Source organism: Carcharodon carcharias, chromosome 17 (genome assembly GCF_017639515.1).
Source record: "Carcharodon carcharias isolate sCarCar2 chromosome 17, sCarCar2.pri, whole genome shotgun sequence".
Taxonomy (NCBI): Eukaryota; Metazoa; Chordata; class Chondrichthyes; order Lamniformes; family Lamnidae; genus Carcharodon; species Carcharodon carcharias.
The window spans coordinates 61,551,511-61,623,599 of NC_054483.1; the positions used below are offsets into that span (position 1 = coordinate 61,551,511).

Below are 72,089 nucleotides of genomic sequence, written 5' to 3' on the forward strand. Positions count from 1 at the left end.
GTATAGATCAGGGCAAAAAAGCAAGTTTCAAGTAAGCATTTTCATCACCTTTGAAGAAGATACAGTGAATGGTCAATGTGAGATATGTATATGTAGGGATGTATTACTTACATGTAATACACTGTATGCAATCATGCAATAAATATTTTGAGATTCTAATAAATCTAATGAGTTATCAGACACCATCGCTACCTCTTAATCCCATGAATCTAATGTTTGAGTTAAAATGATAAGGATTATTTAACACCAGTTTCATGCACAAGGCATAGGAATGCTAGACCTCTTCAACTGACTGGCAAATAACACCCCTGCAACATCCTCTTCTCCTCCATCCATGGCAAGGGAGGAGAATAAGGTCAGCAATGTTATGAGAACACCATCTTGACGTGAACATATACCATTCCTTCAGCAGCCGCAGTGTCAGTATGCTGAAATTACTTATCTAACACTTTTGTGGAAATGCCCATAACAAATGGAGTGCAGTGGTTCAAGGAGAAGGGATGGGGAATAAATGTGGCCTTAGCAGCATCAACCACATCCCAGAACAAATTAAAGAAAGGATCTCAAACTGCAAATTATAAATCAGCTTTATTAAGAAGGAATATCAAACAGAGACAAGGCAAACCAAATGGAATTCATTAGTTTGCAGTAACAGGGTATTTGATTTCTCTTTACCGCTTTGGACTCATTTTGGAATAACGGATATTTTTAAACTTTACTAGTTTTTGTTTTTTGGATACATGCATGCATGAGGAAAAGCTTGTTTTGAAATTGGATATTAATGGAACACTTCCATTTCCTAAGTTCATTCAACTAAGTGATAAAGCGATTTAAAAAAAATAACACCTTGACATAGCCCTCAATTACACACTTTCTTTGCTTCAAAGTCTGAACTGGAACAAATCAACATCAAAAGAAACCTTTCACAGCTAGTCAGAAACAGAAATATTGGTTAGGCAGTACACTAGGGCAAAGGTCATCCACCTCTGTAACATGTCAGCCATGGTTCAGTGGTAGCACTCTTATCAGAAAGTCAGGGGTTCCAGTCCCATTCCAGAGACTTGAGCTCATAATTGAGGCTGAGCTGCACGGAGTTGTTGTTACTTTTCAGATAAGATGTTAGAATGAGGCCCCACCATAAAGGATTCCATGTCACAATTTGAAGAAGTGTACAGAAGGGTTCCCCTTATGCCCTGGTCAATACTTATTCCTCAGCCAACCTCACTAAAATAGAATGTTTGGGCATGTATCTCAATGCTGCTTGTGGGACCCTGCTGTGAACAAATTGGCTACCACATTTCCTACATTACAAAGTGACTACACTTCAAAAGTACTTCATTGGCTGCAAAATGCTTTGGGACATCCTGTGGTCATGAAAGGTGCTGGCTAATTGAAAGTTCCTTCCTTCCATTGAAGTGGCAGTCTGCATACCAACCATGTGGATTCCCTCCAATACAGAAAATTCAAATCAAAGGAGAATTCCTTTTGAAGCAGTTGGAGGAAATCATTTTAAAATGGCCCAAAGTTGATGTTCAGCAGACATCCAATAGAACATGAAATAAGACAGATCTATTATTGATTAGTCAGCTTGAGCGCAATCAAACACATTTGACGCCACATTATGTAAGCTGCAAAGCTACTCAGTTTCAGTACTTGTGTTACATGAGGGCTATGTGATATGGCATTTAATCTGCACTGTCCACTGTGAAATGCAATGTGCTGTTAGAAAAGCAGACTTACATTGCCAACTGCACCTTAAGTCTCAACAAAGTCAGCCGTAAAGGAACTTTGCACATTTGTCTGATGTATATGCAGTGCTCCTGGCATCAGATGCTGGTTTTTAATATTAGGTGAGGGAATTCAGGAATATATGTTCTCTTACCACCTTAAACAGATTCAAAGCAAAGTTTTAAAAAAATCCCACTTGGTGAGAACCATTTGATTTTAATGCATTCAGGAGTCTCATTGCTATTGGAATCTTACTGACATTTTCTGACTGATGCAGAGTTAAAAGTATTTCACAGCAACAGAGAGGTACAAGTATCACTGCATGCTCAGCTGTCTCATGAACTCACTGCATTTGTAGCTGTTGCTCAAACATTATGTAGTAATTTGCATTTGTTTGCAATAGTTTACTAACTGATTTCTGAAGAAAACTGCATAATTACAAGCTGCTCACCTGAAAGTAATGCGTTGAATCATAGAGAGATGCCAGAATTGAACAAGGTGAGTTGGTTTCTATGCAAACAGTTCCCTTTGCTTCACCCAGTTGTTTAATGCACTGGAAGACTTCTTCAGTGAACTTCAGTGGATTTTGTGTACGGTGAAGTGAGATGTTGGACAATAATTTGGATGATAATATATTGTTAAGGGATTTAAAAGTAGTGGAGTTCAAAATGCATCTAGAATTTTTTTTAAATTTCCTACCTATTATTGCACTGTCAATTCATGTTTCTATGATAGTATTATTATATTTCATGTCTTCACATTTTTTCAATTTTTGAGCTAAATCCAAATATTTATTTGAACTCACTAGAACAGTGACTTTTACAAAGTGAAATCTGATTACTTGGTTCAACATTTTGTTCGCGATATTTAATAGAATTCATTGAAGTTATGTCATTCCAATGTGATTTCATGTTGTGTGGCCATTAGCGTAGTATAATCTATGGTATAGTAATAACAAAAAATAAGCTCTTTCTGATATCTAGAAATTTGGTGCATCACCTTGAAAGTGACATTTACAAGAATTAATATTAAAAATTATTTCTGGTGGTACCTTCAACAAACTTTCATTTTTAATAATTAATCATAGAATTGTATTAAAATTCCAGACACTTGAAACATCTCAATATAAGTGATATAACATGAGTCTGACTTCCCAAGTTGTCAATTAATTAATTTATATTGGCAGGACAAATGATTCCCAGAGATTGAAACTTACGGTGACCCATGATCAATTACACCCAGAGTACTGATGAAAGCGGGAACTTTTGGGAACTGAGTAAAAATTGTTCCAGGCTACAAGCCTGAGTGTAGTACACTAATGAGAGATTGTTGAATAGCAAAACAGCTGTACAGAAATTAGTGCCTATCCTCAAAAGAAGAATACAAAACATTAATTTCAATAACAGTTGCAAATAACATTTATTAAAACATTCAGAACAATATTCCTCAGAACTGATTAATTCCAGCTTCACCTTTTTTAAGCTCCACCTGTGTAGGGCAGAGGTTCCCTCAGAGGACATGAGCAGTTGTTAGGATTTCAGTGTAATATCTTAAGGGCCAGAATCTTCCGTCCGGCATGCAGAGCCCGCCCCCATACGCCAATGCATAAAATGACGCACGGTGATGTCGGGTGTGCATTCCGATCTTCAGTTCGGCAAGCTTGCACCAGAGTTGGCTGCACGCCCACCGATCTGTCAAAGGCCTGTTAAGGCCATTAATGAACTAACTAAAGTGCTTGTCAGGGCTGCTCTTCCAACCTCAAGGCTGGCAGGCAGGCAAAGAGCACAGGCAGCCTTCGCATTTTTCATGGAACATCATCCACCAGCGGGATGGGGTTTCAGGAATGGTTTATTAATTAAATAAAATGTGTTATGAAAATTCATGAGGATGTCCCAGCTCATGTGACAATGTCACATGAGGGGACATGTCTGAGTAATTTTATTTTTCCTTTTTTTCAATTTTTGATGCTGAAATTAATCTCCCTGAGGCAGCTCCTGGTAGTGCTGAGTGTTTCTGGTTGCATATCACACCGTGCGGGCCTGAATTGGCCCACCCATGTAAAATGGCTTTGCGCAGCCGATTGTGGGCAGCGATCGGCTGCACACCCACTCCATATTGGCATGCCCAATGGGAAGAAAATCCTCCCCAAGCAGTTGAATATTGGACTGGTACCTTTAGTCTTATTTACAAGCCATAACTTTGCATTTACATGCAATATCTAGTTTCTTCTCAACTTTAGTGCTTTTTCTTGCATTACCTAAAGAAGTTAGCACAGACAGCAAGGGCACTACTTAATATCTCTTTCATATTGCGTGGGACCACAATAATCCTTTAGTTTCTATGGGGACTTAGTGAATGCTACTCGTCTAGATGGTAATAAGAAACTGTGAAAAACAGGTCAGTTAAGATTACTCGAGCTCTCTATTGGTTCCTGTACAGATGAATTCAAATCATTTGCTGAAATGGCTCATAGTAAATGCTCAATAAATTATAATTCATATGACCCTCTTAATTCAGAATAATTCTTTTAGGCATAGAAAAAATCAGAATAGTATCTCAATGCCATCAAATGAGCCCTGAAAATTAACTTCACAACTTACTGCTTTGAAGAAATTTCTTAATAAATGGATTGGGTTTGGTATTATGCTTGTCTGAAATGGGTCAACAACCCCCATTACCATGCTTAAAAGTGTTCCAAACTATTGAGGATTTCAATTAGTAGAGTTCCCATTTACTTGACGTGGAGAGTACCATTCTTCCCATTGGGACACAACCCAAATAACTAAGTCCAGAGAACTTTGATAGAACAGCAAAGTGTAATGGGTCAGGGGTTCCCAATGAAAACCATCTAGCTTACTAGCACAGAGACCTGATAAGTATCCCACTGCTTGTCCAGTTATGAGCACCTCTACCCAACAGGGTAGCAACTTGCTTGGTGTTTTGTATCCAAGAAACACGCATTTCGGACTCAAGTGGTAGGCCACCTGATCCCATTCTTGAGCCTAGCTAAATGCAAATGGCATTCATATCATAAGAACATAAGAACCAAGAGCAGGAGAAGGCAAATAAGCCCCTCAAGCTTGTCCCGCTATTCAATACGGTCATGACTGATCTCATTTCAGCCTCAACTCCAATTTCCCACCTTTTCCCCATAACCTTTCAACCTGTTACTAATTAAAAATCTGTCTATCTCCTCCTCAAATTTATTCAGCGTCCTGGCATCCACCGCACGCTGAGGTAGTGAATTCCACAGAATCACGACCCGTTGAGAAAAGTAATTCCTCCTCATCACTGATTTAAATCTACCACCTCTTAGCCTAAAACTATGGCCTCTCATTCTAGAATGCCCCACAAGGGGAAACATCCGCTCCACATCTACTTTGTCTATAACCTTTAGCATCTTATATACCTCAATTAGATCTCCCCTCATCCTTCTAAACTCTAGCGAGTATAGGCCTAAGCTGCTCAATCTTCCTCATAAGACAAGCCCCGTATCTCTGGAATCAATCTAGTGAATTTTCTCTGAACAGCCTCCAATACAACTACATCCTGCCTCAAGTAAGGGGACCAAAACTGCGCACGGTACTCCAGGTGCGGTCTCACCAATGCCTTGTACAGTTGAAACAACACTTCCCTATTTTTATACTCTAGTCCTTTAGCAATAAATGCCAAAATTCCATTTGCCTTCCTTATTACCTGCTGTACCTGCACACTAGCTTTCAGCGATTCATGCACGAGGACACCCAGATCCCTCTGCACTGAAGTATTCTGAAGTTTCTCTCCATTTAAATAATAAGTCGCCTTTTTATTCTTCCAACCAAAATGGATAACCTCACACTTATCCATGTTAAACTCCATCTGCCAAATTTTGGCCCATTCACCTAACCTGTCCATACCCATTTGTAAATTTCTTATTTCTTCATTGCAACTTACTTTCCCACCTATTTTGGTGTCATCTGCAAATTTAGCTATAGTGCCTTCTATCCCTGAATCCAAGTCATTAATATAGATTGTAAATAGTTGGGGCCAAAGGAGCAAACCCTGTGGCACCCCACTAGTTACAGTTTGCCATCCAGAAAAAGCCCCATTTATCCCGACTCTCTGCTTTCTGTTGGTTAGTCAATCCTTTACCCAAGCTAATATACTACTCCTAACTCTATGTCATCTTACCTTGTGTATTAATCTTTTGTGCGGCACCTTATCAAAGGCCTTCTGGAAGTCCAGATATACTACATTTACAGGATCCCCATTATCCACTTTGCTTGTGATATCTTCAAAGAACTCCAGCAAATTAGTCAAACACAATTTACTCTTCATAAAACCATGCTGACTCTGATGGATTGCATTTTGACTTTCCAAATGCCACATTACTACTTCCTTAATAATGGATTCCAACAATTTCCTACTTTCTGGTTGCCCCCCTTTTTGAATAAAGGCGTTATATATTAGCATTTTTCCAACCCACTGGAACCTTCCCAGAATCCAGGGAATTTTGGAATATTATAGCAAATACATCCACTATCTCTGCTGCTACTTCCTTTAAGACCCTGGGATGTAGGCCATCAGGTCCTGGGGACTTGTCACCCTTTAATCCCAACAGTTTGCACAGTACTTTTTCTCTAGTGATGGTGATTGTTCTCAGTTCCTCCTTCTCTATAACCTGTGCACTACCTGTTACTATTGGGGTGGTACTAGTGTCCTCCACCGTGAAAACTGAGGCAAAATATCAATTAAACATCTCTGCCATTTCTGCGTTCCCCACTATTAACTCCCCAGTCTCATCCTCCAAGGGTCCAACATTCACTTTGGCAACTCTCTTTCCTTTTATATACTTGTAGAAGCTTTTGCTATCAGTTTTTACATTTTGCACTAGTTTTCTTTCATAATTTACCTTTGTTCTTTTTATTATTATTTTAGTAAAGCTTTGTTGATCTTTAAAAGCTTCCCAATCTTCTAGCCTGCCACTGACCTTTGCAATTTGGCATGCATTAGCTTTTTGCCTTTATGTTATCTTCAATTTCCTTGCTTAGCTATGGGTGCTTTTTCCCCTTCTTACCATCTTTCTTCGTCTTTGGAATATATTTTACTTGGGAGGAATTGAATCTCTCCTTAAATATCTGCCACTGTTCATCAACTGTCCTACCTTGTAGTCTTCCTGCCCAGTCCACTAGGGCCAAATCTGCCCTCATGCCTATGTCGTTACTTTTGTATAACTCCAGAACACTAGTGTGGGACTCAAGCTTCTCACTCTCAAACTGAACTTAAAATTCTAGCATGCTATGATCACTCTTCCCTAGAGGATCCTTTACTATGAGATCATTACTTAATTCCACCTCGTTACACAAAACCAAATCCAGAAAAGCCTGCTTCCTGGTTGGTTCCACAATATATTGCTCTAAGAAACTATTTTTAATACACTATATGAACTCTCCCTCGAGGCTACCTTTGCCAATTTGATTAGTCCAGTCTATATGCATATAAAATCACCCAAGATTGTTGCTGTGCCTTTTTCACATGATCCCAGTATTTCCTAGTTTATACTGTGCCCTACTGCTGAACTAATGTTTGGAGATCTATAGATTACTCTCACCAAGGACTTCCTTCCCTTGCTATTTCTTATTTCTACCCAGACTGACTCTACGTCTTGCTCTCCAGTGCCTATATCATTCCTCACAATAGCACTGATCTCTTCCTTTACTAACAAAGCTGCACCACCTCCTTTCTCTTCCTGCCTATCATTCCGAAACACTGAGTACCCTTGGATACTCAGCTCCCAAACCTGTTCTCCCTGTAACCACATCTCAGTAATCGCCACCAAATCATACCTATTTATCTCTATTTGCGCTGTTAACTCATTCAGTACAAAGCCTTTTTTGCCCTATTGTCAATTTTCCCTACTCTTATGTGAGTTTTTGGTGCAATATGGCGTTCACACACTCTGTCCCTTCCTTCCTTTCACTTTTTGGTAACAATCAGCCTCGTCACTAACCTGCACTCTTACCCTCACCTTAAACTTTGATTTTTTTATATTGCCATGCAACTGAACGCTCCCCCCCACCACTATTTAGTTTAAAGCCTTTTCTACAACACTAGCTATGTGATTCGTCAGGACACTGGTCCCAGCATGGTTCAAGTGGAGCCCGTCCGAACGGAATAGCGCTCTTTTACATGTATCCCTAGGTATTGGATTACCAAATCTACCACACAATAATGAACCAGTTCTGAACTCCCATTGCTAACCAGGCATATCATTTGGAGGCAAACAAAATAACCTTTAGTCATTTCAGAAAAGAGCTTGAGGCATATATTACAATAATTTCTACTTTACGGTGCCTGCAATGTATAAAATATCTCAAGATGCTTCACAGGGACGTTATAAAACAAAAAAATGACACCAAGTCAGATAAGGGGATATTAGGGCAGATGACCAAAAGCATGGTCAAGGAGATAGGTATTAAGAAGTGACTTAAAGGAGGAAAGCCAGAAGAGAGGCAGAGAGAATTTCAGACCATGGTGCTCAGGCAGTTGAAGGCGCAACCACCAATGGTGGAGCGATTAATATCAGGCATGATCAAGAGGCCAGAATTAGGTGAGCATAGGTATCTCAGTGGAAGAGATTACAGAGATAGGGAGAGGTGAGGCCATGGACGGATTTGAAAACAAGGGTAATAATTTTAAAACTGAGGTGTTGTCTGACCAGGAACTGTGTAGTGAGAGGGATAAAGCATAAATCACTATGGGTGAGCTTGTACTCCAAAATTAGACCATAGACCATAAGACCATAATACGTAGGAGCAGAAGTAGGCCATTCGGCCCATCAAGTCTGTTCCACCATTCAATGAGATCATGGCTGATCTGATAATCCTCAACTCCATTTTCCTGCCTTTTCTCCTTAACACTTGATTTCCTTCCTGATTAAAAATTTGCCTAATTCAGCCTTAAATATACAACCCAACCCCCATAGCCCTCTGCGGTAAAGAATTCCACAGATTCACTGCCCTCTGAGAGGAGAAATTCCTCCTCATCTCAGTTTTAAGTGGGCGACTTTACTCTGAGATTATGCCCTCTGGTCCTAGTCTGTCCCACAAGGGGAAATAACCTCTCAACATCTACCCTGTCAAGCCCCTTAAGAATCTTATATGTTTCAATAAGGTCGCCTCTCACTCTTCTAAACTCCAATGAGTACAGGCCCAAACTATTCATCCTCTCCTCATAAGAAAATCCCTCCATCCCCGGGATCAACATAGTGAACCTTCTCTGCACTGCCTCCAATGCCAGCATATCTTTCCTTAGATAAGGGGACCAAAGCTGTTCACAAAATTCTAGGTGTGGTCTAACTATTGCTTTTTTTAGTTTTAGAAAGAATTCCTTATTTTTATACTCCATTCCCTTTGAAATAAAGGCCAACATTCCATTTACCTTACCTATTACCTGCTGAACTTGTATGTTAGCTTTTTGTGATTCATGCACGAGGACCCCCAAATCCCCCTGCGCTGCAGCTCTCTGCAGTCTTTCTCCATTTAAATAACATTCAGCTCCTCTATTCTTCCTGCCAAAGTGCAAGACCTCATACTTTCCCACATTATATTCCATCTGCCATGTTTTTGCCCACTCACTTAACCTGTTTATAGCCTCTATAGACTCTTTGTGTCATCCTCACCACTTGCCTTCCCATCTATTTTTGTGTCATCCGCAAACTTGGCGATAGTACATTCATTTCCCTCATCCAAGTCATTAATATATATTGTAAAATGTTGTGGTCCCAGCACTGATCCCTAGTTACAGGTTGCATCCTGGAAATGCCCCCTGTATACCAACTCTCTATCTTCTATTAGTTAGCCAGTCTTCTATCCGTGCCAATATAGTACCCCCAACACCATGGGCTCTTATTATGTAGCCTTATGTGTGGTACCTTATTGAACACCTTTTGGAAATCCAAATATACTACATCTACTGGTCCCCCGTTATCTATTCTGCTTGTTATCTCCTCAAAGAATTCCAATAAATTTGTCAAGCATGATTTCCCCTTCATGAAGCCATGCTGACTCTGCTTGACTAGATTGTACATTTCTAAATGCTCAGCTATTACATCCTTTATAATAGGCTCCAACATTTTCTCAATGACAACTGTTAAGCTAACTGGCCTATAGTTACCTGCTTTTTGTCTCCCTGCCTTTTTGAAGAAGGGTGTTACACTGGCAGTTTTTCAGTCTTCTGGGACTTTTCCAGAATCTAAGAATTCTTGGAAGATTACTACCAGTGCATCCACTATCTCTGCAGCTATTTCCTTTCATATTCTAGGATGTAACCCATCAGGTCCAGGTGACTTATCAGCCTTTAGCCCCATTAGTTTCCCTAGTACTTTTTCTCTAGTGATAGTTATTGAATTATTTCATCGCCCCTCCCACCCCACCCCCCCCACCCCCCTACTTTTGCACCATGATCATTTAGTATTTTTGGTATGCTCTAAATGTCTTCTGGATACATCTTGTTAGAAACATAATGACTGGTATGAATATCAATAATGGTGATTTGCCAAGAAATAACAATACCCCTGTGAAAATATAATACTATTTGACAAGCTTGAGTAATTTAATGTGGCATGGGTATAATGTAGAAAAGTGCAAGTTGATGAAAATGGAGAAGGAGAATCAGCAGTGTTGCAGCCGATGAAATGACACAAGACAGGAGAACAATTTGTGGGGGTAGTTTCCCTACATTACAACATTACTACATAGGCTGTGAAATGCTTCAGGGCCTTCTGCACTTGTTAAATAAGTTATAGTAATGCAGATTCTTCTTTCTTTCTTGCTGCTGAGAAGGCTCATTGAAACCAAAAACATATTGAACCCATCAGTGAAGTGTGAGACAGCACTGAAGAAGATAAACAAGTTCTTAGGTTTCATTGCCGGAGGGATAAAAGTTTAGTCCCAGACAATGCAAGTGAGCTTGCACTTCAACCCTATTGGGTTCTGGGTAAATGGGTAAACTGGGTAAATGTGACTCCAGAAGCAGAGCATAGGAAAACAATTAACATAATATCAGGATTAACATAATATCAGGATTAGGCTTATGAGGTATGAAGAGACAGCAAGATGGCTGGCAAAAGGCAGCCCTGGGGAAACCTAATGGTAGATTTAAGATATTTAAGATTCACATTGGTAAGCTAAATTTTCAGTAAAGTGTTGATTTAAGTACAAATAGAGGTTTCATTAGTCACATGTTCTCATGGTTTACCAAAGCATTTCAAAATCAGTTAATTATTTTTGAAGTGTCGTTGCCCTGTTGTTATTTTAGCAAATGTAGCAGCCAAATTAAGCACATTGCAGTCCGACAAAGAATAATGGCCCAAATCTTCCGATCAGGGTCAAGAGCACTACTTCCAACCCTGATCAGTCAAAAAAGTACCCACATGCCTTCATCTGATTTTTCTGACCAATATTCAGATTGAGGATCCAGCAGAACTCAAGTCAGTGCAGAAAACCTTGGAAACATCAGTCAGGTGAATCCGCACAGAAGCCACACTCCTTTTTATAGCACTAACTGTTATATTCTGGTAAGTGTTCAGTAACACACAGAAGCTTTGGGGCATTTAAACAGCTTTTCAGAATGAGTGTTGTAGGGTGAGTGAGATAAGTGGATAAGGGGGTACCGTGCGGTGGAGTAAGTATGTAAAAGACAGGGTGGTTGAGGTAAGTGGGTAATGGGTGGCGTGGGTGAGGTAAGTAGATAATGGAGTAGGGTGACAGCAGGGTAGGGTGATGAGGTTGTTGGGTCAGGGGTGAGTAGGGTGGTGGGGGCTAGCCAGGTCAGGTTAGGGCAGTCGGGAGGAGTTAAGGGATCAGTGGGAAGTCAGGTCAGATTGTGGGGAGGTTAGTCAGGAGGTCACAGGGGGAGTCAGGGGATGGTTTTAAAGATACCCAGGAGTTACACGCAGATTTTTCTGTCTAACATTTCCTGAGTAATTATGCAGGTAAGTAAGTCATGACTGTCCAAATCATTGACTTTAATTCAGAGTTGGAGACTTTTTTTGGAGGGTCTCAAGGAGCAGAGGAATTGCCCATTGGCAGTTCAAACTTCCTGGGAAATTCCCAGGGAATCAGTGCATTGGGACTTCCGAGGAGTTCCGTAATGCATCTTGTTGGGGGGGTGGGGGGGGGGGGTGGGTGCTACATCCAGTGTCTGGTGATCTGGAGACCGGAAAATCTGGGCCAATGAGATAACAATCAGTTATTCAATAGTTGGGTGGTGTTGATGGAAGGATAAATATTGGTCATGACACCAGGAGAAATCCCATTCCCTTCTTCAGGTAGCGTTATAGGATCTTTTACAATCGCCAGAATGGGCAGATGGGACTTGAGTTTAACATCTCATCCAAAGGATGTCAACTCCAACAGCACAGCACAATGATGTGTCAGTCAAGGCTATACTCAAGTCGAGTTTGAATCCATGACTTAAAAACTCTGCAAACGGGAAGCACAACCTAAGCTCTAGTTGTGAACAGACAGTTTAGACTGAACCACATCATTTGGAGGTGGTGAATGTTTGGAACAGGCTAGTCCAGGGATTGGGGTTCTATAGTGGTGGCAAGTTCCAGAGCTGGAAAGGTTTGTTTTTGTGAAAGTCATTTTGAAGGTCGCTAGGCTTGTTTTTGTTAAAGAAATGGCACTGGTTATTATCTACTGGTCATTGGGTGTGTTAACTATGTCAGCCATGGTTCACTCTTGCCTTAGAGTCAGAAGGTTGTGGTTTCAAATCTCAGCATATAGAAGTGAGCAACAAATTTAGGCTGGTGGAGGGGCCATATTTTCCGGATGAAGTATTATAAGGTGTCAGACTTCCCCTCAGATGGATTTAATGTTACTGAAACAGATTATCTGGTCATTGTCTCATTGTTACTTATGGGAGCTTGCTGTGCGCAAATTGGCTGTCCTCCATTACAACAGTGACTTCTCTTCAAAATGACGTCAAAGGCATATCCCCGGGATATCCCGAGGTCATAAAAGCCACCATATAAATGGAAGTTATTTCTTTCTCCACTTTCCCGCCTTCATCTCAAGCAACGTGTGAGCAAAAACAAAAGTTCTCCGCGCCTATCCAGGCAGAAATTCAGTCTCAGAATGGAGTGACCGCATCAGATAAATCAATACAAATGGAATTACCCTTCACAAATAATGCACTAAATAATTTTGAAAATAATCATTTTGACCCGTGTGTTGCCAGCTTGTCTATGGGAACAGTCCTGAGCCCAAATATGGAAAGAGACGGCATCGCAGATACAGCTTCCTTCCCCAACTGAATCAATATGCTGATTAACCAGAGACACAACCGAACGACATGTGTATAATTGCACACCCTTGTTTCCTGTCACGTCAGGCTGGTGGTATATATTTCACACTTGCGTCTTAAAATCCCTCAGTGCGTGAACGAGTTGAGAGCTGCTATCAAAAACTGGATATAACAAGAGCGAAAAGAAAAGTTTTACCGGGAAGAAAAGGAAAAACAACAGACTGCAGTCCGGAGGTAAGGAAAACAGGGAGTTCGGGGAAAGTAGGATCTGAGCTCAGTCTGACAAGGACATGGTCAAACTGGATGATGGACCATGTAGAGCAACAAAGGGAAGCTCCAGTGATATCCAGCAGGAAGAGTTAACCGGGGAGTTTGAAATCTAACTCCTCTGCCTTGTCGTAGACGGAAGGACATTTGGTTTTGTGTCCACCTTTCAGTATTGAGAATATGTTGATCCCTCTCGGACTGCACGTCGCATCGGCTCTGAGGCTGGAGGCTTCCTTATGTGACAAGCGGCCAGCGACCGCACACTTTTGGAGAGAATTTGCAGAGTCCCAGGCTCTGACCGGCACCGGGAGAATTTTCCTCTTGGACAGCCCCAGGGTAGAGGGACCTACAGATCCCAGTCGCTTGTTTGGACTTCTCAACGAGGCTCATCCCCTGTACCAATAACTTCAGACAAAGCTAACCTGGTCGAGTGAGTGGACAAGGGCTGTCCGGGTGGACTGGGAGTCTGCATTCAGTGTGATCGCTGTGTGAATTTAAGAGGTCCTCCACAGACCAAATGCTCTGGGCAGTCTCAGACCTGATTATGGACATTAACGGCAGCTATATAAGCAATGTCCGTTGGCACACCAGAGAGGGAACCCTGCAAGAACTCCACACCCCTATGATGAGAGCTGGCTCTTTGCATGCCCAGCTCCTTCAGATTGTCCACTATCCCACCGCAAGCGCTCGGCCCACTGCGGCCACCTCTCTGCAGCACAATGGCACCAACTGCGGGGAGCAGATTCTTCGCTATGGCGACACCGAGAAGGTGATCATCGGGGCCATCCTGTCCATAATCACCTTGCTCACCGTCTCCGGTAACTGCCTGGTCATGATCTCGGTGTGTTTCGTCAAGAAACTCCGTCAGCCCTCCAACTACCTGATCGTGTCTCTCGCTCTGGCTGACCTGTCCGTGGCTCTGGCCGTGATGCCCTTTGTCATCGTCACCGACCTGATAGGCGGCCAGTGGATATTTGGACAGGTCTTTTGCAATGTCTTCATCGCGATGGACGTGATGTGCTGCACCGCTTCGATCATGACTCTGTGTGTCATAAGTATAGACAGGTGAGCTCCCCAAATACTTAATGGAGAAAATCGGTCTCCCTTTTTAATGCTGCACCTTCCATAGAGTGTGAGTGGTAGGGTAGGAATTGCATGAACTGTCCAGCTACAAACAGAGCTATAGAAAGGAATTATAAATCGATTGCTTCTAAATGAATAATAACATTAATTGGCTCAGTTATGAAGAATTAATTAAAATATCAATTAAAAAGAGACGAGTGATGTGGATTTATCCATTTAAAATTGGGTGAATTACATTGAGTGAATTATTTCATTGTGCTCAGCTAAGGTATTGTGATACCTCCGCAAAAACTTGTGCAATAACTATGGAATCAATGTGCCATTTTGACAAAGGATGCTCTGAACAGGACTATGAACAGGAATAGGCATATAAGGCGTACGGGTAGTGTGATTCTGGACTTTCAGTTTGCAGCCCCTTCAAATTCTCATTTAACTGAATGTTAAAGGTACAGGCATGATATCCTCGGTTGATGGATGGGCAGAGGGAAGGGATTTAGCTGTCCCACCTACAATCGGGTCTTGGATACATCTGCACAATCACAATGGCGACACAACCGTAGTTATGTGTGTGTGTGTGTGTGCGTACAGTGAATTGTTTAAATGCCTATGCTGAATGAAGTTGTTAGAGATCCACGCTCATTTTTCTACACCTGTAATTGCAGCAAGCAGAGCGTGTCTGTAGCTGATATAAAGGAATCGGTGTCCCTGTTCAGCAGGGATTCCCGTTTCAGCAGCTCTCCCCTGCTGTAGAGATCTCACTGATCGCCTGGCTACATACACACAAACATAGAAAACGCTGCAAACACTCAGCAGATCAGACATTATCAGTGGAGAAATAAAGAGAATTATTTTTTCAGGTCAATGACCCTTCAACAGAACACGCATTTAGAAGTGAGCAACAGTATAGAATCAAACGCTTCCTTTCGATCAGTTGAATGTGTTGCGACACCTGAGATTACACGAGCGCCTCCAGCACAACCTCTCCGAACCACAAAACTGTTGAGGCATTTAACGTTGCAAACATGTGGCGGTAAGAAGCGGATCTCTTAAATTAAGAGCGAGAACAACATTTTTCAGCCCCTCTAGCCTACAGTCAGCATATTGATGAGCACATGGTGTAGATCAGTTCAAGTTAGATAATCGTTATACATAGTCATTCAAATAGCATCTGTTTGAGTTCAAAAGCTTGCCTTTAATTAAAGAAAATCCTATTGCAAAGATTTTGCGTCGACATAAATCCACCAACACTGAAGAAACATCAGCTTTGGAATCAACAGCATTGAAGTTAATTAGAAATTGCAACTTTAATTTTTTTAATGGACCACAGGGAACCCTTAGAAAGTAAGGAGTGCTCATAACATCTTTAAAGTAAAACTAGTTTGATTTATGCGGCATTTGTTTCCATTACATGGGCAGCTTTGCTCATTTTTCGGTGTGCAATTTACGAATTAAGAGGAGGGCAGTTTTAAATAAACCCATCTATTGGCATAGTTTTACTGCAACTTGTATCTGTTTCCTTGTCATATAACCCAACAGTTGTATATTTGCCAGGCTCTGGGTTTGGAAAAGCAATTCTTTTATTATAGGGTAAGCAGAAATGGAGAAGGTGCCACTGGACAGAACATCTGACATCACTAGAAATGCTATCTTCTATTCTGAATTTATATTTTTTATTTTATTTGTTCAGAGGGTGTGGGCATCACTGGCTAGACCAGCATTTACTGCCCATTCCTACTGCCCTTGAGAAGGTGGTGGTGAAGCTGCCTCTGAAGTTCATAGGGTGAAGGTACACCTACAGTGCTAATAGGAAAGGAGTTCCAAGATTTTGTCTCAGCGACAATGATGATCTGTTTCGGAGCCAAGATGGTGTAGACTTGAAGGCGAATTTGCAAGTGATGGTGTTCCCATGAACCTGCTGCACCAGGTGAAAGAGTTAGGTGTTTGAACAATATTGTTGAGGGAACCTTGGTGAGTTGCTGCAGTACATCTTGTACATGGTACACACTGCTGTCACTGTGCACCAGTATTGGACAGACTGAATGTTTAATGTGGTGGATGAGGTGCCGATCGAACAGGCTGCTTTGTCCTGGATAATGCCGAGCTTCTTGAATGTTGCTGGAGCTGCATTTATCCAGGCAAGTGCAGCGTGTTCCATCACACTCCTGACTTGTGGATGGTGGACAGGGTTTGGAGAGTCAGGAGGTGAATTACTCACCACAGAACTCCCAGCTCTTATAGCCGCAGTGCTTAGCTGGCTAGTCCAGTTTAGCTTCTGGGTCAATGTGACCCTCAGGATATTAATGGTGGGAGATGCACTGCTGGTATTGGCATTGATTGACATTGGTGGTTAGATTCTCTCTTGTCTGAGATTGCCTGGTGCTGAAGTGGCATTAATGTTACTTGCCACTTATTATCCCTAGCCTGGTTATTGTCCAGGTCTTGCTTAACACTCCCTTAACCTGCACTACTTTCACCCAATGGCATGTGCTTTAGATGTAATTTAAATAAAAATGATCAGTCCATGAGCACTAGGCCCAAATATTATGAAATTTAAATAAACTTTGTAAAGAATGATCAGGGAAAACAACTGCAGAAGTTCAAGAAAAATATATATTTTGATGAGTGAATAACTTAAGAATCTATATGATAACAATGATGTCTACAAATATAAGATACATACATAAACACAGCTTAAAAGCTAATACACTCAATGATCTCTTCTCAGCCTACTCAGGTACTCAATATTCTGAGCACTGCCTGATGGAAGACTTCACCAACAGGTTTTTGGCGATATGAAATTCCTTTTATCATAAAAGCAGACCATTCCTATAAAACAGTACAACTCACAGGTAAAAAGACAAGTATACACATAGACAATATTAAATAGCAGGGTTTGTTTAAATAGCAGGGTTATACTCTTTAAAGCCCAATTATAAGAGTATAAAAAGTCTGGCTATAGTGTAATAAAAATCATTGCCACAACTCACACAAATACTAGGCACTTGGTAAGTTATCGGAGGACCATCAGCATTCTTGGAACCATTTACTAGCAAGGTACTAGGGGATATATTGGAGGATCAACAGCATCCTTGTTACCACAATCCAGGAAGATATGAGGTGAGGTATTGGACCACCATCTGCAGTTTTAGAATTCCATTCCAGCAAGACATAAAGCAAGATATCAGAGAATCACAGCATTCTGGAATAATATTCCAGCACAGTATCAGCTGAGGTATTAAAGAACTAGCAGCAGCTTTGGAACAATATTCCAGCAAGATATCATATATCACTGGATATCCTTGGAACCACAGAAAGCCAATAATGAGTTCAGAAGAGGAGGATAGGAAGGGAGAAAAAGTGGACATTTTTTTTAAAAAGGGAAGAAAGATTTCCTGCTAAGTATATGTGCTCCTTGGGATTTGAGGAGGTGACACTATAATCTTGTTTCCCTCACACAGTTCACAGTTAGGGACTTCCAAAAAACTTGGGGAAATTCCTTTATTGTCATTACATTGATTATTGAGGAAAATGCATTCTCATTTTTAAGAAATTGATGCAGTTAGCTGTCCTTATAAAACTGTGCACAATCTTCTTAAAGATAAAAGACAAAGTTTGATAATACTGTACTTCAGCGATATAATCAGAAAAAGCAACAAATTAAACCTTTAAAATGTGAGTTGTGACTTTAGTGTTAATCCATAGTTTTGGAAGCTGACATAAGTAAAGCAAGTATATAGAGAATGTAGATGTTCCTATCTTGTATATTTAATTACTTATAAATATAGTCCTGTAATGAATATACTGTGTCTCATAAGCACCTCCTTAATGAATATAGAAATGATCATTGCGATCTTGCATCATTTGTTTCACTACATTTATTCTCCTTGTTATTCCTGACTGTGTTTATATTTATCACAACAGTTCTATCTGGCACGTCAACTATGCTTAAGCAAACTAAATTTGAGGTAATACTAAAAGTTTATGTCTATTTATTTATTTTCTAGATGCTGTTGATTTGATTAATTTGTAAGGCTGATTTATTTTTCATTCTCCATAGAATATAACAAAGTGGTTTAAGTGTTCTTATACCACAATCTGTAACCTCATGGCCCAGCATCTCCATCACTCTACCATTACCATCTAGCCAGGGAATCAACCCTGGTTCAATGAAGAGTGCAGGAAGGCATGCCAAGAAGAGCACCAAGTATACTTAAAAATGAGTTGTCAACCTGGTGAAGCTACAATAAGGGTCTACTTTAACGCCATGCAATGGAAACAAAATGCAATAGACTGAGCTAAGAGATCCCAATCCTAATGGATCAGATCTAAGCTCTGCAGTCCTGCCACATCCAGTAATGAATGATGATGGACAATTAAACAACTGAGGAGGTGGCTCCATAAATATCCCCATCCTCAAACATTAGTACAAAAGGCAAAGCTGAAGTATTTGTAACCATCTTCAGTCAGAAGTGCCAAGTGGATGATCAATCACAGGCTATCCTGTAATCTCCAGCATCATAGATACCAGAGTTCAGCCAATTTGATTCACTCCACATGATATCAAGAAATGGCTGAAGACACTGAATACTGCAAAGGCTATGGGCCTTGATAACTTTCTGATAATAGTAGTGTACTGAAAACTTGTGCTGCAGAACTTGCCATGCTCCTAGCCAAACAGCTGCAGTACAGCTACAACACAAAGATCTACCCGACAATGTGGAAAATTATCCAGGTATGCTCTGCCCACAAAAAGCAGGACAAATGCAATCCAACCAATTACCTCCCTATCTGTCTACTCTCGGCCATCAGTAAAGTGATGTAAGGTGTCAACAGCGCTATCAAGCAACACTTTCTAAGCAATAACCTGTTCACAGTTTGGGCTCTGCCATTCGGCTCCTGACCCCATTACAGCCTTGGTCAAAACATGGACAAAAGAGCTGAACTCCCGAGGTGAGGTGACAGTGACTGCCCTTGACATCAAGGAGCCCTAGCAAAACTGGAGTCAATGGGAATAAGGGAGAAATCTCTTCACTGGTTGAAGTCATACCCAGCACCAGGGAAGATGGTTGTTGGAGGTCAGTCATCTCAGTCCCTGGGTATAGCTGCAGGAGTTCCTCAGGTCCAACCATCTTCAACTGCTTCATCAATGACCTTCGGTCCATCATAAAGTCAGAAGTGGTGAAGTTCTCTGATGATTGCACAATGTTCAGTACCATTCGCAACTCCTCAGATATTGAAGCAGTCTATGTCCATATTTCAGTCTTGGCTGACAAGTGGCAAGTAATATTCATGGCACACAAGTGCCAGACAATGATCATCTGCAACAAAAGAAAATCTAACCATCACCCCTTGACATTCAATGGCATTACCATCACTGAATCCCCCACTGTCAATATCCTGGGGGGGTTACCATTGACCATAAACTGAACTGGTCTAGCCATATTAATACTGTGGCTATAAAAGGAGGTTAGAGGCTGGGAATTCTGCAGAGAGTAACTTACCTCCTGACTCCCCTAAGTATGTCCACCATCTACAAGGCATAAGTCAGGAGTGTGATGAAATATCTTCTGCTTGCCTGGATGAGATCAGCTCCAACAACATTCAAAAAGCCCGATACCATCCAAGACAAAGCAACCCACTTGATTGGCACCCCATCCAATACCTTAAACATTCACTCCCTCCACCACCGATGCACAGTGGCAACAATGTGTACCATATAAAAGATGCACTTCAGCAACTCACCAATGCTCCTTTAACAGTACCTCCCAAACCCAGGACCTCTACCACCTGGAGGGACAAAGGCAACAGATGCATGGGAACAGCACGACCTGCAAGTTCCTCTCCAAGCCACACACCATTCTGACTTGGAACTTCCTTCACTGTTGCTAGGTCGAAACCCTCGAACTCTCTCCCTAAAAGCACTGTGGGTGCAATAACATGGGCTTGAGTGCTTCAAGAAGGTGGCTCACCATCACCTCCTCAAGGGCATTTAGGGATGGGCAACAAATCCTGGCCTAGCCAGCAACGCCCTCATTCCATGAAAGAATAAATTTTAAAAAGTTCCTAAAAGAGTAAAACTGAAAGTACTCAATTAACAATGTTGAATTATACAGCTTTAGAACAATGGAAATTTTTGTGAATGCTTGTTTCAGTTCAATGTTGTGACACTTTCTGGCTCTTATATCATGGTGTATTTCAGTGTAAAATCTAGGCAAACATACTTTTTGGTGATAGAAAAAAAGACTTGCTTTGATAGCTGAACATTAGAAAACATTTCTCTAGGAATGCTGCCAACTTTCAATAACCGGAGGAACACCACTAGTAGCTCAAAACCGGGCATTCAAGTGCCACTGTGGGCCATCAGCAACAGTATTCAACTGCCATCTGTAAATTCATGGCCTGGCATATTCCTCACCCTACTATTGCTATCAAGCCAGGGGACCAACCCTGGTTCCATGAGAAGTACAGGAGTACATGCCAGGAACAGCACCAGGCATACCTAAAAATAAGGAAACAACCTGGTGAAGCTACAGCACAGGGCTACATGCATGCTGGGTAGCAGAAGATGAAGCCAGAGCCAAGCCATCCCACAACAAAGCTCTGCAGACCTGCCTCCTCCAGTTTGTTTCTATTTATTCTTTCATGGGATGTAGACATTACTGGCAAGACCAGCATTGGTTGCCCATCCCTAATTGCCCTTGATCTGCATGGGCATGGCTTGTTAGGCCATTTTCAGAGGGCAGTTAGGAGTCAGCCACATTGCTGTGGGTCTGGAGTCACCTGTAGACCAGGCCAGGTAAGGATGGCAGATTTCCTTCCCTAAAAAGCATTAGTGAACCAGATGGGTTTTTATGACAATCATTGATAGTTTCATGGTTATCATTACTAAGGCTAGCTTTCAATTCCAGATGTTATTAATTGAATTTAAATTCCACCATCAGACATGGTAGCATTTGAACACATATCACCAGAGTGTTAGTCTGGGCCTCCGGATTGCTAGTCAAGTGACATTACCACTATGCCACCATCTCCCACACGAATGAGTTATGAATGGTGGTGGACAATTAAACAACTAACCAGAGGAGAAGGCTCAGAAAATATCCTATCCTCAATGATAGAGAGCCCAGAGTATTAGTGCAAAAGACAAGGCTGAAGCCTTTGTAATCATCTTCAATCAGAAGTGCTGACTGGAGGTCCCTCTGAGGTATCTCTGAGGTCCCACTATGTCAGATGCCAGTCTTCGGTCAATTCAATTCACTCCACGTGATATCTAGAAATGGCAAAAGACACTGGATACAGCAAAGGCTATGGGCCCTGACAACATCAATACTGAAGACTTGTGCTCCAGAACTAGGGCATGCTCAGCTGCCTTAGTACAGCTACAACACAGGCATTTTCAACAATCTGGAAAATTCCCAGGTATGTCTTGGCCACAAAAAACTAAATGAATCTGATCTAGCTCATAGTCTATTCTCAATCATAAGCAAAGTGATCAAAGGTATCGTCGACAATGGTATCAGGCAGAACGTACTGCGCAATAACTTGCTCACCGATACTCAGTTTGGATCCTGCTGGGGCTACTCAGCTGCAGGCATCATTATAGCCTTGGTCCAAGAGGTACAGTTTTAGCAAACTGAGGTATTGCACAAAAGCAGACATTGATTAACATATATATTTCTAACTTCTAACTTTTGAGATCCTATATATTTCACTGCAGTCACATGGTATGAGTACATGTGAACACAGAGGCTAACAAGAGCATATCTCTAAGCTGAGCCTTGGTTTATTTTGGATGGTTAAATAATATTTGAGCCTTTATAGAAGCTAAGGATTTTGCAGAATTGTCTTCCCTTTCAATGTAGCCATACTTTGTGAGCAAACCTTGTCCCTTATAATCCAGAAATAGCAGTTTTTCTTCATTTTAAGGATTAATAATCATGGCATTTGTAGCAATCTATTTAGGCAACTTGCAGAGTCTTGTGCTATTGTGCGCTGCCAAACTCTTTATTAACCTTAATAGCTATAAGCTATAATGGACTAAAAGACCAGATGTTTATAGACTGAAGTATTAAGTAGATTTATTTGCAATTAAATAGTAATTTGGAAGCACAAAAATAAGCAAATATTAAGAACATCAAATATATGCAATATGTATTGTGAAAACATTTATAATGCACCAACTACTTTTAATAAAATGATTAATTAAATTGATGAGAGTTTCCGTAGATCTGATAAAATTTTTCCTGACACTTTGTCTTCTCATGAAACTTGTTATATCAGAGTACCAAGGTGTGTAACTCTCGTTCAGGGACTTAGATGAAGCCAAAGCAAAAGCAATATATGATGAACACCGAATATATGAAATAAAACAAAACATGCTGGAAATACTCAGCAGCTTTGGCAGCATCTGTTCCATGGAGAGAAAAGCAGAGTTAATATTTCAGGTTGGTGATGTTTCGTTAGAACTCGAAAAATTTAGAGATGCAATCGCTTTAACAAAAAGAACAGAGGTAGGGAAAGAGGGTAAGAACAAAAGTGATAGGGTAGAGGGCACAATAAAAAAATGACTAAAGGGTTGATGGTGCAAGGCAACATGAGATGGTAATGGAACAAGTAAAGAAACAAAAGTTGGGTCTTAATACGGTGCAAATGAGAAAAACAGAATCATCCCCAGCAGCTGCCAGTCAAAAATGGAAAACACGAAAAACAAAAAAGAGACAGATGAACTGAAATTGTTGAACTCCATGTTGAGTTCTGAAGGCTGTAAAATTCTTAATCAAAAGATGAGTTACTGTTCCTCAAGCTTACTTTCAACTTCATTAGAATGATATAGGGTGCCAAGGACAGAGAGGTCAGAGTAGATGTCGGGTAGAGAATTAAAATGACAGACAAAATTTAGCTTCTTAGTCAACAGATTTAGAAATACACTTTGCCTGTTTCAAACTCTAGCATTTACTCTGTGAAGTAAATCGAGGAAATAACTACTCCAAGCTTTTAAATAAACAATGTTAGTAATTCAAACTGCATTACACTCGTAAAACAGTCTGTGTGTCACAAACCCAAAATACACAAAAACAGCAGCTGCACAAAGGGTCACACTGTATATTACAGCAAGAATAATTATTAGTCAAAAGTAGAATACTCCAGATGTTGTAAATCTGGAGTGAAAAGAGTAAATGATGGAATGACCCCAGGTCAGACAGCATCTTTTGCAAGAGAAGCTGAGTTAACATTTTAGTTCGATGACCTTTCATAATAACAGGAAGATGTCAGAGGTGAACAACTTCTGAGCAATGAGAGAGCCAGGGAAAAGGGCACAGGGAGAGAAAGAAGGGAAGAGGCCTGTGCAGTTTGGAGGGCAGCGATTGAGGCTGCAAGGCAAAAGGACGTGATAATGGAACAAGTATTGAAATGAATGATGCCTCAGAGGAGATGTAAGTGGCTACAGTAGAGGGGAAGGGAAGTGCTGAAAGTACGACAAAATGGAAAAGGCTTCCATTTCCCAGACAAGTGGAGGAAGAAATAGATAAATTTCAGGGGTGCAGAGCATCCTGCCAGACATGTACTGATAGGGAATCCCCACCTCAAACAGCAGCCAACACCTCCTCCACTCACAGTGGCCCTGCTGCAGCAATGCTCCATTACCAGCTGCCTGAAAGAAAATGGAAGCAGTGGTTGAAACCTAAAATCAGTGTTAAGACTGGAAGGCTACACTTTTTTTTAATGCAGAAGTATTTCCACGTTTCACATTTTTAAACGTAACCTTTAAGGATACCATGCAAGAATAGCTGACCAATTTCCAACATTCACAGCAATCTAGTTGATAAATGTCATCCCACAAGCAAAATTGATTCAGTTACATGACAATGATGAGCAATTTACCTTTAGTGTCCATTGCTAGAAATTGGTGGGCCCCATTTTTTGAACATGGGGTGTCAATTCGTGAGGTGGACAATACGTAAACGTCTTGTACCAACCGTACCTGAATGATTGTAGCGTTGGTCTGAGAGTCTCTTGCTCTACTGTCTACTCCTGAGCACTACTGTTGGTGTCTGTGCTTAGCAGGAGAGCCTGGCAACATTGTTTGCATACCCCATGGTATAGCCAGGCTGTTGTTCTTGAAGGCATGCTGTATCTGAAAGGAAAGCTGCACAAAAATATTTCTGCAGGGTAAATTTTACCAAGTGAACACCAGAGCAGCGAGCGATCTGTAGGGTGAAATGCTGGAGGACTTACTTGTGCAGATTGACAGGAGGAGATATGCCATGGGCCCATTGGGGTGCGGAAGGGGGAATGGAGAGCCAGGGTTCCATGGGGAGACGCTCAAGGACCACTCTATTTTTTAAAAATTCATTAATGGGATGTGGGCTTCGCTGGCTGGGTCAGTATTTATTGCCCATCCCTATGTGACCTTGGGAAGGTGGCGGTGGAGATATTGGGAGAAAGTGGCCAGGAAAGTCAACTCCCAGAGTCTGGTCTTGAGAACCTTGGCAAAAGTCTCATGAGCTCATATAGGTGATGAACTTCAGTGGATGCATCTTCACACGACATCTCCTATCCATTAAAACATCAGCCTCTCACACTGCTCAATGCACCCATACCCCTATCACTCACTCAACAGTCATTATTCACATGTAACACCCAGATTGTCCAGTTTATCCCCACCCACCCACTGATGCTGCCAGCCTCACACCCAGCTCTTTTTGCCTCCACATACCTCTAATTATTCAGCTATGTTATGCGCATCAGCCAAACACAACACAACACAGCCACTGACATTTTATTCTCTCTATTGCAGGAAAAGGTGGCACACAATAGAAGGGAGCAGAGCAGAACCACTGAGGGACAAGGATGTCTGCATTTCCTGAGTCCCACAGAGGAGATGGTTCTCTGCATCATTGGGCCAGTAGTGAGATAACCCCTGGTAACACTGAGGATGACGGTTTGTTCTTGCCTTGTCTCAACTCACAACTCACCCACACCCTGTTGTCTGGCATGGTGAGCAAGCTGTTGATAGCGTTACCATTAACCTCTAGCTCTCCAATTACTTCCCACTCAGCAAACTTCCCCACCTGAGTTCCTGCTTTCAGACACCCCAAAAACTGACATTTGCCAAGCCTCATGAACCCCAGGAAGAGGAAATAGAGGAGCAGCACAGCACTGATAAAGAGGTACTTGAACTGAGACTCGCAGCCATCAGCTCAGATACTGGCACTTCACATAACTTGGAGACTAGTATAGAATTGGGATCAGCACGTGGTGAAGCATCAGCATGAGCAGGCTGTGTCCAGGTCAGGGACAAGTTCACCGGTGGGCAAGATAGCAGATGGGTACTGCTGCAGAGAACTCAGGTAATCTGAGTGCATATAGGAGGACACTGATGGACATGTGCACGGAGATAAAAACAGAATTACCTGGAAAAACTCAGCAGGTCTGGCAGCATCGGCGGAGAAGAAAAGAGTTGACGTTTCGAGTCCTCATGACCCTTCGACAGAACTTGAGTTCGAGTCCAAGAAAGAGTTGAAATAACTCTTTCTTGGACTCGAACTCAAGTTCTGTCGAAGGGTCATGAGGACTCGAAACGTCAACTCTTTTCTTCTCCACCGATGCTGCCAGACCTGCTGAGTTTTTCCAGGTAATTCTGTTTTTGTTTTGGATTTCCAGCATCCGCAGTTTTTTTGTTTTTATATTTTTTGTTTTTATGTACACGGAGATGTTGGGTGCACTGACTGGCCTGGCAGTGTTGTTAGGGAAGAGAATTCCAAGATTTTGACCCAGCAATGATTAAGAAATGGCAATTTTTTTTTAGTGAGGGTCGTAACTTGCAGATCATGGTGTTGCCATTTGCCTTCTGCACTCATCCTTCTACATGATAGAGGTCACAGGTTTGGGAGGTGCTGTCAAAGAAGCCTTGGCAGGTTGATGTAGTGCATCTTGAAGATGGTACACATAGCTGCCACAGTTCTCTGCTGGTGGAGGGAATGAATGTTGGTGCCAATCACAATGTTGGTGGTGAATGGGGTGCCAATCACATGGGCTGCTTTGTCTTGTGTGGTTTTGAACTTCTTGTCTGTTGACGGAGCTGCACTCATTCAGGCAGTTGGAGAGTATCCCATTACCCTCCTGACTTGTGTTTTCTGAAGGCTAGCATAGCAGGATTTCAAAATAGACAATTCCTGGCTGCTAACCTTTTTAAAAGACCACAGATACTCATATGAATAACGTTATTAGGTCTCAGATAATGTAATTTATTGTAAATCATATCACTGATACATTTTGGATGTATGCCTCAGGAAAGGGCACGCACATTAAAAAATCAACCTTTAGAAAGGGAGGACAGATTTAATGTTTCAGATATTGCAACCTTTAAAATAGATATAAATTGATAAAGCTGTTCAAAAAAAGCACTTGAGCTGTTAGATTTTAGAAATGCGGGTGTAGTTCATAAAAGCAAACAGGTAATGTTGAACAAATCATTCACTAGGCTATATTTAGAATATTGTGGCAAGTTTTGCATGCCTTACATTAGGAAACATCAGCTGATGTTGCAACTGGACAAGCCTGATCCCAGGGTGGAACCCAGCTTGATGGATCCTAACGTTTATTTGTTTGTTTAGATATGTGGAGAGTAACTACTGAACAGAGTCACAGGAGTCAGCTGATGAAGTTTTAACAAAAGAATAAAACATTTATTCAACAAGAAACGATGCACTGTATTACAATACTCCTCCACCCACAACTATACCTTTATAGATACATATATATTTGTAAGGATAACACAAGTCATAAAAATGATCTTGTACTCTAATGCTCACAGTACATACATAGTCTATGTAAACCAATAGGCGACCTGTGGTCAGGCACACCACACTCTGAGACTGAGTGACACCTGCCACCCCAGACAGATGCTATGGATCTCTCATCAACTCCCCCCAGATGCTTGTCACACTGTGAGCCAACCGGTCTCACTGCACTCCATCTTTCACACAAGGGTTTCCAATCTCCACTCTCAAAGAACCTGCCTTAGAATCTTCTACCAAACCTACGCTTTCTCTCAGATGCCTTCCACAAGGGTTCACCTCCAGGGTTTCAAACTCTCCTTCTGATGTTCCTCTCCCCTGGGTCACTGCGTGCATTCAAGCTTTCTTCCACACACTCTTTTGTACTGACTCAGCCATCAACAGTACACCACTGCTTCACATGCCCATAGCAAAGAGTTATAGACTTTCTGGGCTCTCACTTTAAATCTGCTTCCTTTAAGCTTGAAGCATGGAGCCTTCCTCCCTGCTCCTCACTTTCACTTCCACAGAACAGAGCGTTTTCCAGGTCCCTGTCCTTCCTTTGACAGGAAGATCTTCTTGGGACTTTCTCTTGTTGCAAACCCCTGGATTTGGGGGACTTTCTTCTTTAGTTTTAAACCTGTCATCTGTCCCTTTTCATGTCCTATCTGTCCTGGCACCTTCTTCCAACTAAACTCAAACTGCTTTCAACTGCTCTGGCTGTTTGTGCGTGCGTGTGGGTGAGGCCTGCCTCTTTGGACCCCTGTTGTTAGGCAATTGCACAGTTTTTTCTAGTCTTGTGTTTCCTTTAACTTAGAGTTGTAAAATTCTTTAGAAATGCAGGCACCTTTTAAAGTGAAACTAAAACTCAACTTGGTCTTTTCTTAACATACAAATATAGAAATACAAATCAAACTTAAACTTTAAAGCTAATACTCATTCCTAACACCCACAAATGCAAATATACCTTACTTAAACTATCTCTGTTTCCTAACACTGGCGAGAAATCCAAATGATGAAGGCAAAAATTACCCTCAATGAGTGGAAGCAGAAGCCATAAAAGCCTTTGAAAGGGAAGTGGATAAATATTTGAAAAAGAACATTTCCAAAGGGTACAGGGAAGGGACAGGGGAATAAGCCTAAGTAGATAGCTTTGTCAGAGAGCCAACACAGATGGAGAAATGGCTCCTAATGTGCTGTAAAATTCTATTTGTGTAAACTGTACTGAATTGTTCCCTTAGTAGTTCTCAGTGGTAATGCTGAACTTTCATCTAAAAGAGTCCCTAATCCATTACTGGCTATTGTGGAACCTTGTGGTGCAGCAGATATAAGCTCTGATGCCATTGATGCAGTACAAATTTACACAAACAGCCAATGTACAGTACAGATTGTGGATTAGGATATTTAGAATGCAAAACATGTTTCCACATGGCAATAATTAAGGTAAATAATGTAGATGCATTTAAGGAGAAGCACACTTAAATAAGTACCTGAGGGACAAAGGAATAGAAGGGTATAGTGAATAGGATTAGATGAAGTAAGGTGGGAAGAGACCCATGTGGACCATACACACTGGCAAAGACCAGTTAGGCCTAATGTCCTGTTTCTGTGCTGTAAGTTCTATGTAATCCTCTGTAGTCTATCACCAACTCCCCTGAATCCTGTATCCTAATCTGTCAACAACAGCCTTTCCAACATATCTGTCCCTTGCCAGTCTTAATTCCTAATATTGCATTTTCGGAGAACCAACTTCCAAACTTCTATTGCTTCCTTTCTGAGCCTCCATTGTATTGTATACAGGTATTTCTCTGTGTAGTTCACCTTCTGACACAAAGTCCAACTACCGTGTGAGAACTGCAGGACAAATCTCAGTAATGAACTCGACAATTAATAGATGGAAACTGTATTGTCGATGTAAGCACAGTATATGGATGACATGTTGGATTTGCCTATGTATTGTACTTTTCATCTTTCATTCTAAGCTTAGACTTCTGGCACCTAATACTTTTCTTTGGCAGTTTCTGTACCTCCTCTCCCAATTAATTTAGATGGTATTTTGGATTTATCATGAATGTAGATCCAGTGTCCAAACAATAATAAATAAGGCACATGTGTTGGCCTCAAGTCTTCCGCTCTCAATCAAGGCTTTCATTTGAACCAGACACGTACAGAACAGGGATTGAAGGGTAATGGGATCTAGTTACTACACCAATAATCTGGTGGTAAACAATGTCAGAGGCCAGTCCTTTTCTCGAGTCTGCATATTACGTAAACATAATGGAGCAGTTTGCCTGACCAATATTTCTGCCATTGGACTCACCACTAATAATCCCTCTAATTTTTCTTTTAAGTGCATGGCCTATTTTTTGCGTTGTGCAGTTGCTTTAAGATTGCTGTGAATATATGCAGCTTAAAGGTAACAATGTTCACCACCCACTCCATCAGCAGTATACAGCATGGCTGTAGCACTCACTACCTACTTCGACAGGATCTACCTCTCCATGACAACTATCGCTGACAGGGAGAAACTCAGCAGTGCCATGGGAACACTGTTCCCCTTCAAGTCACACAAATTCCTGACCTAGACATATAATATCTGCCATTCCTTCATCATTGCTACGTCAATATTCTGGTACTCCCTACCTAACAGCACTGTGCAAGGACCATCGCCATAAGGACTGCAAAGTTCTAGATGGTGAAAATAGAGATGGACTATAAATATGGCCATGCTGGTATTGTTCATATCACAAGAACAAGGATAAACTGAATTTTCTTGCCAACCTGGAGGTCCCAGCACTGGCGTCTAAAGCGGGTGATGTCCCCACTTTGGTGGACAACAGGACCTGGGGAGGTATGTTGTCAATACCAGTCAATCAGATATGACTGCTGCCATTCAATTAAGGATAGTGACCAGGCCCCAAGAGCTGTTGGCCCAATCAGAGGACCAGCAGCACAGCAGAACCACTGCTGGCATTAGCTATTACCGAGGCTACAACACCGGAGAGCGAGCACCCCAATGCCGGGGCACCCTCGAAGGCAGTTGAGTAAGATTGAGTGAAGCCAGTGCTTAGCAAGCAGGCCCCAACAATCAGAATGGGACATGCTGGTCATTCAGCGCTGGCAGCACTGTTGGTGTGAGGACATCTTTTGCCCCAGGGAGCCCTCTCTGTGGGCCATGGAGCATCCATAAAGGAGACTCCTCCTAGAATTCGCAGGGAGGCTGCCCAGCAGTATCCCCACATGACAGTGGGCTCTCACAACATGGGCAAAATGTTTGCGGGGATGGGAAGTGACCCTTAATTAACCACTATGGTAGCTCAATTTGCCACCCAGTGGGCAATATGTCATGGCAGTGGGAAGATGTCCTGACATCCCACCCTGCCAGGAATATTCAATCCAATTGTTACTGTTACTTACTGTTACTTACCCTCTTGCCTGCCCTCTGAACTGTAACTTATCCTCTTGATTCATGCAGATCTGGTTTAAACTCACCTTCTGTCAGTACTGACCTAATACATGTAGCAGGTTCCTCTGGTATTTTCAAAGGTGTGGTCATGTAGTCATAGTCTTCAATATAAACAATCACAGTGAGCAATGTGCCAAACCCTATTTTCTGCTGATACAACATACATGGCAGGTACAATTCAACAAGCGATTTTTATGCATGCCTTATCCTTCAGCAAACACAATTCCATCCAGCAGTGCAGATTTCCAGTCTGTTGGTATAACTGAAGAGTTACCAGCTGGAATCTGAAGCTGCCCATTGTTATATGTTACAAATAGGGTAAGAAGCAATTATAATAGCTTCTGTAATCTTGAAAGCAATATGCAACTTGTCCTTCAAATGATTATTTATCAGAGACAACTTTCCAGCTCTTAACTTATTCAGTCACTAGCAACAACCCAGGTTTGTCATAGAGATCAATTATATATGCAAAAACAAATCTCAACAAATGAAGACTTGTTGGATGGATCTACTAATCTGCTTTACATGGAGGTTCTTGATTTTATGTCTGAAAATGGAAGAAGAGTTCCAGAAATGCAGTGTTTGTTTAAAAGATATTGAGAAAAATGTGGAGATAGTGCCCATTAATTACCACACAATTTACTAGCTGACCTCAAATGTAGAATCACAATCATTCCTTCTTTATTAGATTAAACTTGTAAAAGTTACTTGGTACTTACATTAATAGCACTTACGTCTTTCATATTTGACAGACTGGTTGGTTGCTTTTGAACCTATCTGATTACATTCATCCATTACCTATTTGTCCATACTTTATATTGTTCACAGCTCAATGTTTAACCTTCAGCACTTAACTTTAAATTTCATTTTCAAAGCCACCCTACCTGCATTCACTGTCTAAGTGTGATTCACTTAATGTGTTATTGAAAGGGATATAGACTGGCTCTTGCCCTCTATCCCAATTCATTATGAACTTTTTCACCTGAATTCACTGTCCTCCTATCCTGCCTCAATCTCTTCCTCCATATAAATTCCCCTCCACATACTCACGCCACTCTCTTGACCTTGTCATCTCCCATGGCTTCACTACTCCCATCATGTCAACCGCAGATAAGGTCATCTCTGATCACTTCCTTGTAAGTCCCTCCATCCATATCCCCCTTCCTCCATCCTTCTGTGTCCACCTTTGGATAAAACATTCCCCCAACTGTACTTGCAAAATTCCAACTGTCTAGCCTATGACGCTCTGTTTAGTATGACATTTCTGCAACTACAGACCTGCTCAATCACACCCTCACCTCCATCTTTAATGCCCTTTCCCTATTAAATTCATAACTCTCTCTCATGCTAGCTGTCCCCATGGCATATCCCTTGTCATTGATTCCTTAAGCCCAAGACACACAGACTTAAGAGATATGGAGGGAACTGGTTCAGCTATTCACTGCCGCTAGGCCACATAAACCACAATCAGTTCCTGCTCTACCAGCTCACCATCCCGGGGAATACAAAGACAACTCCAAGCTTCTCTTCTCCACTCGAAATTGTCTTCTTAAACCCCTCTCTCCTGTCCCCTTCACCCTCACCTCTGACTACAAGTGAGAAGTTCATTAATACTATCTGTTCAGCCATCTTTGCTGCTTCCCTCCTTTCCCCTGGCCCACTGAACTAAAGGTTCTCTAATCCCTAGCCCTGAACTTGCATCTTTCTCTAATTTCTCTCCTATTTCCCCTGATGCCCTTGCTGAGTTCATCTTGTCTGAGCCATAACTTCAGTGCTCTGGGGAAGTGTATCTGGGCTTACCCCAAAGATGTGCTGGGGAAACCCCACCCCCACACCCCCTGGAGGTTCGCAGGTAAGGTTTGCACGGCAATTGCCTGGGAAGCGCAAACTTTCGAAGTGCAATTCCTGCACTGTGAACCATCCGAAAATTGTGATTTAAATCACAAACTTCTGTGGTTCCAACTGTCTTACAGCAATAGTTACCCAGAAAATGTTAGAACAATTAAAACCACTTGAGACTTCTGGGTAACTATTGTACATACCCACACTGAACCCCCCATAGGACTCCCCCCGCACTCCCAAACCCCCATAGGCCATACCCCAACAATGATTACCACCTCCCCCCCGTCCGCAACATCTGGTGGAGCTCCACCTGACTGTGTGAACTCCCCCGACTGGCCAAAACCCCCCAAGTGGCGGACAGCTCCTCCACCCCCCGACTGGCCACCCCTCCCATGCCCGCCCCCACACCTGGCGAGCCAACACCCCCACCCCCAGACTGGCCACCCCTCCCATGCCCGCCCCCACATCTGACTAGCCAACCCCCCCCACCCCCAGATTGGCCGACCCTCCACCCTCCCCACCCCCTGCACCCCCTGACTGGCCAATCGCGTGCCCCCCCCCCCAATTCCCCAACTGGCTGACCGATCCCACCCCACCCCAACCCCACTCCCCGCACCCACCCCCTCACCGATTGGCTGACCATCCCACCACCCGACTGGCCAACCACCCCCCCCACCCCTGACTGATCGACCCCCCCGCCCCTCCCAGATTGACCAATTTACTAATCCCCCACCCCACTGACTGTCCAGCCCCTCCCCCGACTTGCTGCCCCCCTGATTTCTCCCCCCTCTGACTGGCTGACCCCCCACCACCCTATCTCACTCTCTAACAAACCCCCCAACTCCCCGCATCCCCAGATTGACTGACAGCCCCACCCCCCCAACTGGTCAACCCTTCCAAATCCCAGCCCCAACCCCTCCCTGGCTGGCTGGCCCTGCACGGTCCTGACTGTCTCCCACCCTGAATGGCCGACAGCACCCCCCACCTACTGACTGGCTGACACCCCCACCCCAAATGCCTGACAATGCCCCCCCACCCCAACTTACCTGACAATCCTACCTTCTCAGAGATAAAAACAAAAAAACTGCGGATGCTGGAAATCCAAAACAAAAACAAAAACAGAATTACCTGGAAAAACTCAGCAGGTCTGGCAGCATCGGCGGAGAAGAAAAGAGTTGACGTTTCGAGTCCTCATGACCCTTCGACAGAACTTGAGTTCGAGTCCAAGAAAGAGTTGAAATATAAGCTGGTTTAAGGTGTGTGTGTTGGGGGCGGAGAGAGAGAGAGAGAGAGAGGTGGAGTGGGGGTGTGGTTGTAGGGATAAACAAGCAGTGATAGAAGCAGATCATCAAAAGATGTCAACAACAATAATACAAAAGAACACATAGGTGTTAAAGTTAAAGTTGGTGATATTATCTAAACGAATGTGCTAATTAAGAATGGATGGTAGGGCACTCAAGGTATAGCTCTAGTGGGGGTGGGGAGAGCATAAAAGATGTAAAAAATAAATAAATAAATAAAAAAAAATTTTCTCTTTCCCTTTTTTTTCTTTTTCTCTTTTTATAATGGAAATAGGTGGGGAAAGGAAAATCTATATAATTTATTGGAAAAAAAAAGAGAAAAGGAAGGGGGAAACAGAAAGGGGGTGGGGATGGGGGAGGGAGCTCACGACCTAAAGTTGTTGAATTCAATATTCAGTCCGGATGGCTGTAAAGTGCCTAGTCGGAAGATGAGGTGTTGTTCCTCCAGTTTGCGTTGGGCTTCACTGGAACAATGCAGCAAGCCAAGGACAGACATGTGGGCAAGAGAGCAGGGTGGAGTGTTAAAATGGCAAGCGACAGGGAGGTTTGGGTCATTCTTGCGGACAGACTGCAGGTGTTCTGCAAAGCGGTCGCCCAGTTTACGTTTGGTCTCTCCAATGTAGAGGTCTCCTCATCTTCCGACTAGGCACTTTACAGCCATCCGGACTGAATATTGAATTCAACAACTTTAGGTCGTCAGCTCCCTCCCCCATCCCCACCCCCTTTCTGTTTCCCCCTTCCTTTTCTCTTTTTTTTCCAATAAATTATATAGATTTTCCTTTTCCCACCTATTTCCATTATAAAAAGAGAAAAAGAAAAAAAAAGTAGAGAAAAAAAAATATTTATTTATTTATTTATTTTACATCTTTTATGCTCTCCCCACCCCCACTAGAGCTATACCTTGAGTGCCCTACCATCCATTCTTAATTAGCACATTCGTTTAGATAATATCACCAACTTTAACACCTATGTGTTCTTTTGTATTATTGTTGTTGACATCTTTTGATGATCTGCTTCTATCACTGCTTGTTTGTCCCTACAACCACACCCCCACTCCACTTCTCTCTCTCTCTCTCTCTCCGCCCCCAACACACACACCTTAAACCAGCTTATATTTCAACTCTTTCTTGGACTCGAACTCAAGTTCTGTCGAAGGGTCATGAGGACTCGAAACGTCAACTCTTTTCTTCTCCGCCGATGCTGCCAGACCTGCTGAGTTTTTCCAGGTAATTCTGTTTTTGTTTTTGTTTTGAATCCTACCTTCTCCCTGGCTTGAAAGTTGCTGGACCTTTAAACTCGCCTGATTTACAGCAGCTGGCACCATAAAAATGGGAGTGTGGCCGCTTTCCGTCCGATTCAGCAGGTGGGGGGTGGTGGGGACAACTGAAGGGCTAAGGAGTGCGCTGCTCTGCACAGTTGGAAGGTCAGGAAGGACAGAGTCGAAAAAATTTCAGGTAAGGAATTTGGAGCAGAGCAGCAATCCAACTCTGCCTGCCACTCTGCGGAAGTTCAGGCCCAATGTTTCAGTTCATTAGAACAGTTAACAGTAACCCCCTCAGGTACTGTTTCCTTCTCCTTCAAATCTGCCATCATCATTGCTCTCCTAAAAATTGCATCCGTGGCCTTTTTGTCCATGCAAACTAGCATCCCATCTCCAACCTCCCTCTCCTTTCCAATGTCCTTGAACATGCTGTTGCCCCTTAAATCTAGGCACAACTTTTCCCCAACTCCTTCTTTGAATCCCTCCAGTCAGGCTCATCACAATACTGAAACTGCCTTTATTAATGTCACAACGGACATCTTAAATGACTGTGGCAGTCATAAACTATCCCTCCTCATGCAGCCTCTGGCAAGATTGGCCACACCATCCTCCTCCATTGTCCAGATGGGTGGACTCTCCTCCTCTGATTCCATTTTTACCTATGAGGCCATAGCCAGAAAATCTCCTGCAATAGCTTCTCTTCCCATTCATGAACTATTAACCCTGATATCCCCCAAATATCTATCTTTGGCTCCCTCCTATTTCACATCTACATGCTGCCCCATAATGACTTCACCTGAAATGTAAGATTCCACCTGTACGCTGACAACACCCAGTTCTACCTCACCATCACCTCTCTCAATCCCTCTTCTGTCTCTGTCAAACTGCTTCCTTGATATCCAGTACCGAATGAGCAGAAACTCTCTCCAGCTAAGTATTGGGAAGATCAAAGCCATTGTCTTCAGTCCACACCACAAACTCCCTTCTCTACCTACTGATTCCAGCCCTCTTCCTGGCAACTGTCTAAGGCTGAAACAAGCTATTCTCAATCTTGGTGTCGTATTTGACCCTGAGATGAGCATCCAACCACTATTCCTTCCGTAACCAAGACTAGTTCCACCTTTGTAACAGCGTCCAACACCGCCTCATCCATACCTTTGTTACTTCCAGACTTGACTATTCCAATGGTCTCCTAGATCGCCTCCCATTTTCCACACCACATAAACCTGAGTTCATCCAATATTCTGCTGCCCATATCCTAACTTGCACCAGGTGCTGCTCATGCATCACCCTCACTGACCTACATTGGCTCCTGGGTCTGGCAAAGCCTAGGTTTTAAATTTCACAGCCTTGTTTCCAAATCCATCCATGGTTTCACCTTCTTTCTTTCTCTGTAATCCCCTCCAACGACACAACCCTCTGAGATTTCTGTGCTCCTCTAATTATGGCCTCTTAAACATCCCCAATTGTCTGACCATTGACAGTCATGTCTTCAGCTGCTGAAGTTCTAATCTGTGGAATTTCTTCCTTAAAGATCCTGCCTCTCAACCTCTCTTTCCTCCTTTAAGGTGCTCTTCAAAACCTACTTCTTTAAGCTTATGCGTCCCAGTGTCAAATTTTATTTGGTAATTTCTCCTGGAGCATTTTACTACAGTGAATTTGCTATATAAATGCAAGTTATTGGTGTACTGGACTCAACTGTGCACACACACAGAAATAAATGTGCACTGTAAAACTTTCTTTCTTATGTGGTGCCAGTTTTATTAGGTAGACATTTTTAAACACTCAATGGAATAAAAATTGAGCGCATTGAATGTGGAAGATCAATTATTATTTCTTTTCTGTTGCAGGTATTTAGGAATAACAAGACCATTGACATATCCGGTCAGACAGAATGGGAAAGGCATGGCTAAAATGATCCTGTGTGTGTGGCTCCTGGCTGCATCCATTACACTACCACCTCTGTTTGGCTGGGCCAAAAATATCAATGATGGCAAGGTATGCCTGATCAGCCAAGATTTTGGTTACACTATTTATTCTACTGCAGTGGCATTCTATATCCCAATGTCGGTCATGCTTCTGATGTACCATCAGATTTTCAAGGCTGCCAAGAAGAGCGCTGCCAAACATACGTTTGCAGGATTCCCTCGGCCGGGTGACAAGCGCATGAGTGAGGCTGCTAAAATAGGAGTGAAACCACGCAAAGAGTCAGAGGAATGTGCCCACTTTGCCCGACTTTTGAAAAATGACAGGAAGAACATGTCAATCTTCAAAAGGGAGCAGAAAGCTGCGACAACCCTTGGCATTGTAGTTGGGGCATTCACTGTGTGCTGGCTGCCATTTTTCATACTTTCGACTGCAAGACCTTTCATCTGTGGCACTGAATGCAGCTGTATACCCCTTTGGTTGGAAAGAACAATCATGTGGTTTGGCTACACAAATTCTCTGCTAAACCCATTCATTTATGCATTATTCAACAGAGATCTGCGGACAACCTACCACAACTTGTTGCGGTGCAGGTACAGGAATATTAACCGTAAACTCTCTGCAGCAGGGATGCACGAAGCTCTCAAGATGGCAGAGAGGCCAGAACTGGTACTGTAAGAGGGGCAGGTTCTTTGAAACAGAAATACCTCAGGGAGAGAAGAATCCTCTTTAAGTCTGTAAACTGTTGTTGCAGTATCTTGGGCTCTTAAACAGAAACAAATGAGAAATTGTTCATTCATAAGATCTCCTTCACACAGCAAAGAGGTTGCTTGAGTTGGGCTAGTTCTAGAGATACTGCCAGATGGGAGTAGGGTGCTAGCCACATCTTTTCGGTGGGTGTTGGGAAATGGGTCACTCAGTTTTACAGTGGAAACGGGCTGGAGCTTCATTAGCCCATGTAACCTGGGGTCGTAGGATGTCAATAGGACCTTGATGCAACTTTGAAGTACCAATTGGTGGAGCAAATTCTGCTTATTAGTTCTTGGCATAGGGAGGCCTAACCAGTAGTTTGCTGCGTTAATGCTCCTCCTGAGCACACAAACCCACTCCTCCCTGACGGATGACCCTCTGCAATGGTCCCTTATGATTGTCACCTCCCCAACTCCATCTTTTAGCTTATTGTAACCAGATGTGGTCTGCAGAGCAGCTTGTCACATATAATGTCATCTCCAAGCAGTGAACTGCTCCTAATACCAAAAAAAAGATGGTTCGGGCCGTTGACCACTCCCATTGGTCTCCCACCCAAGGACGGCACGTACTTCAAAATCGACATCACCAAGTGATTAACAAGCCCCTAAAACTGGCAGCATGTTTTCAGAGCTGTACTTCATAGGAGCTCCCATTCCCATTCCATGTAAAGTTCTGGGATCCCTCACAATTGGGCCAGCTCTTTTTTCCTAATTTTTGGAGAATTGTCTGCCTCTAGCATTGCAATTTCCCAACTTCTGGAGCCATTCTTTACAGCTTTAATTGTATGTTAGAAGGGGTAAGAATAAAGTTAGAACTAGTATTTATATAGTGCCTCAGGACATCTCAAAGTGTTTTACAGCAAACAATGTACTTTTTCAAAGCATACCTGTTGTTAAATTGATGAAATTGCAGCAGCCAATTTGCACACAGCAAATTCCAACAAAAAACAAAGTGATAATAACTGGATAATTTGCTTTTAGGTGTTGGCTGAGGAGTAAGTATTGACGAGAGACCAGGGAGAACTCACCTGCACTTCTTCTAAACAGTGCTATGGGATCTTTTATGTTTCCCTGAGAGGGCAGACAGGGCCTTAGTTTAACATGTCATCTGAAATGTGGCACCTACCAACAGTGCAGCACTCCCTCAGTAAAATCATCGGAAATAGGAGCAGGAGTAGCCATTCAGCCCACTGAGCATGCTTTGCCATAATAAGATTATGGCTGATTGTAACCTTAACTCCACTTTCCTGCCTGACCCCCAACCTGCTCAACCATTCCTCATAAGACGACTCAATCAGCCAAGTGAACCTTCTTTGAACTGCTTCCAATGCAAGCATAGATTAAAGTAAAGATTTTCTGCATGAGTCTGTAAAATAAGATTTAAACCCACAACCTTCTGTCTCAGAGATGAAAATACTGAGCTGTCACTGAGCTACAGATGACAAGTATGGCATTTGCCCCTTTGTCTGTTTTAATCATTTCATGGTGCTCTCTTTTAGCACCTGGATCTTTGAATAGCAATTCAGGACAAAACAGAGGTAAACATTAATTTGCTATATGCTTTAGGATATCTGTTGATCCTCACTTATGGAAACAAATCACCTTTCTATGGATAGAAATACTCCGGCACTTTGGTTCCGTCTCATAGACTCTGACAAAGAGAATAGAAAACACCACAACTTTATAAGTATTCAAGTGGTCTCCAGTGCTGAGCCAAATTTGAGCAATAAAGATAAATGGAGAGAAGCAAACTAAACACCTAGCCACTCCCAGTGGTTTAGAAAAAAAGAGTTAAACCAGCAACTGAGACTGACTTCTGGTAATTTCACGCTGAGCAAATTGAAACAATATTCAGACCTAAGGATGGAATATTTTGTTCCTTCCTGTTCTACCAGAAGCTTTAATGCGGTAAAATAATACAGCAATTTGTGCTCCGTTGCACAGGGGCAGGTAATTTGCTCAAATTGAGTTTCTCTAAAATGTGATCCATTATTGCAATGTTGGTACTTGTGTTTCAATGTCATCGTGAATGAAAGTCATAAGCGATTTATAACAGGCAGCTGAATCAATATCACCCATTTTACACATCACCCCAAAGTCAATGTTTTCCCTGTTTTAGGATGGAACAAAGCAGGGGGAGATGGATGGCATAGTGGTAATGTCACTGGACTAGTAGTCCAGAGGCCTAGGGTAATGTTCTTGAGGGGGGTGGAAGGCTCAAACCCTACCACTGCAGCTGGTGGAGTTTAAATTCATTTTATTATCTGGAATTGAAAAGTTTGTCTCAATAATGGTAACCAAGGAAGCCATTGTCCTAAAAACCCAAAGCCACACCAATGTGGTTGACTCTTAACTGTCCTCTGAAATGGTGTGGTAAACCACTCAAGGGCGATTAGGGATGGGCAACAAATGCTGGCCTTGCCAGTGGTGCCTATGTCCCATGAAAGGAAAATAAATGTCTCTAAGAAACAGGGGTTAATTTTATAGGGGGAGGCGGCATATTGCTTACCCGCCCCTCCTCTATCCCGGTAGAAAAGTTGGTTAGCAGCTTGTTGCATTTAAAAAGGGCGGCCCTGCAGGGACAACATACTGGGGGGGTGGGATTGGAGGGGGGAATGGTGATTGGTTACCTTAATGAGGTGAGAGTAGGACGTTTGCCCCTCAGGAGCAGGGAAAGTACCACCCTTAAGAGCTGCCAGCCAATTTGATTGACCAGCACTTTGGTCCCAGCAGCTCCAAGGCACTGCTGGGTATACAAGGGAGTCCCAAGAAGATGGTCATAGATACCAGACTTAGGCAAGTCTGGGGCTTTTGGGAGGGATCGGAGACCCTAGTGAGGGGACAGGGTGGGGCAAGTTTTAGAAGCTGGGGAGGAGGAACAAAGGGATTGGCACCACTTTTTTTTTGGGGGGGCAGGTATTCTTGATGCACACAGAGGAACCCCCCCCCTCCAAAGTAGGTACCTGCCCCCCCCTTCCTGCTGTTTACCCCAAGTTGGGAAAGTAGCGGGCTAGCCACTTTCTTTCCACCTTCCCCTGTCCAACATATTATGGTGGCAGAGATGGTAAGAGGCCCTGAAGTGGTGTTTAATTAACCAGTTACAGACCTCAATCAGCCTAAGGACACGCAGCCAGATGCCCTACTCGCTCATTATAAAATGGGGGACAGGGCAGCTCGGGAGTGGGCAGGAATGCGGCGGGCTGGCCACCCATTTTATTTTACATACCCCTCCCCCATCTTCCAATAGGCTAGCATGGGGGAGGGGCATAAAATTCCCCCCATAGTCCAAAATCATTCATTGTCAAGTTCTTATGAGCAGGAAGCATCTGGTCTCCCCTCAAGGGAAGGAGCAGCAGCGTACATGGAGATATTTGTCAGTCTAAGGTGCTGATCCTTAAAAATCAATTTCAGGAAGTGGGATAGGATAGCTGACTCAGGCCTATTATCATCATGCACCCTTGTGCCAATCAGTCTCTAATTTACCTCTGGCTGTACTTATACGACAGAGAAGTGTCTTATTTAAGTTGTGCTCAAGGGGGCTGTTGATTGCTACTGGACAGTCTTCAAATACACTCCTAGGAGAGTACCACTAATACAATTCTATAGAATCCAGTGAAACGAAAATGATCCCCCAGGTTATACCCATAACTCCCAGGCTGAGTCTGCAAAGAGCAGAATCACTTATTAGATCTTCTGATCTGCTCATCTTGCACACCAGATAACCAAAGGTTGGCGGTGAGTGAAAATTGAGTTTGAGAAATGGCATTTTGAATGAATGCAGACATCTTTAGCCATCCCGGTGTTTACAATCAGGTTCTTTATTACAGATACCCCAGAGTAATTTCAACTAAGGTGACGTCTTTCCATTCTATTTATTGTTGGAAGATTCGGTAGACTCCTTCTTATGGAAAATAGTAAATGCTACTCATTGGCCCAGATCTTCTGGTCTCCAGATCAACGAAGACCGGACGTACAACTGGAGATGCGCATTGGGACCCCATGGAAGTCCCGACTTACTGACTCCATGGGAATTGCCTGCAGTGTTTGAACTTCCAATGGATATTTGCCCAGTTCCTCAGGGCCCTTCCAAGATATCTCCAAATCTGAGTCTGATTTACTGATCTGAATATTTAGTTAGAAAATGTTGGACAGAAAATTCTAATCTAAATCCTGGGTAACAATAGACACCACCCTGACCCCCCCAACTCCCCCACTGACCCTTGACTCCCCTGAACCCCAGACTCCTCCCATGACCCCCCGACTCACCCCCTGACTTGACCTGTCTAGTCCCCACCACCCGAATATTCTCCCTCACCATCTGACTCCCACCCAACCCGACCTGACTTGCCTGTACCCACCTGACTCCAACACCGACCATTTGATACCACCTGACTACCCCCACCACCTGACTCCCCCCCAAACCCCTGTCGCTCCCTGACCCACCCCCCCAGACCTGACCTGACCAGCCTCACCACCCTACTCAGCTACCACCTAACCCTGCAAAGCTGCTACCCTACTCACTTACCTCACCCATCCTATTCCGATACCCACTTACCTCACCCAGCCTACCCCCTTACACACCTACATATTCACTCATTTACTCATGTACTCATTCACTAACACTAACTTTTTCACTAAGTAATTAACAACTTACAAGAAAAATTACATTCTCTGAAATCATACTTTTTGATGCTATATTTTCCAGTGATTTCATTAGTAGTTTGATAATTCTGGAGATTTTCCTGCTTTTAATTAAAAGATGAAATTCACACTCTATAAACCTCCTGTAGATATCTCCTACAGTGGCACAATCAATAAATATTGTACTTGGTTTGGTTCAACATATCTCCTAGTGGACCCTAGATAGTGATAGTGCAATCAACAGCCAAAAATAGACCGATGCCGAGAAACTTTTGAATAAGGTGAATGAGAGTTAGTGCCTAGTTTTCTTTTGCATCAAACAAAATGGCAACTCTTTAATGGGAGGCAAAGTGCTGAAATGGGCTGCAATATCTGCTTCGCTATACCTTCTCTCCATAGCTTTTCAAAGAAGCTTTGGGCCATTTAAACTCTTACTTATCAGAATACCGCAGCTAATGCTGTAAAAAGGGGGAGTAGCTTCTGTGTGGATTTCCTTCTCTGATGACTTCGAGGTTTCCTGCACTGAGGGAATTTTGCAGGGGTCTCCTTCGGACGTTTGGCCAGAAAAATCGGAGGAAGATAAGTGGATAGTTTTGTTTGTCTGATTAGGGTCAGACACAGGGGCCAGAATTTTCCAGCCCCCCCACCCCCCCACCTCGTGGCAGAGCCGGTGAGCCATTGAAATCTCCATTCACGTCAGAGGGACAGGAAGATCCTGTCGGCGTGAGGGGCTGGAAAATTCCAGCCAGGGGTTACAACCCTGATCGGGAATTTGTACCATTAGGTTTGAACATCTTTTCTACATGGCAAAGAGGCTGAAGGGTATGGAACAACAAAGGGACACAGGGTAAAGTACATCATTTACTTAAACCATGGGAATAGGTAATGCCACAAAAGGATGAATAACATTCGTATGCTTTCTGATTTTCATAACATTTCCTGGTCCCTGAACACCTCAAATTTAAAATTTCTGTCCATCTTAGGATTTCTGATTATGCCTCCACAGAAGAGCCTTTGTATAATTAATATGAAACAGTTCCACTCAATTAAACTTAATTTAACTGTCGAGAGATTAAAATCATTGAGCAACCAAGAACTGGGAGATGTGGATTAAAGCTAATTGTATAGTTGTGCTGCACACAACCATTTCACATAAAGAGAATGGAAGCCAATTAGACCTCCTGTGGACCACATATCCTCATTTTGTTATTACAGTATTAATTTTAAAATTTCAGGAGGTAATTTCGAGGATCTTCAGCAAGAAGCAGCATAGTACTTGGTTTAATAGTAAATCTTATTGGCCAATCCACTGACACGGAGAGCTGGCAAAGAGTCAAAGGTCAAGTTTCTAGCTTCTTATTCAACTTAAGAATGATGACCAGCAAATACACTGGGATAGGAACCTGTCTTCATTTCGACTATTTTTTTAAGCAAAAAACAGGGCACGATAATTGAATGCTGGTAACTGTTAGCGTCAAATTCTTAACTGAATGTAGTTAGCAGTTTGATTTATTCCCATAACACATGTACTAATAGAGCTTAGAGTATTAAATTGCATAAATTCATAGGGAAGGATTTTCCCGTCATTGTGTGGGGACGGGCCCCACATGCCAACACGTAAAATGACGTGTGGTGATGTTGAACATGCGTCCTGATGTCACCGTGTGTCATTCCGATCTTCTGTTCAGGGGGTGCACGCCAGAAGCAGTTGCGCGCCCGCCGAATTGTCAAAGGCCTGTTAAGGCCATTTAAAGACCAATTTAAATAATTAACAGGGCTGCCCGTCCAACCTTAAGGTTGGCGGGCAGGCAAAGAACCCAAGCGGTCTTCACCTTTCTCATAAAACCTCATCCACGGGCGGAATGAGGTTTCATGAGGGTTTTCTTAAATTAATAATTTTTAAACATTTCATAAACATGTCCCAGATCATGTGACACTATCTTTATTTTAAACTTTAAATCTGAACTTAATCTCCCTGAGGCAGTTCCGTGCCTCAGAGAGATTTCCGCGCTCTTTCGCGCGCTTGTGCCTTAATTGGCCCGCTCACATAAAATGGCGGCGCGCCTGCCCAAGCCTGCTCTCAACCAGCCCGCCTGATAGGCAGAAGAGTCTGCCCGTAGAATTACATGTTTCCCAGCCAACTAACCTTACCGCATATGGCTTCGTTATATTAGAGTCGATAGAACATTAATTTGAACTGGGCTTTCACTTATGTGTTGCTGCTATTATGGCCTTTGATTTTGAGGCTGATGAATATCCTTTGGTGTCTCACTTCATGCAGGATGGCAGGAATTTACACTTAGGCAGGCCTTCTCTAGTTTTCAATTGGGATCTTGACATTGTCCCTGGTAATCTAATAGACATACCACTCAAGAATCAAAAAACAAGCAATTTAAAGCTTCTGACTTATTAGTGTCATGGAATTTTTTAGCACAGAAGACCCTTCTGCCCATTACCATGGCTCTATCTCAGAGCTACTAACAATTAATAATATAGACTGGCAATGCTAGTCTGCCAGAGTCAGGGATCAACCTTTGTTGATTTGTCATGAGGAGAGGATAGAATAGAATTTGGGACTCACCCAGGTCTCTCTCCAGATGTGTTTCCCAATTTCAATTAAATCACAAGAATTGTCCTTCATTTTATTTATGAATTAGGTTTCGATGTGCAGATACTCACAAAGCTGTTTGCCTTGATTGCCTGAGTATTCAGTGAATGTAAAAAGAAATTAGGCATACCCCATAGACAACTTACCCTAAAGAACTTGATAATTGGGCAGCAGGTGGCTGGTAAGGCCTGTTATTCACTCCTGCCATCTACGTGAGACGCAGCCCAGGAGTCCAGGTAAAGATTATTTATTCCACCCATTCTACGGTCTATTCTTAGGCATTGCTTAATCAGGATTCAGTTGACAGTGTCTGCAAAGCAGCTCCATGGAATACTGTTCACACACATGCCAAATACTACAGTTAGGTCTGACTAATGCATGGTTGATGATATTGGTAAGTTTGTTTTGACAACAGGGTTTGGAGTTTTCCAGTTCCGGCCTCCCTGTTCCCCGCTACCACTTTGGCTCCTTTGCTGTGTGATGGGCGCTGGAATGAAGATAGATTATGTTCTTTGAGGGGCTTTCTTCACTTGTCAAATGACAGATATCCTTCCCAAACTTTGATCCTATCCTTCCAATCCCTGTTAGGGCTGACTAGTATTGGTCAGGATTATTATTGTCAGTGTCTGTTGGTTCCATGACAAACCAAACTGGTGCTATTTTGCAGTTGTTTGGGTTTTGCACAATGAGGGAGTAGGAGATCCCATGATCACATAGTGCCAATGGCATTGTGCTAGGAATGTTACAGGCTTTCTAAAGTATCTCCATTCCACAGGAACAGTCAAGATTGAGCAAGCTACTAGAATATGTGATAGATGTCTATCATTCAAAGAATGCAGAAAGCCCCACAAGATAGCTAATCTATCTTATTAAAGAGGATGACTATTCCATATACTGAATTAAGTTGTTTTGCATCTGGCTTTGTGCTGTCCTTCCTGTGATGTGAGTTGTATGAAGTGTGAGCATCAAAATGGTGCAGCGTACATGTAAATGTAGGATTTTGTCTTTGCTGATCAATATTTAATATGTATCATGTACTGCAATGCAATTTATAGATAGAGAAATTCTTCTAGATTCAAGATTGTATAGCCACCAACAACAAATTGTATTAAATGGAACTGAATGAACACCTTAAAAAAACTCCTTACTTTGGATATGGTTTGTGGATATAATAGATAGGCACATTAAAAAGTATTATTCCATGCCAACATTCCCCCTAAGCTGCATGCATGTATAACCGCACTGCGCTTGTGAAAACAATGTGCAGGCTGCTCAGAAGCTGGCCCCTTTAAGACATTATGTGTGAAGCTGCAGGAAAAATGTAAAGGTACCATGCATTGAAATAAACAGGCTGTTCACAACGAGGAACATTTAGAGGGGATCATCGCTTCATGTGACGGCAGATTTCAAACAAATGTGTTTCCATACTTCTTGACAGTTTCTTCCAATTAGGCTTAATTACAACAAACCTAATTAGTCATCGTTCATGACTATTTGCCATTAATTGTATTAACACAGGAATGGTTGTTGCTTGAAATTGAAATTTATGTGAAGTATTTTTCCCTAGAAATGTCAACTATTGCAAGAAAAACATATTCTCGTTAAGCTGCCGATTAATCCAGATACCATTCTTCACTGAAGCTTATGATAGACAGTCATCTTCAGAATTGAAAAAAAAATGTTGGCTCCTCGGATACCCAGGTGTTTGAACATGATGCCCAGATCTGAATGGTAACACCATCACTGTGTTTATGGAACCAGTTTGACCAATGTCAGTTTGGATCCAGAAGCAGGGTCAGCAGGAGGGAATGAGCTAGGTGGGATAATACCCATTTGTGGTTGCTGGCCTTGTGATATTTCTCTTTTTGTAAATACACAGAAAATTTAAAATCCTGAGCTAAAACGGAATTAGAGAATAAAAACTGGGGTTTAATTCAAATTTTACATGGTTTGTTTATATTGATTGCTGTCAAAAGGTGCACTCCATTGAGAAGCTGTAAGCATTAGAAATGGAGCTGAAGCATTGTAAAATTGAAGGAAGTGTGTAGGTTAGAGCAGCTAGACATGTCTGCAAATTTTGTGTCTTCATTCATACGGTTTATTTAAGTGTTCCCTGTTATTGGGGAGCATGTTAAATCAGGTGCAAGAGGGAGTTGGTTTGAAGTCTCAAAACCCAGAAGGACAAGGTTCCCAAAAGTTCTTCTGAATTCAGGGGCTGGATCAGATTAACATTTTTTTGTCTCCGTTTCCTGGCTGCAGATGGTGAGATTGAGAGGTTGACAGGAGGTTAGGCTCATGCCACTAGATCACAGCCTGGGAGCAAAGAGAAGGGAAGGATGTGAGAGGCTGGGGGCTGGGGGAGTGTAAGGAAGGTCATGGTCCAGCATTGTGGAAGACCGAGGAGACAGAGCTGGGAATGATCAGGATATGCAGCCATGCAACCTTGGGGGAGATTAGGATTTTGCAGATTGGTGTCCAGATGCAGATCAGAGACTGGGGTCAGAGGAAATTGGAAGGGTTGGGGGAGAGATCAGAGGCATGTGGAGCAGATTGGAAGGGTTGGTCATGTGGGCTTTGTGAAGTAGGTATACCTGATCCAGCAGGTAAATGGAAAGTCACTTACCTCCTCGATCCAGCAGTCCTTGCCTCCTTTCACTTGCATTCGCAGAAAAGTCAACCAAGCAGGGTTAAATTTAAAATGCTTGCTGGATAGGAGGCACATGGCCTCATTAAACTATTTGACCTGTTATCTTCTCCGAGCTGGTTGGCTGCTAGCCCCCATCCCCCATCAATTAAAACTGCAAGTGGGCGAATTGGAGGTGGGTTGGGGCCAGGATTCAGAGATTTAATATTTTAACATCCCATTTTGGGGGTAGCCATCCAAAAACATGTTACAGCAAGAGGCACATTATAGTATTGATAAAAATACTAGGGGAATTCCCAAATAAGAATAAATTTAAACAATAAGCTAACAAGTGGCAAAGATGAAAATGTGTTATGTCCCACCAGGACCATAGATGTTAAATGTATTTTTATGCTTGTGCATTATTCTATTTATACAATAATAGCATCATTTATTTAAATTTCACAATTCTACTCTGCTACTTCAAATGATACTCTGATACTCTCATTTTATTGATGTATATATTCTGTTTTTGCATATTTTTTATATTTTTGGAGGTCTTTTCAGTCGTATTTGTACATGTTTGAATTTGTTGGCTCACTGTTGGTTTCCTTTTGTATTTGTTTCGCTTTTTTTTCAAAATTTGATGAGCAGATGGGAGTAAGTGTGATAGCTGGTCACAGCAGATAAGTGCAATACTTGTGTAATCGCCTTCCTCCTGAAGTCACACACATTACATTTGCATTAATAAAGGAACGTTATACAGTATTTTATATTAGTGAATGTACTGCGCAAGGGAGAGGGAGGTACACAAAATAGCTCATACCCCTGCTATTTTATCAAATACCAAAGGCAGAGTGAGGACTGAAAAAAGAGATTTTTGCTTATATTTGTATTAATTTTATGATAATAAACTCCATCTTGTTTGAAATTTGAGCTCCTTGAAAAGGATAGCACATTTTTGGTATTTAAAACGCAGACCTGAAAAACCAGCCAGCATTTGTTGTCCACCCCCAATTGCCCTTGAAATGAGTGGCTTGCTAGGCCATTTCAAAGGGCAGTTAAGAGTCAACCGCATTGCTCTGGGTCTGGAGTCACATGTAGGCCAGACCGGGTATGGATGGCAGATTTCCTTCCCTAAAGGACATTAATGAACCGGGTGGCTTTTTATGACAATATAGTTGCCGTGGTCTGCAACTATCTTTATATTACAGATTTTATGAATTTAAATTTAAATTTCACCAGTTGCCATGGTGGGATGTGGATTACCTCAGTCCATGTATTCTGGAGTGAGGGCACAAACTGACCACGCACCAACCTGTCATCTCCTTGTTACTCCTACAAAGAAGTCCAGGGGAACACCCAATGTGGAAACCGTAGCTTCTATAGAATGGGGGTTGGGAGAAAAACTAGAAGCTCCACAGCAAAAGGCACAAAGATACACGCGAAGTAATTGCATAAAAACCCATCAAAATCAGATACTAAATAAGCTGTAATAAATCCTTCCACAACAGCCTCTAGTCTTCAGCACCATTCATGACTCCTCAGATAATAAAGCAGTCCATGTCCAAATGCAGCAAGATCTGGACAATATCCAGGCTTGGGCTGACAAGTGGCAAGTGACATTTGTGTCACACTTGAGTCAGGCATTGACCATCTCCAACAAGAGAGAATCCAACTATCATCCCTTGATGTTCAATGATATTACCATCACTGAATCCCCCACTATCAACACCCTGGGGGTTACCATTGACCAGAAACTGGACTGGACTAGCTATATAAATATTGTGGCTACAAGAGCAAGTCAGAGGTTCGGAATCGTGCAATGAGTAACCCACTTCCTGACTCCCCAAAGCCTGTCCACCATCTACAAGGCACAAGTCAGGAGTGTGGTGGAATGGTCCCCACTTGCCTGGATGGGTACAGCTCCCACAACACTCAAGAAGCTTGACACCATCCAGGACAAAGCAGCTCGCTTGATTGGCACCATATCCACAAATATTTACTCTCTCCACCGCCGACGCACAGTGGCAGCAGTGTGTACCATGTACAAGATGCACTGCAGGAATTCAACAAGACTCCTTTGACTGCACCTTCCAAACCCACGACCTCTACCATCTAGAAGGACAAGGGCAGCAGATAGATGGGAACACCACCGCCTGGAGGTTCCCCTCCAAGTCACTCACCATCCTGACTTGGAAATATATCACCGTTCCTTCACTGTCGCTGGGTTAAACTCCTGGAACTCCCTACCTAACAGCACTGTGGATCTACCTACACCACATGGACTGCAGCAGTTCAAGAAGGCAGCTCACCACCACCACCTTCTCAAGGGCAACTAGGGATGGGCACTAAACGCTGGCCCCGTCAGCGAAGCCCACATCCCATGAATGAATAAAAAAAAATCCACTTGAGTTTACCTTGTTGCCTTGCAATATTTTACTATGCTAGCTGCTTACTTTAGTGTGGGCCTGATTTATTCTCAGTGCTTGAGGTGGGAAATGGAAGGAATGAGATAACCCTGTCTTTATTGCTTCATTTAAAGTCGAACAGGAACTTCTGCCATTCCCTGGAAATTTAATCAAAATATTGGGCAGAGAGAGAAATGGGGGGAGATCTGAAAAACAGATCTCTGCTTCATTTTTTGCACCCACCCTCCAAAATCCCCCTCAAAAAATTAGATAGTAACGGTCAGAAAGTCCAGACTTTAGGCTTGAAACCTCCAAAATTAATGGAACATTTCAATTATCGTCTGTATGTCTCCAGACTTCAATTACCACAATACTCATCAATAATATAAATGAAGGCCTATAGACCTTTTGTAAGTTAAGATTTAAAGCACTTTTAGCAGTGTACAGTCATATACAGATGTAAGTGGACTCAGAGAGAGACCGGAAATACTGGAAAGGACACAGTAAAGGAAATCAACTCTTTCAGAAACTTAAAAAAAATAAAATTTGTACTGGGGAAGAATTCAAAAAGTGCTCAGTCAAGTTCAGAGTGAGATTTAATTCCATGGCAATTAATTTACTAGCAGTTAAAAAGAGAGAGGTAATGTCTATTCCAGACAACTTGAAGGGTAACCTCGTTGCCTCAGCCTGCAGAGACAGCTGCAAGTTGCCACAATCAATCCATTTATGGAGCAGAGGTTATAAACCACGGATGTAAATGGAAAACACACACTTCTAACTGGTTATGCTGGTATACACACTGGAGAAGGAACACTATACATAGTGTAGTTCCGGAATGTATGAACCTGAACTGGGAAAGATTAAGTTAAACTGAACAGAGCTAAGGTTGTGATACTGTAATGTTAAGGTTGTGATTGTGCCATATTAAGTCAAAACTTGTTAGAGCTGTGCAGTCATGACTCTGAAGCCAAGTTACAGTGCTTCTTGTGATGATCATTCCAGAAATTTTATCTTTGCACACAAAAGAAATAAAGGAATGTTAAAGATTTGTTGTATTGCTATTCATTTTTTGATTTCTGGTTAGTTAAGAATTAAATAGTTTTCAACCAATGCTGCATCGTATTAAGTCCATTGACAGAATATCTTTTTAATTCATGTTATACAGGAAATTTTGATTTAGGTCAACACTGAACCTGTTAAATCTGATCTCATATTCCAAAATGTAGGCATGCAATGGTTTTGCAATGTTTTGTACATCATGTGTGGGCATCGTAATGTCCAATTCTCCCTACATTCGTGGGTGCTCTAGGCCCTAAAGTTGGATTTGTGTCTTAACTGGGATCAAGTTAAAACACCTTGGGCAGAATTTTACATCCCGCGGGCATGCGCACACCCAGCCCGATCAGGGGTAAAATAGTGTGCGATGATGTCAGGCAAGCATCCTGATGTCATCGCGCACTCGTTCAGCAGGCGCGCGTGAGAGTCGGCAGCACACTCGTAACAATTAAGAGGACTATCAAGGGCCTTAATCAAGTAATTAATTTGTATTTTTCGCTGCCTGTCCAACCTTACAGTTGGCCGGTGGGCAAATCGGTCAGGCGGCCTTTGCATTTTTTAAGAAATCTCATCCATTGGTGGGATGAGGTTTCCAACAGTAAATAAAAAACAACAAAAAATTTTTAACATCATTTTTAAGGTGTCCCTGTTTGTGTGACTGAGTCACATGTGAGGACATGTTTATATCATTTGTAAAATCTTTATTTTTGTGTGTGCAATTCTTCAGCTCCCTTAGGTAGCTCTATGCTTTCAGGGAGCTTTCAGTGTGCACTCCCCCGTGCATGCACAGACTTCAGCGTTCACGCTCCTCCCGCCCCCACCCCGGCAGCGCTGAGCTCCTCATTAATTGGCCAGCTAGCATGAAATTGCCACTCCCAGGCCTGTCTGCTGCACCCACCCAATGAAGGGCAAATCCTGCCCCTTATTTATAGAATCATAGAATCTTACAGAACGGAAGGAGACTATTTGGTCCATCAGTCTGTTTCAGTGTGGCGCCCAGAACTGTACACAACACTCCATCTGAAGTCTAACCAGAGATCTGTAAAGATTTAACATGACTTCCTTTTTCCCGATTCAATGTTCCTCCCGAAGTACATCACTTCACACTTAACCACGTTAAACTGCATCTGCCACGTATGCCCTCATTTCATCGTTTGGTCTATGTCCTGCTAAAGTCTGCTACTGCCCCGTTTACTACTTACTCTGTTGCCAAGTTTTGTACTTCCACAACCTCGGTATTACGCTCCTTGTACCCAAGTCCAGATCACTGATGTAAGCAAGAAAAATAATGTTCCAAATATTGGCCCTTGAGGATTCAACTGCATACTTCCCTGCAGCCAGGAAAACATTTTCTCACCATGGCCCTCTAATTCCTATCCTTCAACCACTTGCTACCCAAGTTAACACCATTCCTTTAATACCATGTGCTTCTATTTTCCTAATTAGATTGTGCTGGTTATCTCTAACTAACCCTTGCTTCACCAAGTAAGAATCAATTTTGGGCTACATTTTGTTCCAGTGCCATGGGTTCCTTCCACCGATTAGAGAATGGGCGGGAACCCCACATCGGTTCCATTTAGGAGACCTGATGCAACTAGGCGCCCGTCAGGCAATTCCCTGGACAATGTCAGGCCTCCTGTGTGATTAAGGCCCTAGTGGTGCAGAAAACCTGTCCCCAAGAGCTGCTGGCCAATCAGATGCCTGCAGCTCTGCATTATTGACAGTGCCACTGGAAGAGGTGGCTGCTGCCGATAATGCTGTGCAGTTCAGCGTAAGGATCAATACTGGATCCCAGCACACAGCTGTGTGAGTGTGGGATGGGAGTTGTGGGGAGAGGGATCACCAGAGAGAGGGTGAAGGGTGAGGGGGAAAGGGCATGGGGTGGCTTTCAGTGCCCCACCACCCCGCTCCCCGATGCCATGTCTCTCGATCAAGCGCTGAGTGCCTGTCAATGGCGGATCCCTTCCCCACCGCCCCCTCAAGGATTGGCTGGATGACTTTCGGGAGGCAAGGAAAAGCCATGTGAGTCCCATTAAATCCCTGAGCAACCACTAAATCCTGATAGGCTCAGGAATATTTAGCTTTAAGTGGTTCGTTAATGAGCTAAATTGCCTTCCCACTGCCGGTAGACAGGATTCCCACATTCCAGCCCTTGGGGACATTTTGCCCAACTTCCCAACATCCTTGCTAATACTTTCTCATAGGGCTGGATTTTCCGGTCCCATCAGCAGTTGGCGGGTGGAACAGGAAAATGCGGAGGAATACCAAAAGTTGGTTTCCTACCAGCATAAAAAATTTGCAATTGTCTGTTCCCTATTTTCATGGCGGATCAGGCAGCCCCCACATCACATCAGGAACTGCATTTGCTTTCATTTAAATATCATGAATACTCATTATAAAGGTAGCTTGTTAGTATCACACCCCTGATCCAAAATCATAGGGCCACACTGGTGGCTAATTAGACGGGCATGATTCATGACTGGTGATGTGCACCCGGCGAGCATCAATTCGCTTGTGGCCTCGAGATATGTTTGCCCACCTTTCATTGCACTGCACTTGCTGCTGCTCTGACTCAGTTGCCAGGCTGTGCAGACAAGACTCTGAGCTTCTTCCCAAGTGGTTCATTCCAGGGTTCCACTGCAGGATTTCTCAAGCACCTGCCCACAAGTGCAGCCAAGAAATCACAGACACCTTGTTTAGCAAGGCGCACAATTATGTCCAGTTCTCCCTCGTTGAAGTCAGCCAGGCTGCCAGAGCAGTGGGATTTGCAGTGATCTCTGGCTTCTCACATATGCAGGCTGCCAGAGACAGCGCACATGTGGTTTTAATAGCTCCCTGGCAGCAGCCACAACAACTCATCAACAGGAATGGGTTCCACTCTCTCAATGTGCAGCTGGTCTGCAACCACCAGAAGCAGATTATGCAGGTATGTGTGAGATACCTTGGAAGCTCCCACAACTCATTCAACTTGCATCATTCCAAGCTACTACAGATCTTTGAAAGCCCTCAGACCATCCAAAGCTGCCTCCTCAGTGACAAAGGCTACTCACTAAAGATGTGGTTTTTTTAAAAAATTCATTCACAGGATGTGGGCTTCTCTGGCTGGGCCAGCATTTATTGCCCATCCCTAGTTGCTCTTGAGAAGCTGGTGGTGAGCTGCCTTCTGATGATGGCTTTTCAGCACCCACAAAGTGCCTCTGAGGAGAGGTACAATGTTGCTCATGCTGCAACACACTCATTGATTGAGCAGACTTTTGGCACCCTGAAGATGTATTTCTGATGACTGGACAGGCCAGATGGCACTCTCCAGTGCTCTCCCCAAAGAGTCTCACGCATCATGTCTTGCACAGCCCGGCGCTCCAAATGGGGAATGTCTGCCAGAATGAGAGATGGAGGAGCTGCACATCTCCTCTGATGAAGAGGACACTGAACTCGATGAGGGCAAGAAAGCGGCAGTTCCAGAGGAAGAGGCCATAGCATGGGCCAGACGAGGCAGGGGAGCACATGACATGCTTATAGCTACTAGGTTCCGAGGGAGCATGATGAATAGCCACTATTCGCCTCTTTAATTGTGCCCTCCATGCTGGACCCTCGTAAGCACCTTCATTGCGATCCTCATCATGAGAATACAGCACAGCTATCTCTGAATGAATAGTTACGCTAGTATCACAACGTCCTCATCCTTGGAAGTAAATGAAGCCTCGGGAGCATGTGGCCTTTCTGTCATGGGATAATAACTGCAACAGGGCATTTGGTGAACAGGCTTCAGATTGCGCAGCCTCCGCAAACATCCCGGCAACATTTCATTGTCTATGGCAGCCTTCAAGAAGCAGGAGCAACACTGCCGTCCTCATTGTTCTCGTGGCAGTATTCCTGCATTCATGCAAGGTGCCTCAAGGACAACAATCAGCACTCACCGGTTATCTGCTTCATATCTCAGGTACATTGTGAATCCGCCCTGGGGTTTCTTCAAACAGGCAATCGTTCCTGCCTCTTCAGGCCTCTTCATCCTACTCAGTCCCCAGTGTTATCCTTACAATGCAGTCAGCTGTAACTGTCAGTGATGGATGCAGCACTGCAGTTCAACTCACCTCTCAGTGGACCAAGAAAGGTTCAGGAGATGGACAGTCTGATCCGTATGAGGCACTCATGTCCATGCATCTGTTTTCAATCTCTCAAAATCCCACGCTGCCCAGCCATCGCTTTTGTTGGCCCAAAAATGCTGACACTCCATCTAGGCCTTAAGGATCTAAATCATTGATAATAGTGAATAGACATCAGATCTGTTGCAGCCTCAGTCGGATCCCATCTGCAAACTCCAAAGTTTCATTCCAACAGTCTTACATATGCACATCGAGACCAAGCAGACAATGCCATTGTAAGTAACACATTGCCATGCCAATTGACCACGTGAAAGATGGCAGAGGGTTAATGTCACAAGATATTAGCCACACCTTCTGACCTTGCGCTGCATCCTCTTATGTCCAAGTGAGCCTTATGGGGCCCCTGCACTCACATCCTAGGCCTCACACTTGTAAGCTTTTTGCAGGAATCGCAAGGCTCAGCATGTTTCTACAAGACCCTTGGCTCTGCATCATGGAGGTGGGAAGGTGGGGACTAATAATGGCTTGATGTTCAGATGTACATATGGACCTGAGATAACACTGCAGGCAAATAGAACTGAATAAGAGCTATGAGTTTTCATTCTGAAGCCAAGCACACTCAAGCCTGTCAGCAGGTACTTGGAGGCCAATGAAAGAAGCACCAACTCCATGCACACCACCATTAAATCCCCTAGGAAACACATTGATCACTTTACAATGTAGAAATATGGGGGGCTAAAGCAGCCTGCAGGTACTGAACTCATTAGGCACCATGACATGAGCCTCTGAGGCAGGACTCATTAATGCCCTGGCCAACCACAAAGTTCTTAGAGGCTGACACTTCACTCAGGCCGCTACTGAGCAGAGAACGAACAGACACTGTAATGAGATGGTTGGAGAGACCATAGAGCTGAGGCAGATGATGGAACATCTGGGAGGAGTGGATGGGGGCATCAGTGAGACCTGAGTGGTCCCAGAGCATATCATCAGAAAGAAGAGGCATATGCAACATGGGAAGTAGAATGAATAGAAATATATTCACGTATGCGCAAAGAAAATACAAATAGCGGACATCCATGTTACCTTTGTGCTCCTAGTATTCCTTAACTTTTCTAACGCTACTGCTACTCCCTGTTGTCTGGGATGACCTTGGCTTGTGTCCTCTGGAGGGCCCCAGCCTGCTTGGGGTGTCCTGCTGTAGGGCAGGTGCACCCTTCTCGGCCTGTGGAGCCGGACCAGATGGGGTCACAGGCAGAGAAGATTGGGATCGGCCAGACACTCTCGGAATTCACCAAGGCTCTTAGACAGCACCTTCCAAACCCACGACCACTACCACCTAGTAGGACAAGGGCGGCAGATAGATGGGAACACCACCACCTGGAGGTTTCCCTCCAAGTAACTCACCATCCTGACTTGGAAATTTTTTCACTGTTCTTTCACTGTCGCTGGGTCAAAATCCTGGAACTCCCTTCCTAACAGCACTGTGGGTGTACCTACACTACATGGACTGCAGCGGTTCAAGAAGGCAGCTCACCACCACCTTCTCAAGGTCAATTAGGGATGGGCAATAAATGCTGGCCCAGCCAGTGAAGCCCACATCCCATGAATGAATTTTTAAAAAATCACCTGGGTGGATGGCCCCTGAGTGTCCAGTTGCTGGTCATCGTCCCTATCGGTGGACTAGGGCCCTGCCTGACCCCTTGAGGTGAAGGGGCACCTGAAGTAAGGTCGAGGTGCCCTGACCTCATCTCGCTTAGCCACTGATTGGTCCCACCTATGCCTCGAACGATGGAGTGCAGATCCTTCCATATATCAGGTGCTATGTCTTGCACCAAGTTCTCCATGGCAATCGCCATCCTACCAGTGTTGACCTCAGTGAGCTGGCATGTCAGAGCAATGACGTCAGACAAAACGCGGATGACTCCTTACAAAGGGGTTGCAATCTGGTGACGGCATCCGACAATCTTGCCTGATGTTCCCGTGTCTGTCTTTGCAGCTCCAACAATTTTGTTAGGGCCGAGTCCAGAGGCTCGTCAGGTGAAGGCTGTGACAGGTCTTTATCTAGTGGGTCCTCTGGATCCTCATCCAAGGTGGTGTGGGGCCGGGGCTGATGGGCTGGCTGCCTGTGCTTCTCTTCCTCTTCGTAATGGTGCCTGTCAAAGGGAAGAGATTACTAGTAGAGATTACTACTAGTGATTGCCTGCATAGTGACCAACATAATAAGAACTCACAGTTCTGTCGGCTGAATGGCAATATGGTGATTGGTCCTCACTAGGTTGGGAGATTCCAATCTCGTCTTAGGCTCAGGCGCGGTCCTGTTCCTCACTGGCCACCTCTGCAACCTGCTCTTCAAACTCTGTGAGGGGCCTGAGCTCAGGCACCCCCCCTCAGGTCTATGGTCTCTCCCTATTGTTGCAGGTGATCTTGTCCTGCATAAAGACAGATGGACTGACTGTAAGCAGGGTGGATGCAAAGGCAAATGATAAGGATGTCTGCCTTTTGTGGGCCTGAGCGGGCCTCTGTAAGCGTTGAGGATGCGAGCTGCATAGAGTGCAAAAATACATGAAGAAATCAGATGTGTGAGTGGTGATGTCCCTTGTGCTGGCAGCATGTTAGATCCCTGTGGACTGTAACCCTGCGATTGCATAATGGGCTTGTGAGAGTGAGAATTGAGAGTCAGGAGAATGTTGAGTGTAGCGGATCAGATCATTCATCCTTTCCCTGCACTGGATGTTGGTTCTCCTGTAGGGCACATTGGATCTGACTGCAAGCGACCTTCCCCCAAGCCAGAGTGGTGAGGTTGGTGGCCCTCCGTCTCCCATCACTGGGGTAAAGGACGTCCCGATGTGCCTCCACCGAGTCTAGAAGTACCCCCAGTGCTTTGTCACTAAACTTGGGGCAGCCAACTGCTTTCCCTTGGGGGCCATCACTTGCCACGACCAGTCCTGGGCAGCAGAGAGTGAATGAAATGTGTGGATACTGGTTAAATATAGCGTCCAATGAGGTCACAGTGGGGCAGATGAATGGTAGCCCACCAGCCAGGAGATCTGACACGGATCACGTTCATGCTTATACAATGAGGTGAAAAGCAGACCATCTGGCACGCAAACCTGCCATTCTTACCGGTGGGATGCAAGCTGCTTATTCGGCCCGCCGCCACACTTAAGTGTCTGGAGCAGAAAATTCTGCCCATAATCTTTTTTTGCTCTTCTTATATCCTTTTTCAATTTCCCTCCACACTCTCTGTATTGTACCCAGTTTTCTATTGTATTCTGCACCTGACATTTCTTGTTAACTCCCTTTTTCTGTTTTATTTTAACCTCTTTTTCTTTCATCATTCAGAGAGCTCTAGCATTGGATACCTCATCTTTCTTGATTATGGGAAAATGCTTTGTTTGTACCTGAAGTATCTGTAACTTGATGGCTGCCTATTACTCATTAATTGTTTCCTGGGCCAATCTTTTTTTCCAGTCCAAATGTACTAGATACCTTTTCAAATCACTGAAATTATCTCACCTCTAGGTAGGTATTTTCACTTCTGCTTTTTATTTGTCCCTTTCAATAACTGCTTTAAACCTAATTATATTATGATCACTATTACCCAGGGGTTCTCCCACTCCAACATGTTCCAATTGCTCTTGTTCATTCCCCAGAACCAGGTAGAGCTTCCTTCCTCATTGGGCTAAAGCACACTAACTTAAGGCGGTTTTCCTGTACGCATTTTAGTAATTCTTCACTCTCCTTGTCCTTTCCTCTGTTTTTTCCTAGTTTATATTAGGGTAATTGAATTCCCAAATCTGACGGCTTTATAATTTTTATATTTTCCTACAGATTTGCTCCTCTATCCTCTTCTTAGTATTTGGGAGTCAATATTAAACACCCAATAATATAAAAACTCCTTTTTAGTTCCTTAACTCCAACCAACTAAATTCAGTCTTTGAACCCTCCAGTATATCATCCCTCTGCAGAACTCAAATATCATCCTTGATCAATACTGCCGCCCTCTCCTTACGCTCACTCCAAATCTTTTCCCTATCCCTCTATCCATTGAACCCAGGAATGTTTAGTTCCCAGTCCTGCCCATGTTTAGCCAGGTTTCCGTTATAGCCACTATATCATAATATGGTGGAGAGAAGACGGTGCAGTAGCAACATCATTTGATGAGAGGCCCAGGCTAATGCTTTGGGGACGTGAGTTCTAATCCCATCACAGCATCTGGTGGAATTTAAATTTTATTAATTAATAAATCTGGAATTGAAAGCTAGTCTCAGTAATGATGACCATGAGGCTATCATTCCTTGTCATCAAAACCCCATCTGGTTCACTAATGTCTCTTAGGGAAGGAAATCTGACATCCTTACCTGGTCTGGCCTACAGATGACTCCAGACACACAACAATATGATTGACTCTTAACTGACCTCTGAAATGGCCTAGCAAGCCATTTGGTTGTACCAAACCACTACAGAAAAGTCAAACCAGATGGACTGCAGTGCTTTACCAATGTGGTTCACCATCACCTTCGCAAAGGTAGTTAGGGCTGGGCAACAAATGCTGGCCTGAACTGTGACGCCAACATCCCAAGAAAGAATATTTTTAAAAATCCCACACAGCACATGAAAACATTTATACAAAGGTATAAAGCTTGAAAATATCAGCAGCAGAGCTGTGTGTGCTGTGTTCTTCTCACAGGCCAAAGTGAAAGTAAGACTGGATCACATGACACACCTCCCTTCTACTGATGGCATGCTTCTATCCCTTATTTTTTTTTTAAAAAAACATGGTTTTATAACATACTGCTCACATAACCAACCTTTCATGTCGTTTGTTTGCACCACACCCCCATTACACACCCAGCAGCACTTTTTGGAACTCGGGGGAGAATTTTCCCTTGTCGGGCAGGTGCAGCGGGTGGACTCAGGAGCGGCTGCAAAACTGGTCGCCACCCGCGATCAGGCCTCGATTGCGATTTCAGGCTGGCGGGCCAATTAAGGTCTGCCCAGTGTGAAACACTGGTCAAGCTGGCCAGAAAGGGCCAAGTGGGGCGGAGGGTCTGTTGGCCACTGGGTTCAATGGTAACCCATCAGCCGGTTTAAAAATGGCCCCAGAAAGGCTGCCAGGGAAGGACACCCTTGTCCCCAGAGGTGGAAGGTGGAAGTCACCGCACCTCACAAAGAGGGCATGGGAGGAGCTGGCAGCCCTGGTTAGCAGCCATGACATGGCGTGGTGCACATGGGCGCCAGAAGCAATTGAATGACATGCTGCACTCAGGAAGGGTGCGTACTGTGTTGGCTTGGGTCAGTGTGCAGAAGTGTGAAGGTGTGGCCATCCCCACATGTACCTCAAGGGTGTCATAGAGTCAGAGAGGCCTAAAGCACAGAGAAAGGCTCTTTGGCCCATCGAGTCTGCACCTATCAAATGAGTACCTAACTATCCTAATCCCATTTTCCAGCACTAGGCCCTTAGACTTGTATGCCATGGCATCGCAAGTGCTCATCCAAATACTTCTTAAATGTTATGAGGGTTTCAGCTTTTACCACCCTTTCAGGCAGTGAGTTCCAGATTCCCACCTCTGAGTGAAAAATTCTTCCTCACATCCCCTCTGAAGCTCCTGCCCCTTACTTTAAATCCATGACCCCTGGTTATTGATCCCTCCACCAAGAGGAAAAGTTCTTTCCTGTCTACCCCATCTATGCCACTCATAATTTTATACGCCTCAATCATGTCCCCCCTCAATCTCCTCTGCTCCAGGGAAAATAACCCCAGTCTATCCAATCTCTCTTCATTACTAAAACTGTCCAGCCCAGGGGACATACTGGTAAATCTCCTCTTTAGTGCAATCACATCCTTCCTATCATGCAGATTCCAGAACTGTCCTCAATACTCTAGCTGTGGCCTAACCAGCTTTTTATACAGTTCCAACATAACCTCCCTGCTCTTGTATTCTATGACTCGGCTAATAAAGGCAAGTATCCCATATGCTTTCTTAACCACCTTATCTACCTGTCCTGCTACCTTAAGGGACCGGCGGATATGTACACAAAGGTCCCTTTGATCCTCGGTAATTCACAGGGTCCTACCATTCATCGTGTATTCCCAAGCCTTGTTTGTCTTGCGTTATCTTACACTTATCTGGATTAAATTCCATTTGCCATTGATAAGCCCATCTGACCAGCCCATCTATATCCTCCTGTAATCTAAGGCCATCTTCCTCACTACTTACCACCCCATCAATTTTCATGTCATCCGCAAACCTACTGATCAACCCTTCTACATTCAAGTCTAAATCATTTATATATACTACAAACAGCAAGTGACCTAACACCGATCCCTGTGGAACTCCACCGGACACAAGCATCCAGTCACAAAAACACCCCTCAACCATCACCCTCTGCTTCCTGCCACTCAGCCAATTCTGGATCTAATTTGCCAAATTGCCTTGGATCCCATGGGCTCTTACCTTCGTTATCAGTCTCCCATGCAGGACCTTATCAAAAGCCTTGCTGAAGTCCAAGTAGACTACGTCAAGTGCATTGCCCTCATCTACACGCCTGGTCACCTCTTCGAAAAATTCAATCAAATTGGTCAGATATGGCCTCCCCTTAACAAAACTATGCTGACTGTCCTTGATTAATCCCTGCCTCTCCAACAATAGATTAATGCTCTCCCTCAGAATTGCTTCCAATAGTCTCCCCACCACTGAGGTTAGACTGACTGGCCTGTAGTTCCCTGGTTTATCCCTCCCTCCCTTCTTGAATAACAGTACCACATTGGCTGTCCTCCAGTCCTCTGGCACCTCTCCTGCGGCCAAAGAAGTATTGAAAATTTCACATGGTCCATTTCTGACACTTCCCTTCCCTTCCTTGACCTCTCTGTCTCAATTTCTGGTGATAGACTGTCCACCAATATCCATTACAAGCCTACCGACTCCCACAGCTACCTCAACTACAGCTCCTCACACCCCGCTTCCTGTAAGGACTCCATCCCATTCTCTCAGTTCCTTTGCCTCCGTCGCATCTGTTCTGATGATGCCACTTTCCAAAACAGTTCCTCTGACATGTCTTCCTTCTTCCTTAACTGAGGTTTTCCACTCATGGTGGTTAACAGGGTCCTCAAACGTGTCCAGCCCATCTCCCACGCATCCGACCTCACACCTTCCTCTCCCCCCAAGAAACATGATAGGGTCCCCCTTGTCCTCACTTATCACCCCACCAGCCTCCGCATTCAAAGGATCATCCTCTGCCACTTCTGCCAACTCCAGCATGATGCCACCACCAAACACATCTTCCCTTCGCCCCCCCGGCAGCATTCCACAGGGATCGTTCCCTCCGGGACACCCTGGTCTACTCCTCCATCACTCCCTACACCTCAACCCCATCCCACGGCACCTGCCTATGCAACTGTAGAAGGTGCAACACCTGCCCCTTCACTTCCCCTCTCCTCACCATCCAAGGGCCCAAACACTCCTTTCAAGTGAAGCAGCATTTCACTTGCATTTCCCTCAATTTAGTCCACTGCATTCGTTGCTCCCAACGCGGTTTCCTCTACATTGGAGAGACCAAATGCAGACTGGGTGATCGCTTTGTAGAAAGCCTTCGGTCTGTCCGCAAGCATGACCCAGACCTCCCTGTCGCTTGCCATTTCAACACACTACCCTGCTCTCATGCCCACATGTCCATCCTTGGCCTACTGCATTGTTCCAGTGAAGCTCAATGCAAACTGGAGGAACAGCACCTCATCTTCCGACTAGGCACTTTACAGCCTTCTGGACTGAATGTTGAGTTCAACAACTTTAGATCATGAACTGTCTCCTCCATCCCCACCCCCTTTCCGATCCCACCCGTTTTTTCCAATAATTTATATAGATCTTTCTTTTCCCACCTATTTCCATTATTTTTAAATGTATTTCCATCCATTGTTTTATCTCTATCCTTTAGCCTTTTTCAATTCCTTCAGCCCACCCCACCCCCACCAGGGCTATCTGTACCTTGCTTGTCCTGCTTTCTACCCTTAATTAGCACATTCCTTAGATAATATCACCACCTTCAACACCTCTTTGCCCTTTTGTCTGTGACATAATTTGGTTATCTCCAACTATCACTGGCCCTCTATCCAGCTCTACTTGTCCCAACCACCGCCCCCTCCCACCCCTTAAACCAGCTTATATTTCACCTCTCTTCTATTTTTACTTAGTTCTGTTAAAGGGTCATTTGGACTCGAAACGTTAACTGTGCTCCTCTCCGCAGTTGCTGCCAGACCTGCTGAGTTTTTCCAGGTATTTTTGTTTATGTATTGAAAATTATTGCCAGTCCCCCTGCTATCTCTTCCCTTGCCTCACTCAACAGCCTGGGGTACATTTCATCCAGGCCTAGAGATTTATCTACTTTTAAGCCTGCCAGAGCACATAGAGCCTCCTCCCTTTCTATGCTAACTTTAATTATATCACAGTCCTTCTGCCTGATTTCCATACCCATGTAGTCCCTCTCACTTGTGAAGACCGACATAAAGTATTCATTTAGAACGCTCCATATGTCTTCCGGCTCCACACACAAATTACCACTGTGGTCCTTAATAGGCCCCACTCTTTCCTTAGTTATCCTCTTACTCTTAGTGTACTTGTAAAATAACTTTGGATTTTCCTTTATTTTACCTGCCAATGTTTTTCCATGCCCCCTTTTTGCTCTCCAATTTCCTTTTTAAGATCCCCCCTACACATTCTACACTCCTCTAGGGCCTCCGCTGTTTTGAGCCCTCGGTATCTGCCATAAGCCTCCCTTTTTCTCTTTATCCAATCTGTCTGTCCCTCAACATCCAGGATTCTCCAGATTGTTGGTCCTACCTTTTGTCTTTACTGGAATGTGTTGGCCTTGTACTCTCCCTATTTCCTTCTTGAATGAGTCCCACTGCTCTGACGCAGATTTACCTAAAATCTGCCCCCAGTCCATTCTGGTCAAATCGTATCTGATCTTATTAAAATCGGCTTTTCCCCAACTTAGAACTCTGATTTCTGGTCCATCCTTGTCCTTTTCCATAACAACCTTGAATCTAACTGAGTTTTGAACACTATCTGTTAAATGCTCCCCCACTGATACCTCTACGACTTTCCCGGCCTCATTCCCTAAAATTAAGTCCATGACCGCCCCCTCTCTTGTAGGACCTTCTATGTATTGGCCTAAAAAGCTCTCTTGGATGCATTTTAAGAATTCCGCTCCCTCTAAACCTATCACACTATGACTAACCCAGTTAATATTGGAGAAGTTGCAATCCCCCACTATTACTACGCTATTATTTTTACACTTCTCTGAAATTTGCATAAATATCTGCTCTTCCATTTCTCTCTGACTGTTTGGGGGCCTTATAGTACACTCCCAGCAATGTGATTGCTCCTTTTTTGTTTTTCAGTCCAACCATATGGCTTCATTTGAGGGGCCTTCTAAAATGTCATCACTCCTAAGTGCTGTAATTGATTCCTTGATCGATATTGCGTTACCCCCTCCTCTTTTACCTGCTTCCCTGTCTCGCCTGAAGACCCTGTATCCTGGAACATTGAGCTGCCAATCCTGCCCCCCTGTCAACCATATCTCTGTGACAGGAATTACATCATACTTCCATGAGTTAATTTGTGCCCTCAACTCATCTGCCTTATTCATCAGACTCCTTGCATTAAAATAAATACCATCCAGCCTTGCCAAACTCCCTTGTGCCTTAACTGGCCTATAATTTCTATGCCTTCCAGACTCATTTGCTCTCGCTTCTAATTTCGGCTGTGCATCTCCCTCTGCCGACCCTCCTCTCAGGATCCCATTCCCCTGCTAAGTTAGATTAAACCCTCTCCAGCAGCACTAGCAAACCTCACTGCAAGGATGTTGATCCCATTCTGGTTCAGGTGCAACCCATCTGCCTTGTACAGGTTCCACCACCCCCAGAAATGGTCCCAATGTCCCAGAAATCTAAAGCCCTCCCTCCTGCACCATCCCTCCAGCCACGCATTCGTCTGGACTAACCTCCTATTTCACTAGCGTGTGGCACTGGAAGTAATCCAGAGATTACTACCTTTGAGGTCTTGTTTTTTAATCTATTTCCTAGCTCCCTAAATTCTGCTTGAAGGACCTCATGCTCTCTCGTGCTGTCTGGTGGTGTCACTCATTATTTTCAACAAGAACTGACTGCAGGACACTTTCTCAGACTGCTTCACCATGATGCTGACTGCAGGACACTCTTCCCAGACTGCTTCACAGCAATGCTGACTGCAGGACACTCTTCCCAGACTGCTTCACAGCAATGCTGACTGCAGGACACTCTTCCCAGACTGCTTCACAGCAATGCTGACTGCAGGACACTCTTCCCAGACTGCTTCACCATGGTGCTGACTGCAGGACACTCTTCCCAGACTGCTTCACTGCAATGCTGACTTCGGAACACTCTTCCCAGACTGTTTCACAGTGATGCTGACTGCAGGACACTCTTCCCAGACTGCTTCACAGTGATGCTGACAGCAAGACACTCTTCCCAGGCTGCTTCACAGTGATGCTAGCTGCAGGATACTCTTCTGAGACTCTAGGGTGCTAGAGTCTGACTGCCAACTGCCAATCACACTAGAACTGGCCAAGGGGGTGAGCTCTAGCTGTTGGGCTGAGTGCCTTGTGGCTTAAGGGCCATGACTGCGAGGTGTTCTTCAGCTGGGGTTGGCCAGGCTGCAATGGCGCTGCAGGTATACAGTGGACTAATCAATGCTCCTCTGCCCTTTCAGGAGAAGATGAGCCATAACCATGCCAAGAGGACACATACAGGCAGAGGCCCGCCCAACCTGCTGCTGCTCACCAGCTTCAAACAGGACACCCTAGAGCTGGACAGCCAGCATGCTTCCTGTGCAACTGGGAGTGGAGAGGCAGGTGTGCCAGATGAAGGTAAGAGCGCAGTGCACAGAGGTGAGACTTTTGGATTGTGCAACCATTCTAGCGTTGTCTCTTCTTTGATGGGAGCCTCAAGCCTGGAGTTCCCATTCAACATTGAAAGAGGATGGCGCCGTGATGCAGATCTCCATTTTCTCACCCATGTGCCTGGCATGCACAGTGACAGTGTGATGATTTTAACTGATGACATATCCATCTTCTTCCTTTTAGGTTCACTAGCAGGTGTCTCATCTGCAGACCCCAAAGGGCCACAACTGACATCGGAGGACCACCGGGCATCACTTTCACCTGTGTCACACCTGGTCTCTATAGCAGGCACCAGCGCAGACACCAGCACCTCGATGGGCATTGGTTCAATGACTAGTAACTCAATGCACAATGGTGAGGGCACTTCTCAGTTGCTTGAGGTACAGGCGAAGACAGAGAGTGTCCAGGGCGCCAGTAGTCAGAGGACTGCTGGGGACCAGGATGATGCTCAGTCGAAGGCTGATGATGAGCCTCTGGAGTCATCCATTAGGCGGCAGATGCTGGATGTCCAGCAGGATGTGCAGACGGATCTGGCAGAGATCTATGAGGGTCTGGATGTCATGGTCTCTGTTGTGGAGGAGTCCATGTGGAGCATCGACACTACGTTGACCCTCATGGCTGAGTGCACTGCCTTTTCCCTTGAGGAAGTGGTGACTCTCATGGAGCGGCAGATCCAGGGACAGAATGAGGGGTTCCTGGGTTGTGCTCAGACCTGCAAACCCTCACACAGGCGCTGACCTCAGGCGGTCAGTGTCCATGTGAGAGATGGATGAAGCACCTAGTTTCCCAGCTAGGTGCCCGTCTATCAATGGCGTGCAGGGAGAGCAACCTCATGTTGGTGCACGGTCTGCCTGTTGTCTCTGCGGTCTCCTATCTGGGTGGTCCGGATGATGGCAACAGCAACAGCAGATCTGCCCCTCCGCCAGTGACGGTCGCATCTGATGAGGCTGCGGCGATTGAGGAGATGCCAGCTGTGGCACTGGCCGCTCCCTCCTAGGCAGGGCTGGCACCGGCTCCACTGGCCAGAGGACGACTGCCAAGGTCACCAAGGCCAAAAAGACAGTAGAGTTAGCAGGCTGTCTCCAATGCTGTTGACAGTGACGGGGGAGCATCTAGATGTAGCACTTGCAAACATAAGTCAAAGGCACCATGAGCACAAGAGGGACAGGTAATGGGTGATTTTATGTTCATTTATGTTTATTTTACCTATACTGGTCCGGGAATGAGGGCCAGAAAAGTCTATGTAAATAGTTTGGAATTGTCCACATGAGATAAATTTTGTTTTTGGCGTCATGACCTGAGTATGCTTCACCTTTTTATTTTATTGGTGCAGGGTATGCCAGTATGTGATGCCGGACGTAAGTGCCTCTGAACTTTATTGCACAGGCACTGAGTGTGCTTTGTGCTTAAATGAAAGGATCCTTTCAGACATCCGGGATGGAGGAGGCAGCCCTGGCACATGGTTGAAGCTGATCTTTGGTAGCCTAGCTAAGGAGCATTGGATCAAGGCGTCCCTGGTGTCCAAGCCTCCTGGAAGTTACCGAGGTCTGCTTCCACACCCTCAGCATTCTCCTCACTGTGCTCCTCTTCTGACTCACTAATGGACTCATCACCTTTGGCCTGTGTAATTGCATCAAGATGCCCTTCCACCAGTGGTTCCCCCTTGCCAATGCCAGATTGTGGAGAGCGCAGCATGGAACCATGATTGGTGAGGTCCGCTTCTGGGGTTGTTGTAGTGCTCCCCCTGAACGGTCCAGGCATCAGAAGCACAACTTGAGAAGACGCAAGGTCCTCTTGTCATGAAGCTATTAATGTATGTAATACTATTGGAAAATATTTTTACTTTAAAATAGAAGTTTAGTCTGTGGGTGTGTCTTAACTGGATTAAAGCCAGCTAGTTTGGGTGCTTTGATGTGTACTAGTTTTGATATGTAAGAGAGATAGCATGCATCTGCAATTTTTGAATAGAGCATTCAAGAAGCGGGGTGAAAACTAACACCTATATAGCAGATACCAAGCAATATTTTATATTACTAATAAAATTGGAACGATGAAAGGGATTTTATTGGTAGAAGATGCTGGAGATTCAGCGAGAATTTACATTCAATGAGCGGTGCTAGGTATAACTTCAGCAGTTTTCGAGTGTGCAGAGCAGAGGCAATGTGAGATCAACAGTAGCTGTAAGCCTCCAACTGTCTCCACGGAAACCAAAGTGGAAAGAATCTCATTTTGAATTTGTAAGGTGAAAATGCTTTGCATGGTGTCTGGTTAAGTCTATGGGTTGCTGTTGCCTTAATGGAGATTATTTTGGGGATTTATTAAAAGTTTTGATAGTAATTTGTAGCCATATGTATATATATTTTAACGTGTAAATTAATATAAGGTTTCATTTAGTTTACTGTAAGACTTCAAGAACTAGTGGTCTCATTTCTGAATTTAGAGTCGCATCTCAAACATAACACATAGAATTATAGGTTATGACAGCTGTTTAAAGTTTCCCTCTGGGATTTTTAAATAACTCTGCTGTACCAACTGCATCAGTCATAACAACTGGGGGCTCTAACAGGATAAATTATATTTCTAATTCCTTGATTGGCTTGGAATTGGTGAATCTTGAAGTTATGAGTACGAGAGGCACTTTGAATTCAGGAGTTGGTGAGGTATTTTAGAAGTGGTGAGACAGCAAAATGGCTTTGGTAATTGCTAAGACTGGTCTGGGAATAGAAGAGGTAACTGATTGGGTTGGAGAAAATAACCAAACGTAAGATAACAGAATTGGCAGATAAGTTAAAATTGTGGTTACCTGCAGGGGCTAGGAAATCAGATATAATTAAAAGTACAGCACAGCATCTATAGTTGCAAGTGAAATCTAACACTAGTGAGTCACAGCTGGAGGTAGTGGGACTTCAGTTGCAAATGAAAAAGCTTGAATTAGAAGCAAAGGACAGTGAAATGGCTTTTAAAAGGGAATTAGAAATTGCAAAGATGGAGAAGGAGGAAAGAGAAAGAGATAGGGAGAGAGAGAATTCCAACTGAAAATGTTAGCAGTTAGAAAGGAGATGTCAGTAGATGAGGAAGGATTTATCTCCAGTGAAGAACCCATTAGGGATATGTTTAAATTTGTACAACTTCTTCCAAAGTTTGAGGAAAAAGATATTGAAGAATTCTTTATTTCATTTAAGAAGCTAACTAAACAGATGAAATGGCCACAGGAAAACTGGACATTATTATTACAGTCTAAGTTGTTAGGTTGGAAAGGGTTTTTAGGGCACTTGAGGTCTATGCTTCACTTTCAGAAGAAATGTTGGTGAATTATGATGTGGTGAAAAAGGCTACTTTGAATGCATATGAGTTGGTTCCTAAAGCATATGGGCAGAAATTTAGGACTATGAGAAAACAGCCTGGGCAAACTTATATTGAATTTAAAAGGGTAAAACAGTAATTTTGATGAGTGGATATGGCCATTAAAAATAAAGACAACCTATGCAGCTCTTAGGGAAGTCATTCTTTTGGAAGAATTTAAAGAGTCAATCCCTTCGGTAGTGAGAACTCATGTGGAGGAACAGAGGGTTGATTCTGTAAGACGAGCAGCAGATATAGCTGATGATTATGAGCTAGTTCATAGAGCTAAAGCTTTTTTTCATCACCCTTTCAAATTGGAAAAGGATATAAAGTGGGATGTGAAAGGAAGGCAGGTAGTCAGGGAAGAGAAGGAGTAGCTGGAAGTTCCCAGGAAGTCTTTTCTCAGAATAAAAAGGAAGATATTGAAGGTAGATGTGACATTTGAAAATTGAGGTGTTTTCACTGTAATAATGTAGGACACATGAAGTCAGTGTGTTGGAGATTGCGGGAAAAATCTGTAGGAATTGTCAGGGTACAGAAAAGCTCTGGAAGTAAAAGTACTGTGGGTTCTAAGGTTCAGGCACATGAGAAACCATTGGTTTGTGTACAGGTGAAACAGGGAGAATCAGTGAAAGGTAAAGAAGTAAGAATGTGTTCACAGTTTACTCAAGAGAAATCTGAGGAGCAGGTTGCAGAAATGTTTAAAGATTTTATATGTGAAGGGAAAGTCTTTCCATGTGTAGAGAGTGGAGTAGGTAAAGATGTTAAAATTTTAAGAGACACAGGGGCTAATCAATCCTTAATGTTGTGGGATAGTGATATTTGTTGTTCAAGGGAGTGTTGCAGGAGAAGATAATAATAAGTGGAATTCATGGAGATGCTAAATCTATTCCACTGTGGAAGGTAAATTTAAAGAGCAAATCGAAGAATGGTGAAGTTATATTTGGAGTAGTGGAAAAACTGCCCTTCACATGGGTTCAATTTATTCTGGGTAATGATATAGCTCAATTGCAAATGTGGGTGATGCCTTTGGTAGTTGAGCAGCTTGAGGAAGTTTTTTCAACAAAGGTGTTACAGAAGGAACGTCCTGGATTGTTTCCTGATTGTGTTATAATGAGATCAAAGGCCCATTGGGAAGAACAAGATAAACAAGATAAATGGGCAGTTCAAAGGCAAGAATAAGGTGCTGAAATCCAATTTGCTGGCACTGTATTTGATAACATTGTTCAGGGGGAAGGAATGCAGTTGAAGTGTTTAAGTCAAAGAGGTTAGTGGAATTACAGAAAAATGATTTGCAATTAAAACAGTTATATCAGAAAGGTTATTCAGAAACTAAAGCAAAATGTATTCTGATATGTTATTATCACCAGAAAGGTATTCTGATGAGAATTTGGAGGTCGGATCACGTCTCAGCAAATGAAAGCTGGAGAGAAGTGCATCAGATTGTTATCACATTAGGCTATAGAGATGAGATTCTGAGGTTTGCTCATGAAATTCCAATGGGGGGACATTTAGAAATTAGGAAAACACAGGAAAAGATACAGAGATTTTTTTGGCCAGAATTGCATAGGGATGTAGTCAAATTTGTATAACCTGTTATACATGTCAAATAACAGGGAAACCGCAAGAAGTGATTAAGACGGTGTCTTCAATCCCAATACCAGCATTGGAAGAACCTTTTACCAGGGTCATGATTGATTGTGTAGGACCTCTCCCTAAGACAAAAGTGGAAATCAGTGTTAATTGACAATAATGGATATGTCTACCAGGTTTCCTGAAGCAATACCTTTAAGAAATATTACAACTAATAAGATTGTGGAGGAGCTAATTAAACTTTTTACAAAATATGGTTTTCCCAAAGAAATACAATCAGATCAGGGGTCAAATTTCATGTCACAGCTGTTTAAAGAAGCAATGAACAATTTGGGGATAAAACAGTTTAAGTCAACAGCTTATCATCGGGAGTCACAAGGAGCTTTGGAAAGGTGGCATCAAACTTTAAAAACTATGATAAGAGTATACTGTGAGAATTATGCACAGGATTGGGATACAGGAATTCTATTTTTGTTACTCGCTATTAGAAACGTTCCTAATGCATTGACTGGTTTTAGCCCTTTTGAACTGGTTTATGGTCATGAGGTAAGAGGACAACTGAAATTGATTCATGAGAAATTGGTGGGTAAAAATTCAGAAACTACTCTCCTGGATTAAGTATCAAATTTCAGGGAAAGATTGAACAAGAGCATGTGAGCTGGCTAGGGAAGATTTAAAGATATGACAGCAAGTGATGAAAGTGAAAGCAGATAAGAAGGCTAAAATTCACAGTTTTGTTTATGAAGAGAAAGTACTAATTTTGTTACCAGTACTAGGTGATTCATTAAATGCAAGATTTAGTGGGCGTTACAGGATTGAAAAGAAATTGAGTGAAGGAAAGTATTTAATAAATAGTCTAGACAGAAGAAAGAAGTAGAGGGTGTGTCATGTAAATATGCTTAAAAAATACTTTGACAGGGAAGAGGAACAAGAAGAGATATTAGGGATGGTGGATGATGAGAAAGAGGTAGAAGTGCGGGACTCTGAAACTGATTTTCCTCTAATCAAATTGGATAATGAGGGGATGCTTGAAAATTTAACTGAAATGTTGAGTTACCTTCCAAGCAAGTGTCAAAGTGATTT

The 72,089-nt window shown here is 43.4% G+C and overlaps 1 protein-coding gene across 1 annotated transcript; it reads left to right on the plus strand.

Moving 5' to 3' along the window:
* Positions 1-13,801: 13,801 nt before the first annotated feature.
* LOC121289646 (5-hydroxytryptamine receptor 7) lies at positions 13,802-37,620 on the plus strand. The gene is made up of 2 exons (XM_041209272.1): positions 13,802-14,349; positions 36,867-37,620. Exons 1-2 carry the CDS (start codon positions 13,802-13,804, stop codon positions 37,618-37,620), a joined length of 1,302 nt encoding a protein of 433 aa, XP_041065206.1.
* The last annotated feature ends 34,469 nt before the right edge of the window (positions 37,621-72,089 follow it).

What these genes read in the sequence shown, in the direction of transcription:
- LOC121289646 (XM_041209272.1), top strand. Translation starts at nt 13,802, where the DNA reads ATGCTCTGGGCAGTCTCAGACCTGATTATGGACATTAACGGCAGCTAT. An exon ending in TGTGTCATAAGTATAGACAG is followed by an intron (nt 14,350 to 36,866) that starts GTGAGCTCCCCA and finishes TTTCTGTTGCAG; the next exon opens with GTATTTAGGAATAACAAGAC.